Below are 72089 nucleotides of genomic sequence, written 5' to 3' on the forward strand. Positions count from 1 at the left end.
TGTCAGTATGATTCTATGTAAGAAATTACTGTGTATATCAGTAGGGATGAAAAAATGTGGATTTTGTTCTATGGATTAGTACAAATTTAGTTTTCGTTCGTGTGTGTCTGTTAATTGTTTGAGTAAGTAACAATTAAATATAGTTGTTTGGATAAACAGTCCAAACTGGATTTATAGCGAGACCTTGTTCTATATCTGATGCAAAGGGAATTTACCATTATATAAAACGTTTCAGCTGCTTGCCTTTTTTATGTCTGGAAAAGTTTTTTTGATATCAATTCAGTGGTTTTCGAAAATATCATGTACCGTAAATTTTCCAGCTCTACATGATTATTTGGTCTTTTCGTGCAGCTTAAGTATTATTCGGGACGTGTTGAGATTTCACAAGAAGACTTCAATTTATAACGCCTCACAGTCGAAACAGCTTAATATCTAGATACAATTCTATACAGATGTAAATTGGATCTTTTCCTTCATTCGAATTGAAGCATTTTGAAGAGTTCTTAGACACATAGAAACCTATAGTTATGTACATTTCAGGGTGTGTTTTAATTATTCTGTCGGACGGTAGAGGTGAGGTAAAACATGATACCAATCCAAGAAATTCCATTCAAATAGTTATATGAAGACATGCTTCTAGTAATAATCATATGAAGTTTGGTAAATCGTAAGATATCTGTTAGTTTATTCGTCAGATTATCTTCTGAGGTAACGATCTTAGTAGCTCCTCTGAATAGATTCAGAGCTAGGGGAATTTTCGCTCTGAATGGATGTTCAGAGTTGAAAACGATATATCATTTCGAATAAGTCAGTTTTTGGCGTTTGGTTAAATTTAGATTTTGATTAGAACTTGTTTTAACTAGATAGTAAGAATGGCAAATCGCCATATTCATCTTCGTTTTCGAAAGTGAGTTGGGTGTCATCTGAGAGTATTTATCAATTTAGCGAAATTTCTAAAGAAAGTTTTTTGTGATGACTGACATGTCCTAAACTAATTTGCTATAATGTAGTTTGTATGAACTGATGATTTCTTTGTACTTGACGACTGCTGGATTTCGAATTCGTGCTTATAAAGTTTTGTACTGTTACATTTTCGTACTTTCTTCTGAAGTCATGTTGCTGGACTGTTACAGCAGAATGTTTTACTTTCAATCCATTCGGACCGTTTTTTTAAAGCAACAATTAAGTTGTATATACTTGAGTTAGTGGAACCAATTTGGCTGATGCCACCTCTCCACCACATTGTTCAGTTTGGAAAGTCTTCCATAACAGAGGGCAAGTCGTAATATCTTACATCATAAAAAGTGTTATTCTTCCTACTATTGCTCACCTTGTTATTTATACGTCCGTTTCTACTCTCCCTTGTTACTGCAAATAATAGGATGTTCGTCGTGAACTGGTTCGATCTACTAATTCCAATGTGCGAAATTATCAGTAGTAAATTAAGTATAATAATATAACATTTTTGTATCTAGCATCTAAATTACCATACTCATTTTAGTGAGATTTTTAAGATTATGCTGCGACTAACTAGTCGCTTTAAAGCAAATGAGGTTCTATTGTGTTGTCCAAGGCTTGAATTCATACGGCAGTAATGTTGTTTATGACATTCTTAATCTTGCAACATTGAATTGTTAGCGTAATACGACTTATTGAATAAAGAGTCCAATTGTGTTTGGATGTACTCACTTTTGAAATATTAGCCAGAGTAAAATAATAAGTTTTTTACAATAGGAAAGAACATTAGAAAACTTATTGGATATCTTTAGTGATTGAAGCATACCAAATACAGTTCCATCAAACGGATTATCACCTGCTAAAACCATATGTGAGTCGAAAACTCACCTTATTTTATGGGATTCGTCAGAGAACGAAGAAATAAGTAGTCATAGAACAAATTATAGCAACTCTCCTACAATCAATTTCGACTATGGTTAAATTTTGTTAAGCTTTTTTATTAACTTACTTAACAGACAGGGTTATTCGAACAGTATTAATTCATCTATTTCCTTGTACTATCATAATGACTCATATCAGCATAAATCTTTACTCTTGACCACATGACAGTCTATGCACATATCTCTAGGTAGAAATGTTAGACGCTCGATGAGTCATTCTCTTCCTCATGTATATATGTACATGAATCATATTATTGGACTTCCCCTAGCTGCGCTTTATTGGATTTGACTACAAATTCGCCTCTGTATTTGCTCCCATACACATGCGTAAGTCTCTCTGCTTCAAATTTTCTCGGTGTGTTTGTGGCTTTGTTACTGTGCTGTCCGCATGAAAACTATAGTCACCGCTTCTGATTTCAAACGCCGTTGGAACTTATACAGCAACGGTTATCGAGGTGATTGATTGACGAAGCTAAGCCGCTACAAACTGTTTATGTATTTGTCTTGTTAATTTTATCTCCATTCTGATGTGGTGGATGGTAACTTGTTCCAATCCGCGTATGTTTCAGGCACTATGTTGTTTATATTTGACTGAGATTGGTATGGTGTCTAGACCGAGCGATTCACAACATCTGTGGGAGTATCGGCGCGTGACCTCGCGAACTTAAATCCGCTATGCATCAATGGAACAACAGTAAACAGGTGCGATTTCATCACCTAGCGATAGGGTCAACATTAATCAAGTCGTCCTAGTACAGTTACCTACTTACGTCTGTTATCCATCGTGGAGGAGCACAGGCCGCACACCAGCATTTTCCATCCAACCCTGTCTCGAGCAATCTTTCCCAGTTAACATTCATTCTTTTCATATCTGCTTCCATTTCCTGGTGAAATGTGTTCTTCGGCCTCCCAGTTTTCCGCTCTCTTTCGCTATTCCAAGTAAGTGTTTGCCTCGTGTTGCGCATTGGTCATTTCCGTAATGCATGTCCGGTCCACCTCAAACGTCTTTCCCTAATTTCCTCCTCAGCTGTGAGCTGGTTTGTCCTCTCATAAAACGCTGTTGCTGATAGTATCCGGCCAGTGAATGTTGAGTATTTTGCGTAAACAACTGTTTATAAATACTTATACGTTCTTGACGATGTATGTAGTAGTTCTCCACGTTCCAACTCCATACAGTAGGACTGTCTTGACGTTCGTATTGAAGATTCTCACTTTGAAGTTGTTTTGAGTTCTAGATGTTCTTCAATTGTAGGAATATTGTCCTTGCTTTGCCAATTCTTGCCTTTATATCTGCATCAGATCCTCCTTGTTAATCGGTAATGCTTCCCAAGTACGAGAAAGTTTCCATCTCTTCCAGAGTTTTGCCATCAAGTGTGATTGGGTTGGTGTTCTTCGTGTTGGATTTGCAAATCTTGCTTTTTCCTTTGTGAATGTGGAGGCTTATCGATGCAGAGGCTGCTGCTATATTTGCTGTCTTCATCTGTATTTCTTCGTGTGTATGGGATAGGAGGGCTAGGTCATCTGCGAAGTCCAAATCATCTAATTGGTTCTGAGAAGTCCATTGTAATCCGTATTTCCCCTCAGACGTCGAAGTCTTCATAATCCAGTCAATCACCAAAAGGTAGAGGGAGGGGGAACTTTTAATGTCCGAAAATTGTGCCGAATAGGACAACAGGCTTCCTTAGCTAGGACTCCAGAATCTTACACCATCGATGTGTGCTGCGTCTCCGAAACGCGCATACAAGAACCGAGTAGCGTCATTCACTTGACCTCACTATATCAAAATAATGAACCATCTCGATACACGCCTCGTGTATCTGGAAGCCCTCATGCTGCTTCTCGTGGCCTCGCTGGAGTAGGTATAGCATTGAGTCCTAGGGCAGAACTAGCTCTTTTAGACTGGATCTCAGTAGACAGTCGTTTGTGCCTTGTCCGACTAAACAGAACAGTAAAGACTCGGATAGATAGGGACATTCTTTGTTGCCTCTTCGTCGTCTCTGCCTACTCTCCGACTGACTGCAGCTCAGATAATGTAAAAGATGAGTTCTACAGGAAACTTTCTGACCTCCTCCGGAAAGCTAGGTGCTCCGATGTAGTAATAGTGACAGGTGACTTCAGTGTTCAAATAGGTAAACTAAGTGAAAGGCGCCTGGGTGGATCTTATGGTGTCGTGGCTAAAAGAACAGATAATGGCGACCGTCTGTTGCAGCTATGCTCAGATAACCGCCTGTTTCTTGCAAATACTAACTTTAAGCACAAGGAAAAATATTTTTTGACATGGCGACCCCCGAATTCGTCCCAACGTTGGACCCAATTAGATCACATCGCTATCAGCCACCGATGGAGGAGTTCGACAGAAGACTGTCGCTCATTCTGGAGCACATGTTTAGATTCAGATCATGCTCTAGTGCGAGCACGTATCTGTCTGCGTCTTACTGGACGTAGGAAAGACACCGCAGGGAAGCCTCTAAGGGTTCTACTTAATGATAAGCAAGCTAAGAATATATTTCAGGAACAACTGGAGAAACAGTTAGACAGACATGTCCCAGAACATAGACATACATTCAGACGTCCCACAATAGTAGTATTTCTCGACCTTAAGGCGGCATTTGACTCAGTTGATCGTGAGGTTCTATGGCAGTGTTTGTCACTGAAGGAGTACCAAAGAAGTACATTAACCTCATAAAAGCTCTACTCGAACACAACTGGTTGAGTTGGAGCCTATGGCGAACTGTCATCAGAATTGATTACGTCAAGTGGTGTTCGTCAGGGCTGTTTACTCTCGCCATTCTTGTTTAATTTTGTCGTTAACATGCTTTTAGAGATATCACTTTCATTATCTAAATCTCCTTGAGTTGAACTTTTACCGGGAGGCTCACTTGTTGACTTAGAATACGCTGACGACATAGTTTTATTCGCTGAAGACGCTGACAAAATGCAGAGTCTTCTGACCACTATAAGCAACAATGCAGGCATGTTCGGGATGCGATTCTCTCCCTCGAAGTGCAAAATGTTACTTCAGGATTGGGTTGCATTCGCACCTGAACTAATGATAGGGAGTGAAGTAGTTGAGCGTGTTGACTGCTTCACTTATCTTGGGAGTCTCATCAGCCCTTGTGGTCTGATGTGTGACGAAATCTCAGCACGGATACAGAAGGCTCGTCTAGCTTTCGCCAACTTGTGCCATTTATGGAGTAGGCGAGATATCCATCTAGCAACAAAAGGACGTGTTTACTGTGCAGCAGTCCGTTCCGTCCTACTTTGTGGCAGTGAAACATGGACGATAAGAGTAGAGGATATTCGTAGGCTGCTAGTATTCGACCATAGGTGTCTTCGACGCATTGCTCGTATATCCTTGGACCACCGGGTAAGTAATGCAGATGTTAGGAAACGGGTACTAGGTAAGGATGGCAAATCGATTGATGAAGTAGTGAAGCTTAATCAGTTGAGATGGCTGGGACACGTGTTACGTATGCTCAACCACCGACTGCCCCGACGTGCAATGTTTCATGGTGTAGGAGTAGGTTGGAAGAAAGCTAGAGGCGGCCAGACCAAAATTTGGCATAAATCCATGAAGTCGCTGACAAGTGAACTGAGCCATGTTGTTAGGTGTAGACTACCTGGTTGGGATCCGCAAGATGATAGCAACCGATGGTTAGAGACCTTGAATGGCATGGCTCAAAATCGTTTGCAATGGCGAAGGTGCATCCACTTTTTGTGTTCTCCAAATTCTAATCTTCTGAATTCTTCATGTGTCTATCTTTTTCTCTTTCCAAATTTATTTCATTGGGACATACTCCTTGAATAACATCTTTAAACCCTAATCTTTCCGATTACTGCTTATACTCTTACTACTTGTACTACTATGGGATTTGATAAATCGACAACTGGATCTCTGTGCTAATGTGGTATGGCAACTCAAACTGATGTACGTACGTACGAAGTTCTACGTTGTAACTGACTGACTGACTGAGAGGGAGGGGGAGAGTGGACAGCCTTTACTGGAAATGCATCTGTCAGTTGTCTTCCTTGCATGACTTTGCACTCTTGTCCGTCCTATGAGTTTTCGATAATGTTGACAATCTTCTGAGGAATTCCATAGTGTCGAAATAGTTTCCACAATGTTCTCTGGTCCACACAGTCAAACGCCTACTCATAATCAATGAATTTGATATATAGTGACGAATTCCACTTAACTGATTGTTCAACGACTCGTAGTGTCGCAATTCCGTCTGTGCACGACCGATCCTTACGGCATCGTTCTAGAGCAGTAACAGTTTTAATTTGCCTAGTCGCAGTTTTTTTTGAAATATTAACAACGCTAATCATTAAATATTTGGTGAATAATCAACCAAAATTGATATGATGCAAAAGTCGGTATCCAATTTCATCTTCATTCATGAATTTCAGATTGCGTTACACTCTTGTTTGCACAAATATTAAAATAATTGAGCTGCGTTTTCTAAATCTTGTCTTTTATGTCACTTAGTACTGGCTTTTTAGTTTTCTTTAAAGTCCGTATTGAAATTGAGATTTCTCAGTAATATATGTGTTTATTGAGTGTGTACAGGACTAATCCTTTACTTTTATGCTCTGATGTCGAATTGATTAAGGAGTTGTGACCCTCGTTGTTGTAACTCGATATTATAGTTTGACTGTTATAACATCAACTAGTATCTCAGTATATATATCACAACCTATCAACGTGCCTAACTCTTTTATCGAAATATAAATCAGAACTGTTATACTGAAATAAGTGAAACGAAGTTAAGCGAAATGATGGAAACAAATAAGTAGATATTTCGCTAAAACAAACACTTTCCAAAATACGGCAAATTTTGAGCTGTAATAATATAAATAAGATAAAGACTTTGCTGAGGTTTCTTTTGTGTTGATCGTGCTCCAAGTCAATGTATCGGTCTCGCGATACGTTGTACAAGTAAATACTGAATAGTAGTTGACATGAGGTCGCTATCGAAACACCCACCTGAAGCTGTAAGCTCTATCCAGTTGGTATGCGGTGCGTTGAAATCTCCAATGATGAGAAAGCATTTTGCCTTACTCCAAGAACAGATGAGTCGTCAGCAAAACGACATGGACTACGGCATATTCCTCCTGTAGTTACTAACCCGTATCTCGACTTAGATGTTTAACATGCTACCTCACATGAACAGGTGCCTCCGATATGATTGGTTGTATACGAAAGTGATCCCTAATATATAAAATCATGTCTCCTTCCTTGCGACTTATAACTCTATCACTTCTGATACACATGTAGCCTGTAATGATGGGAGAACAGTCTCTCTCTATTTTTGGCTATCTTTTCTTCCCTTTATTTTTATGTCATCCATTTCCCATCATTTGCAGTATCCTCATCCGAACTGCTCGGAACGCTAATGATTTTGTCTGAGTCATCAGTCGCTGCTGTAGCCACTTGGCTACCAGTATCTAATGGTGTATCGCTCATTATTTGTTTCGGGACAGAAGTCCCTATTGCGCGTCTCACGGTTGGGTGTCTGACACGCCGTAACAGCAACTACGACACTGATGCATTCTTCGCTATCAGTACCCATGTTACCGGTACAGGCCTCATCAAATTTTTTGTCAGGCAACGCTTGAAGGCTAATTGTCTTTTGGATGAGTAATGTTTTGCTCGAACAGCAAAACATACAAAGCCAATGGGAGTTAAACTTTGAGCACCTTATATAGGCAGTGTGATTAAGGCGAGTACACATCTCATGGAACCACTTCTTACACTTGAACTGCCGTGCTTTGCTAATCGTTCACCTTGATAACCGTTATAATTCCAACCTTAACGGCGCATAAAAATCAGAAGGCAAAGGGAACTGGCAGCTACAATTTTATTGACAAATGACGTATATCAAGAAGTTATAAGCACATGAGTAGATTTCAGCGAGCGAATTAGAAATGTCACATATTGGAGATGGCTGGTAAGACAACTCGCTTAAACAAGCGTTAATCAATATTTATAATCAGACAGAAATAATTTACAAACGTGATAAATAGGATAAGAAGTGTGAGCGCACACGCTCATATAAAAAACAGTCAGGGTTAATAAGCGAACAATTAACAAGGTCAAAACATGACTCATAATGCATAGTTGAATTGGCTTGTCCAGAAACTAGAATGAAGCATATGAGCCTAACATATCAACCGATACTACACACTCATCACATTTCATTCCTTCTTCCACCGGGAATAAGGAATGTTGCTGCTCATATTTGTGAGCTACAATCTCTCGGCAGTGAGCCATGGTCCTAAGATCATGACTCACTGTCACCCCAAGATCCTTCTGAGATCGGACCACGGGTTCAGGCACATCCTCTATGCTGCACCTATTTACCTTTGTGTCCTCAAAGTGTATGTAGACGTACTTTGCCGCGTTGATAGGCATCAGCCACTTTAGACCAAGTAATCACAATATTTAAGTCTGCTTGAAGTGCGTATGCATCTGCGTCTCCTGTTGTTTTTCGCCAGATTTTTTCATCAATGTATATGAACATTAAAGACTCAACTATACTTGGGCGTTTTTTCACATAAAATATGAAAATTAAAGAACCTAGGACAGAACCTTGCAGTACTCCACCAAGTACTGGTCTCCGGGCAAAGCACTTAGGATTTACATTTACTTTCTGTCTACGACCTACTACGAAATCCTTCAGTAATTTTATGAGAGGTACGACAACGCCTAGATTTTCTAGCTTCAATAGCAGGATATTTGTTGGCACCTTATCAATTGCTTTGCTGAAGTCCATATAGACAACATCCACTGATTTTTCATTGTTTATAGCCTCTATCCATTTCTCCCTTGTTATAAGAATGATTATTGTGCGAGTTAAACCGTTTCTGAAAATATGTTCAATGTTTAACAAGTTGTTGGTTTCCACTAATATCATTATGGTCTTTTTGACTATTAATTCCAATACTTTTGTGGTGTGTGCTGCTGATGTCGATAGATATAAGTAGTATGTATCACCAGTCGAAATTGAAATACTTGGCGACAAAAGGTTAAGAAGATCGAAGAAAAGAGAACCAGAACAGAGAACGAGTGCTATGGAAATGAAGGAACAGTGAAGTCTGAGACAACTGATTAACTTTTGAAGAAGGAACAGTCAAAATTGAGCGACGTTCCGCGAATTTAGTATTTAATGTATGGTTCTCAGATTTTACTAAGAAGTTCTGTAACTTAATGTCCAAATACATAGGTTGTCCTCACATATGTTCTCGTTCACTAAATTTGGTGTCGCTGCCAGGTCTGTAGTTTGATGGAAGTTGTCTCAGTCTTGTTTTATTTATTAGAATGACAATTGCACCCTTCCAGTTCGTAAGTAACATACCTTGGCCAAGTGGCATATTGAATATCATAGTGTGGCTGTAATATATTATTCAATGTCTCAGGATTTTCGGATGTAGTTTACCTGATCCTGTTGACTTTTCTGTGCCTAAATAGCTAAGAGTCTTAAGTTCATCGTTCCTACTGATTTGACAATGAGCAGATGGTTTGTTGACTTTGTATAGAAGAGGCTACCGAGTGAAAACTGTCCTGAAATAATTTCAATAAGTATTGTTTGTTTGAATCTCCCCATTGATGTATTTAGGACTGCAACCGGTCAGTCTTTAATTGGCGTATGTGCATACTGTGTGTATAACCTCGATATAGCCTAAATTCACAAGCATGGTAAGCAAAGATGGATAGTGGCCAGCCGAGTGGATAACGCGATGGCGTTCGAAGTGAAATGTACTGGGTTCGAGTCGCAGAGTGAACATGAACTCTAAGATGCAGGTTCATCTAGCTGACGAGTCCCAAATAGGTCGAAACGCGCTTCCTGGATTCCACTGCCAGCCACTATCCATCTTTGCTTGTCCTGAAATAGTTTGCCATAACCTCTCGCTTTTTCTGATCATCATCTTTCATTTCAGATCCGCTCTCTTGAGTAATTACGTTGGGAATCCAGTATTGCATCCTTGTTCTGTAGTTTATTTACAAGAGTAGTGTCTTACATTGCATGGTTTAATGGCTTCATAAATCTGAATTCGATTGCCTAATATTTGTGCAGAACAAGAGGAATCACGAGGATGTTATATTGATGTAACATATTTATCATACTCCAACCAACCCCCACATTTCACTACTTCATTTCGTTAGTAAATTTCACATAAGATGTTGGTGATATTGACCCGATGTAATAGCTTAGCCTTTAGTAAAAACGACAGAGTAACTGAAGTGTTTGTAGCTGTAAATAATTCCCCAAAATCAATAGCTTTTCAAGTGTTCGACATTGGATGCTGAACTCATTAGTTTTAGTGGACTCGTTTAGCTGAAGGCGTTCGGTCATGCATCCGCTTCAGATCATGTTACAGAACAGCGTGGGAAACATCTCCTACGATCATTAGCCAGATTAGATCAGTCAGTTCTCGATATATTGATAACTCCTCAAATATATCCTTCAACCTCCTCGCTTCTGATTTTAACTGAGTGGGGCACGATCCGATTATAGGTGTTACTGGTAAAGAGTTGTCAAACTACAATACTAGTGGTATCTTCAGTAGTCTTATGTGTCATCCTGTAAGCTCAGTGTACGAACGGCTTGCTCTTCTTGCTCCAAAAAGTTTGTGCTCGGTCACCCTGAAATAGAAACTTAATGGAATCTGTTTGTAACATCATACATGGCAATTTCAACTCCGTTACAGCCATAGCTTACAAATTTGGCGGAAATGGTAATAACTGCTCCATTTTGATTGGTAGCTAAGTGGGTTGCCGAAATTGGGAAACGGAGTTGAGTTTAACTGCAACCCTCAATGTAACGTTTTGGCTTTTTTTTTGATGTTATTTCTCGACAAAAACCCTCAATCTAATTCTTAACGATCAACTGTAAGTCATATTCCCTATTCTTCAAACCCTTATTAAATCCCAGTAAATAGGTGGACATTCCCGAGGTCACTAAGATGTCACTCGTATATCAAAGTCTCATCATGAAGAAGAACCAAACCACGGAAGACGAAAAGGTTGTATCAATGTAAACTGGCATTCCTCCAGATAGGTCCTGAGACCTGAATGGAATTTCGCTAGAGAATTACATTATTTTATCTCACTTATTTCTTCATAGAGTCAGTCTCATTATGATGCCCTTGAAAGCGTGCGTAATAAAACATTATTTACTCATAACGGGACGTTACATCAGTCGACAAACAGCGTAGCAGTGTGATCCCCCGTGTCCTCGATTGTAAATAACCTATCTGTTGTGCTGAGAATCAAGTATTTTCGCCAGTTACATGAAATCACGAGTTCTGCTCAAATATATAGATGGTACTTTTGTTGTCATAAAGTAGGTTCACTTAAGATCTTTTACCAAACTTATCAATATTCTCTCATCCCTCACTAAATCTACGTACAAGGATGAAAACGGAAACGGTGAGCTTCCATTATTAGATTGCTTAGTTGAGCTCCAAATCTAACCATCTACCAGAAACCAAAGCACTTAAATCGTTATATTGACTTCAATTCAGAACATCCATTTGGTGCAAAACTCTTCCTAGCCCGAAACTCTTTATAAGGGCAAACAAGATCATTACATCGGAAGACGATAAACAAAAATAATGGAAGCATTTGATAAACGTGTTACATTTAATTAATTACCTATAAAGATTATTGAAATACAATGAAATAAGACGTGCTGCTACCAAATGAAAACCTGAATGAAATTCTAGGGATTTGTACTGCAATTTTACCATATCAACATGGTACAACAGGAAAAAACCCAAAGAGTTTAAAAAACACAGAACTAAAGTATATTACAAAAGGAAGAACAGTTTTCGAAACCACTAATTTCGTTCGAATTATGTATACAGACGAGGTTGCAATGCCTTTTGTATTAGAGAGTAACCTCGGGAGATTTCGACAAGCCAAAGAACATCATAGGTACACAAAGAAACGGCCTTATAATCACGTGGAACTAATAAGACTGAGGATTAAATCGGCAATAGCTGTTCACGCCATTCTTAATAACATTCAAGTCGATGTTAAAAACATCGAATACAGAATAGCTTTTTAAACTAAAAGAAAGGAGAGTCGCCAAAGCCACCCATATATTGCCTAATCCTATTGCCATAAGTAGGAAAGAAGGCCTCACTATCCATCCGACTTGAACTATTTATCCGAGCCACCACGTCTGAAATTTGTCACTTCTCACACCATTATCGTGAACAAAATTCCAACTCTATCCTTTCGCACTACAGGTGTCACATCTTTTTATCCTTTAACGTACGTATATACAAATATACAAACGTGCCTCACATAGATCGCCTCGACTGAAATGGAATGAGAATGACTTGGTAAGACCTGTTTTTTCACTAATCGCACCAAATATTCTGGCTCTTGTACTATTCAAACATGGGTTAATTTGATTTGTCCATTTATTCTGTCTGTGGATTACACTGAGTCATGAAATGCCAGAAAATCTAGTTTTTCTACTCATTAAGTTATTACAAATATATATTATTTTTATTATCTATGCGCCTTTCGTTCGTTTTCAGTTTTTCGCCAGCCATGTTTCAATACGTGGAGAGTAGCGTAGTAAGTGATCTTAAAGTCGTTGAATTTTATCAAGTTGCTTTCATAATTCGTAATCTTGATAAAGTACTTCATGTTCAAAGTTTTATTGCTTTGCTGATTCTCCTAATTTAGAAGATTATTAAGGTACCCCCATATCCGTGTATATCATATTTGCTTGGTTGCGAATGTCTTAAATACCTAGTCGCTGAAAAACAAACCACCTGCAAAAAGCTAGTGCTCTTCAAAATTAATTCCGTTCTCACCCTAATTTTTTTGAATGTTATTTGCCCTGTAGAACATCAAAGTTGATGTTCTATGTCGAAATGATTGGGGGTCTACTAGAGTTAAACGAGAATGGTGACGAACCAACTAACGCTGAAGTCACACTTCGCGACCGGCCCGTACGTGGATTGAACCATCGACGCATCAAAGGATCATGGACGCTATGGAGACTGTACAACACAAAATCGTTATTACAAGAATATATTAGTTAAGGTACAACCACGGAAGTATAGAAGTGAAAGAACAACCACTGCCGCGTGGGCCAGTCCATGGCATATCATTGATTGATGCGCGTTGACTATCCTTGACTTTGACAGGGATCAGTGATCTGTTCGATATTCAGTGACCCTACAATACTCCCCCACCAGATTCAACGGCCGTTTGAATCGATACCAAATATGTTGGGAGTAGTCGCGCACCAGAGGTTGCCAGACGATTAACATGAATCCTCCGGGTATTGCCGAGCTGTAAAAGAAATGGAAAGGAGGCTGCAGAAACTGATCGGGAAACTACGAGTAATAACACGTAACAAGGACGTTGGTTGAATGTTGAGCGATCAACCATAGAAATAATAGAAAAAGAAACATTTTGGAGTTTTATCAAGTCGCGTTGAAAAATATAGCTATGACAAGTGGTTGAGTTCCTCAGATGAGAAACGTTAAGTTTGCCGCAAGAGTAGTGATGTCATAGTGATAGTACGATAAGTGTATTATCAATCGATGCCGTTGTTTGTACTGCACACGGTACAGAGTATACAGTCAGTAAGTGTCGTTGACAACTGTTCGTAAGCGTCGATTTCTAGTTATATCTATATTTAACAGACTAACTGTAAGTACAGAAGTATAACCGTGTAGATAAGTCGTGGTTTCCTTGTTCGAAGCTTCTGATCAACTTGCAGTCAGTTTGGAAAAACTGATAACTGCTGTGAAAATCAATATTGGTCGAAGAATACAGAGCGAGAGCGAAAGGTGGCACGATGAAATCTCTAAAAGATGATAAACGGTGGGTGCTGCACATGTTTTGGATGAGTGAACCGAGAAATGTCGAAAAGAACATAAGAAACCAAGAGTGTCACTCTGGACTCATGTCAATGATATCGGTGAAAAATGCTGTCAGTGTTGGGGTCGAGACGACGATATCGTTGTCAGTTTGCGGGAGATTCGCTCGACTGCGTAAACCTATGATTCGCGTGAATGAGTGTCGTCAAACCACCAATTGAACTGGACAGGCTTTAGATCGTCGAGTAGTTGAACAGCCGATTGATGTACCGAAATCATCTAATAGGTAACAGCCACGCGGAAACAAAACTTCATAAGATAAAAAAATATGACGTCGAAGTTGAATAACTACAATAGTTCGGATGTGTTGTAACGTCACATTGAAGTAACATCCTTTCGTATACTGACAATTGTAGTGAACGTTCGTTTGGGCATCGTTAATATAGCAATTGGATGTGTAATAGCAAAAATATACGAAGACTATCGTGGGGTTAGTGGAGAATTTCAGAGGACGTTTAGATATTTTCCAAACCCGTATTGCATGTGAATAAGCCGAAGAGGGAATTAAAGTGACTTTCGTGCAATAAGGAAATCGAGCCATGATATAGTGTGTGAGATAACAGCAAATACAAAGCACATAGTAAACATTAATTTAAATGGTAACCACCAATGTAACTAAAGTTTAGGTTTAGATAACGTGATCGTTTCGTAAAAAAGCATATTATCTAGCGCTAAGTGACATCAAGTACGACGAAGTGTCTCATTAAGACATGGACTAAGATTGCTCGTGTACATGAAATACGTTTTTTCAGAGTATGTTGACTTACGAGTCATAAATGTACATAGTTTCGACTAAAATTTGACGGCAGTGACAGAATATATGACTACTTTAAGTGAAAGTAGCCTCGAAATGTTATTAGACATCACAAACATTATACGAAATTATTTAACACAGTTATGAAACTCGCCTGGGTTACTCTTGCTCCAAAGTAATTGAAATTTGTTGATTAAATTCGTAGATTAACGAAGCGTTGTAGACTGAATTGGTATACGTCCAAATTTAATTTGAGCCAAACACGTAGCATTGCCTGGCGAAACAGTCTAAACAAGATCTAACATTGCAGGAAATTTATAGTTCAAACTCACCGTAAATTTCTAGCATTTGTATCCTCTGATTCGCCATGGAACTCAGCAATTGGAAATTAGTCAGACAGTGGTCAAGAAAGTAAAATATCCTGGTAGATAGTTTCTGATAGTAGTTAGTTGATAGTGATTAAGCAGAAAGATGAATTTATAATCGACAGTTAATCCTGTATCGGTTACACAAGTGGATAAGTTGCAAACAGATATGCGTTCGTGTTGCCTTGAGGCTATACTTACGAGTGGTTGATATTTTAACAGACATATTACACAGGAGCGTTTGCATGGTGCTAATGCTTGTTAAAGAACCACGATAGTCGATTATAGTCGTAGTTGATTGGTTAGTTCTATCGATTGAACTAATTATTTCAGTTGATATACTAATCAACATTGATATGAAGCAACGAATGTTCACAGAAACTGATAAAGATAGCCGAAGTTAAAAATGAAAAATAATAAGTATAGAATGCAATAAAAAAGATCATAATGATAGGTTGCGTTATTCGAAGTCTTGCTCACCAGTGTAGAACATCTACGTTGGTGGTCTATGTCGAAATGATTGGGGGCCTACTAGAGTTAAACGAGAATGGTGACGAACCAACTAACGCTGAAGTCACACCTCGCGACCGGCCCGTACGTGGATTGAACCATCGACGCATCAAAGGATCATGGACGCTATGGAGACTGTACAACACAAAATCGTTATTACAAGAATATATTAGTTAAGGTACAACCACGGAAGTATAGAAGTGAAAGAACAACCACTGCCGCGTGGGCCAGTCCATGGCATATCATTGATTGATGCGCGTTGACTATCCTTGACTTTGACAGGGATCAGTGATCTGTTCGATATTCAGTGACCCTACAATACTCCCCCACCAGATTCAACGGCCGTTTGAATCGATACCAAATATGTTGGGAGTAGTCGCGCACCAGAGGTTGCCAGACGATTAACATGAATCCTCCGGGTATTGCCGAGCTGTAAAAGAAATGGAAAGGAGGCTGCAGAAACTGATCGGGAAACTACGAGTAATAACACGTAACAAGGACGTTGGTTGAATGTTGAGCGATCAACCATAGAAATAATAGAAAAAGAAACATTTTGGAGTTTTATCAAGTCGCGTTGAAAAATATAGCTATGACAAGTGGTTGAGTTCCTCAGATGAGAAACGTTAAGTTTGCCGCAAGAGTAGTGATGTCATAGTGATAGTACGATAAGTGTATTATCAATCGATGCCGTTGTTTGTACTGTACACGGTACAGAGTATACAGTCAGTAAGTGTCGTTGACAACGGTTCGTAAGCGTCGATTTCTAGTTATATCTATATTTAACAGACTAACTGTAAGTACAGAAGTATAACCGTGTAGATAAGTCGTGGTTTCCTTGTTCGAAGCTTCTGATCAACTTGCAGTCAGTTTGGAAAAACTGATAACTGCTGTGAAAATCAATATTGGTCGAAGAATACAGAGCGAGAGCGAAAGGTGGCACGATGAAATCTCTAAAAGATGATAAACGGTGGGTGCTGCACATGTTTTGGATGAGTGAACCGAGAAATGTCGAAAAGAACATAAGAAACCAAGAGTGTCACTCTGGACTCATGTCAATGATATCGGTGAAAAATGCTGTCAGTGTTGGGGTCGAGACGACGATATCGTTGTCAGTTTGCGGGAGATTCGCTCGACTGCGTAAACCTATGATTCGCGTGAATGAGTGTCGTCAAACCACCAATTGAACTGGACAGGCTTTAGATCGTCGAGTAGTTGAACAGCCGATTGATGTACCGAAATCATCTAATAGGTAACAGCCACGCGGAAACAAAACTTCATAGGATAAAAAAATATGACGTCGAAGTTGAATAACTACAATAGTTCGGATGTGTTGTAACGTCACATTGAAGTAACATCCTTTCGTATACTGACAATTGTAGTGAACGTTCGTTTGGGCATCGTTAATATAGCAATTGGATGTGTAATAGCAAAAATATACGAAGACTATCGTGGGGTTCGTGGAGAATTTCAGAGGACGTTTAGATATTTTCCAAACCCGTATTGCATGTGAATAAGCCGAAGAGGGAATTAAAGTGACTTTCGTGCAATAAGGAAATCGAGCCATGATATAGTGTGTGAGATAACAGCAAATACAAAGCACATAGTAAACATTAATTTAAATGGTAACCACCAATGTAACTAAAGTTTAGGTTTAGATAACGTGATCGTTTCGTAAAAAAGCATATTATCTAGCGCTAAGTGACATCAAGTACGACGAAGTGTCTCATTAAGACATGGACTAAGATTGCTCGTGTACATGAAATACGTTTTTTCGGAGTATGTTGACTTACGAGTCATAAATGTACATAGTTTCGACTAAAATTTGACGGCAGTGACAGAATATATGACTACTTTAAGTGAAAGTAGCCTCGAAATGTTATTAGACATCACAAACATTATACGAAATTATTTAACACAGTTATGAAACTCGCCTGGGTTACTCTTGCTCCAAAGTAATTGAAATTTGTTGATTAAATTCGTAGATTAACGAAGCGTTGTAGACTGAATTGGTATACGTCCAAATTTAATTTGAGCCAAACACGTAGCATTGCCTGGCGAAACAGTCTAAACAAGATCTAACATTGCAGGAAATTTATAGTTCAAACTCACCGTAAATTTCTAGCATTTGTATCCTCTGATTCGCCATGGAACTCAGCAATTGGAAATTAGTCAGACAGTGGTCAAGAAAGTAAAATATCCTGGTAGATAGTTTCTGATAGTAGTTAGTTGATAGTGATTAAGCAGAAAGATGAATTTATAATCGACAGTTAATCCTGTATCGGTTATACAAGTGGATAAGTTGCAAACAGATATGCGTTCGTGTTGCCTTGAGGCTATACTTACGAGTGGTTGATATTTTAACAGACATATTACACAGGAGCGTTTGCATGGTGCTAATGCTTGTTAAAGAACCACGATAGTCGATTATAGTCGTAGTTGATTGGTTAGTTCTATCGATTGAACTAATTATTTCAGTTGATATACTAATCAACATTGATATGAAGCAACGAATGTTCACAGAAACTGATAAAGATAGCCGAAGTTAAAAATGAAAAATAATAAGTATAGAATGCAATAAAAAAGATCATAATGATAGGTTGCGTTATTCGAAGTCTTGCTCACCAGTGTAGAACATCTACGTTGGTGGTCTATGTCGAAATGATTGGGGGCCTACTAGAGTTAAACGAGAATGGTGACGAACCAACTAACGCTGAAGTCACACCTCGCGACCGGCCCGTACGTGGATTGAACCATCGACGCATCAAAGGATCATGGACGCTATGGAGACTGTACAACACAAAATCGTTATTACAAGAATATATTAGTTAAGGTACAACCACGGAAGTATAGAAGTGAAAGAACAACCACTGCCGCGTGGGCCAGTCCATGGCATATCATTGATTGATGCGCGTTGACTATCCTTGACTTTGACAGGGATCAGTGATCTGTTCGATATTCAGTGACCCTACAATACTCCCCCACCAGATTCAACGGCCGTTTGAATCGATACCAAATATGTTGGGAGTAGTCGCGCACCAGAGGTTGCCAGACGATTAACATGAATCCTCCGGGTATTGCCGAGCTGTAAAAGAAATGGAAAGGAGGCTGCAGAAACTGATCGGGAAACTACGAGTAATAACACGTAACAAGGACGTTGGTTGAATGTTGAGCGATCAACCATAGAAATAATAGAAAAAGAAACATTTTGGAGTTTTATCAAGTCGCGTTGAAAAATATAGCTATGACAAGTGGTTGAGTTCCTCAGATGAGAAACGTTAAGTTTGCCGCAAGAGTAGTGATGTCATAGTGATAGTACGATAAGTGTATTATCAATCGATGCCGTTGTTTGTACTGCACACGGTACAGAGTATACAGTCAGTAAGTGTCGTTGACAACTGTTCGTAAGCGTCGATTTCTAGTTATATCTATATTTAACAGACTAACTGTAAGTACAGAAGTATAACCGTGTAGATAAGTCGTGGTTTCCTTGTTCGAAGCTTCTGATCAACTTGCAGTCAGTTTGGAAAAACTGATAACTGCTGTGAAAATCAATATTGGTCGAAGAATACAGAGCGAGAGCGAAAGGTGGCACGATGAAATCTCTAAAAGATGATAAACGGTGGGTGCTGCACATGTTTTGGATGAGTGAACCGAGAAATGTCGAAAAGAACATAAGAAACCAAGAGTGTCACTCTGGACTCATGTCAATGATATCGGTGAAAAATGCTGTCAGTGTTGGGGTCGAGACGACGATATCGTTGTCAGTTTGCGGGAGATTCGCTCGACTGCGTAAACCTATGATTCGCGTGAATGAGTGTCGTCAAACCACCAATTGAACTGGACAGGCTTTAGATCGTCGAGTAGTTGAACAGCCGATTGATGTACCGAAATCATCTAATAGGTAACAGCCACGCGGAAACAAAACTTCATAGGATAAAAAAATATGACGTCGAAGTTGAATAACTACAATAGTTCGGATGTGTTGTAACGTCACATTGAAGTAACATCCTTTCGTATACTGACAATTGTAGTGAACGTTCGTTTGGGCATCGTTAATATAGCAATTGGATGTGTAATAGCAAAAATATACGAAGACTATCGTGGGGTTCGTGGAGAATTTCAGAGGACGTTTAGATATTTTCCAAACCCGTATTGCATGTGAATAAGCCGAAGAGGGAATTAAAGTGACTTTCGTGCAATAAGGAAATCGAGCCATGATATAGTGTGTGAGATAACAGCAAATACAAAGCACATAGTAAACATTAATTTAAATGGTAACCACCAATGTAACTAAAGTTTAGGTTTAGATAACGTGATCGTTTCGTAAAAAAGCATATTATCTAGCGCTAAGTGACATCAAGTACGACGAAGTGTCTCATTAAGACGTGGACTAAGATTGCTCGTGTACATGAAATACGTTTTTTCGGAGTATGTTGACTTACGAGTCATAAATGTACATAGTTTCGACTAAAATTTGACGGCAGTGACAGAATATATGACTACTTTAAGTGAAAGTAGCCTCGAAATGTTATTAGACATCACAAACATTATACGAAATTATTTAACACAGTTATGAAACTCGCCTGGGTTACTCTTGCTCCAAAGTAATTGAAATTTGTTGATTAAATTCGTAGATTAACGAAGCGTTGTAGACTGAATTGGTACACGTCCAAATTTAATTTGAGCCAAACACGTAGCATTGCCTGGCGAAACAGTCTAAACAAGATCTAACATTGCAGGAAATTTATAGTTCAAACTCACCGTAAATTTCTAGCATTTGTATCCTCTGATTCGCCATGGAACTCAGCAATTGGAAATTAGTCAGACAGTGGTCAAGAAAGTAAAATATCCTGGTAGATAGTTTCTGATAGTAGTTAGTTGATAGTGATTAAGCAGAAAGATGAATTTATAATCGACAGTTAATCCTGTATCGGTTATACAAGTGGATAAGTTGCAAACAGATATGCGTTCGTGTTGCCTTGAGGCTATACTTACGAGTGGTTGATATTTTAACAGACATATTACACAGGAGCGTTTGCATGGTGCTAATGCTTGTTAAAGAACCACGATAGTCGATTATAGTCGTAGTTGATTGGTTAGTTCTATCGATTGAACTAATTATTTCAGTTGATATACTAATCAACATTGATATGAAGCAACGAATGTTCACAGAAACTGATAAAGATAGCCGAAGTTAAAAATGAAAAATAATAAGTATAGAATGCAATAAAAAAGATCATAATGATAGGTTGCGTTATTCGAAGTCTTGCTCACCAGTGTAGAACATCTACGTTGGTGGTCTATGTCGAAATGATTGGGGGCCTACTAGAGTTAAACGAGAATGGTGACGAACCAACTAACGCTGAAGTCACACCTCGCGACCGGCCCGTACGTGGATTGAACCATCGACGCATCAAAGGATCATGGACGCTATGGAGACTGTACAACACAAAATCGTTATTACAAGAATATATTAGTTAAGGTACAACCACGGAAGTATAGAAGTGAAAGAACAACCACTGCCGCGTGGGCCAGTCCATGGCATATCATTGATTGATGCGCGTTGACTATCCTTGACTTTGACAGGGATCAGTGATCTGTTCGATATTCAGTGACCCTACAATACTCCCCCACCAGATTCAACGGCCGTTTGAATCGATACCAAATATGTTGGGAGTAGTCGCGCACCAGAGGTTGCCAGACGATTAACATGAATCCTCCGGGTATTGCCGAGCTGTAAAAGAAATGGAAAGGAGGCTGCAGAAACTGATCGGGAAACTACGAGTAATAACACGTAACAAGGACGTTGGTTGAATGTTGAGCGATCAACCATAGAAATAATAGAAAAAGAAACATTTTGGAGTTTTATCAAGTCGCGTTGAAAAATATAGCTATGACAAGTGGTTGAGTTCCTCAGATGAGAAACGTTAAGTTTGCCGCAAGAGTAGTGATGTCATAGTGATAGTACGATAAGTGTATTATCAATCGATGCCGTTGTTTGTACTGTACACGGTACAGAGTATACAGTCAGTAAGTGTCGTTGACAACGGTTCGTAAGCGTCGATTTCTAGTTATATCTATATTTAACAGACTAACTGTAAGTACAGAAGTATAACCGTGTAGATAAGTCGTGGTTTCCTTGTTCGAAGCTTCTGATCAACTTGCAGTCAGTTTGGAAAAACTGATAACTGCTGTGAAAATCAATATTGGTCGAAGAATACAGAGCGAGAGCGAAAGGTGGCACGATGAAATCTCTAAAAGATGATAAACGGTGGGTGCTGCACATGTTTTGGATGAGTGAACCGAGAAATGTCGAAAAGAACATAAGAAACCAAGAGTGTCACTCTGGACTCATGTCAATGATATCGGTGAAAAATGCTGTCAGTGTTGGGGTCGAGACGACGATATCGTTGTCAGTTTGCGGGAGATTCGCTCGACTGCGTAAACCTATGATTCGCGTGAATGAGTGTCGTCAAACCACCAATTGAACTGGACAGGCTTTAGATCGTCGAGTAGTTGAACAGCCGATTGATGTACCGAAATCATCTAGTAGGTAACAGCCACGCGGAAACAAAACTTCATAGGATAAAAAAATATGACGTCGAAGTTGAATAACTACAATAGTTCGGATGTGTTGTAACGTCACATTGAAGTAACATCCTTTCGTATACTGACAATTGTAGTGAACGTTCGTTTGGGCATCGTTAATATAGCAATTGGATGTGTAATAGCAAAAATATACGAAGACTATCGTGGGGTTCGTGGAGAATTTCAGAGGACGTTTAGATATTTTCCAAACCCGTATTGCATGTGAATAAGCCGAAGAGGGAATTAAAGTGACTTTCGTGCAATAAGGAAATCGAGCCATGATATAGTGTGTGAGATAACAGCAAATACAAAGCACATAGTAAACATTAATTTAAATGGTAACCACCAATGTAACTAAAGTTTAGGTTTAGATAACGTGATCGTTTCGTAAAAAAGCATATTATCTAGCGCTAAGTGACATCAAGTACGACGAAGTGTCTCATTAAGACATGGACTAAGATTGCTCGTGTACATGAAATACGTTTTTTCAGAGTATGTTGACTTACGAGTCATAAATGTACATAGTTTCGACTAAAATTTGACGGCAGTGACAGAATATATGACTACTTTAAGTGAAAGTAGCCTCGAAATGTTATTAGACATCACAAACATTATACGAAATTATTTAACACAGTTATGAAACTCGCCTGGGTTACTCTTGCTCCAAAGTAATTGAAATTTGTTGATTAAATTCGTAGATTAACGAAGCGTTGTAGACTGAATTGGTATACGTCCAAATTTAATTTGAGCCAAACACGTAGCATTGCCTGGCGAAACAGTCTAAACAAGATCTAACATTGCAGGAAATTTATAGTTCAAACTCACCGTAAATTTCTAGCATTTGTATCCTCTGATTCGCCATGGAACTCAGCAATTGGAAATTAGTCAGACAGTGGTCAAGAAAGTAAAATATCCTGGTAGATAGTTTCTGATAGTAGTTAGTTGATAGTGATTAAGCAGAAAGATGAATTTATAATCGACAGTTAATCCTGTATCGGTTATACAAGTGGATAAGTTGCAAACAGATATGCGTTCGTGTTGCCTTGAGGCTATACTTACGAGTGGTTGATATTTTAACAGACATATTACACAGGAGCGTTTGCATGGTGCTAATGCTTGTTAAAGAACCACGATAGTCGATTATAGTCGTAGTTGATTGGTTAGTTCTATCGATTGAACTAATTATTTCAGTTGATATACTAATCAACATTGATATGAAGCAACGAATGTTCACAGAAACTGATAAAGATAGCCGAAGTTAAAAATGAAAAATAATAAGTATAGAATGCAATAAAAAAGATCATAATGATAGGTTGCGTTATTCGAAGTCTTGCTCACCAGTGTAGAACATCTACGTTGGTGGTCTATGTCGAAATGATTGGGGGCCTACTAGAGTTAAACGAGAATGGTGACGAACCAACTAACGCTGAAGTCACACCTCGCGACCGGCCCGTACGTGGATTGAACCATCGACGCATCAAAGGGTCATGGACGCTATGGAGACTGTACAACACAAAATCGTTATTACAAGAATATATTAGTTAAGGTACAACCACGGAAGTATAGAAGTGAAAGAACAACCACTGCCGCGTGGGCCAGTCCATGGCATATCATTGATTGATGCGCGTTGACTATCCTTGACTTTGACAGGGATCAGTGATCTGTTCGATATTCAGTGACCCTACAGCCTATTTAGATTCCTAATATAAAGCTCATTTGTATGAGATGGGGAACGAGATTCATGCTGACGAAGTCTACTAAAGTTTCTTCATAGTGATACCGTTTTTCAAGCTTGCTCTATAGCATTAATTCTATATTTATTAATGATGAATCACCACTGGGTGATGATCAGGTTTTCGATCAGGAAGATATGCCTGTAATCTGTGATTTGCGCAAACCTACTGCTATAGAACTTGGATCTTCAAAGTTAATTTATCATTCTGAAAAATCCTTAGCATATTTCTTAGCTGCTGCGAATGAGCAGTGGTGTATTGCTCAGAGGGCTTATGACAGCAGTGCCAAACAAGACCGGAAATTATTGCGCAAAAATGCTTTATGCTCTTGCATGTTATCTTTACATGCACACACCATCTTTGTTTTACCTTTTCACACATTTTACGTCCTTATGCACGTCTGAGTGTATTTCTGCATCGCATATAATTTCTTTTTTTTCTTTAACAGGACGGCTGGGAAAGATGAAAGAAGCACAAATAACATGACGAGTAGACATTTTCATTGTACAAACTTTTCATTGCTATGTATTGTACCACATTGCCCCTTGTGTTAAGGAAAGACAATCAGATGCTACTGAACATAGCAAGCTATCTGTTGAGTGTTTATCGGATGTTACATGCAATAGCAATAAGAAGACTTTATTTGTACTTCCGCCGACTTTTCTGCCGGCGACGGTAAACATATTTTAGATGATGGCAAAGTTATTGAATCTATTTCCTCTCGCAACACAATACTTACCTTAGCCAACCCTACGAGTATTCATGAAAATACCAATTGTGATTTATACTCTTACTTGCTTCACCGTGATAATTCTCAACTTCTTATTCTTTCTTTCAATGCCCACTATCTGCCCAATAAAACCACTCAACTTAAGACTCTTTTATTCCCTGTAAACACAACTATTATACTTATTACGGAAACGTGGTGAAATTCATCTATATCTGATCACTCCTTGCATGTAGATAATTACGTTTTCCTCAGAACCGATAGATGTTATGGGTTAGGAGACGGCAAAATTATCTATGTCCGTTCGGACATTCAAGCGTGCAAACTTGAGGATAAATCTCTCGATTCTATAGACGACTGCACGTGGGTTACTGTAAACTGTGGATCTCAAAACTACCTACTGGTGCGATGCATATACAGACCACCTCATGCAGATACTAAGTTTGACAGATTACTAACAAACATTTTTTCACTGATTCACACCAACTCATACTTTTAAAACCATCGAAGGTGATTTTAATCCGCCAAACATTACATGGGGTCCAACAGGTTCGAAAACCGACTTGGAGGAATAATATACTTGATTTTTTGTTTATAATCAACACAGATTCTATCTCAGTGCATATCAGTCATGAGTTTTCTAAGAGTGGTCACAGGGTCGTATTGAGTATTATTCATTCTCCAGACGCCACACAATTGAATTCTAAAGCTTCAATGATGTACCAGAGTAGACACTTTGATCAAAAACTCGGAAGCAGACTGAAACTCTTATTCGTTGTTTACTATGGGAAACTTATTTTACCACAAATAATATTGATATTGTGCTTTCTGTTCTATATCACAACCTGATTTATTGCCTCGATTGCATTGCTCCAATTATAAGCTATGTGGATTATAACGCCAATAGAGGCCAGAATACTTTTAAAACTTTTAAAAGAAAGCTGAGGAAATCAAGACAGTGCTACCACGAGCATAATGACTTGTATGCACTTCAGGGTATATTTAACGCAATTGACATAAATGCTTCATCTAAACGCAAGTATTTTATGATGAATATGTAAAATGAAGTCCTAGGTAGTAGAAGCCCAGACTTATCAGTGCTTCGGCATTTTAAATCCCGTGTGAAGTCAAATTCTTTTGTCGCGCCTAAATTCTTCATAGTTAACGGAAGCATTGTGGACGACCCTGAAATTATTATAATTCAGTCAGCATTTCTCGCAGTGCTACAACACTGGAACTGAAGCTCCATCAATAATTTTCCAACGATGACATACAGACACGTATCGAAAATCGATTTCATGCCCTCCAGCATCAAGCAGGCCATAGCTGTTATGAAAAAGTCTTATGACGGTGAACCTGATGAGATTCCTTCATGTATGAAATGTGGTAGTAGAGACTTCCCATTATTTTCTTTGAAACTTTTTAACCTATCTATGGAATATGAAGCTTATCCATCTGTATGGAAGACATCTTTTATCACCTCTAGAATCAAAACGGGATCACGTAGTGATATTGCCAACTATAGGCCGACTAATTTGACATTCGTGCTATCAAGAATCATGGAAAAAGCATCCACAAATAGATATTATCACTTTTACTTTTGGCTAGTATTATTAGCCCATCTCAACACGGTTTTATGACTGAACACTCATGCTACACATCTCACCTTTTTCTTCATTTCATCAATGGTGTGTGTTCCCTCTTTCAATGTGGTGAAACTTTCCTTTTTGCCGATGATATAACAGTGGTTTATTCATTCTCTTCTCCCACCAGGAAAAGCTATATTCCAGCAGTAATCCAGGGAGAAATAAACAAGTTGTACGAATGGACTGTTTCGTGGAATTCGCCACTTAATGTTGACAAAAGTGGATTTATTCACATTGGCCGCTGCCTCAACCTAAATCTGGCTATACACAAACATAAACTGAAAGTTCTCAACACTGTTCGTGACTTGGGTTTAAGATATAGCAACAGTTTGAACTATTCTGAGCACATCGCATCACAAGTATCCAAAGATAGAAAGCTTATTGTATTCGCAATGATAAACTTCAATAATATCGACTTGAGATTATTATTATACAGAAAATGTAGCTCGCCCATTCTTGAAACTTTTCATGTCTATTTTATTTTATTTTTATTCATCTTAATATATAAAGTATGCTTATGTCCGTATTTATAATCATTTATGTTATTAATATCGCTATCGGTCTCTCGAAACATTAGATATTCTTTTCATCACTTCTCGTACTTCTAAAAATATTTTATTCCTGAACATCCAAAGTCTATAACTAAACGCCAAGAAAAAACCCTATGTTACGCTTAGACAAATTAACTTCCCAAATTCATTTTATCTCCACCACATATATTATATAACACATAGAAATTTATATTTGATTATTTTTTTCAGTTAATTATGTCTATCATAACATAATTCTAATTTATTATTGCACAATGGTTTATACTACTATCCGGTTTCACTCTGTATACCGTTACATAAATCTACGTGTATTTATCTGAGTGCACCAAAGGTTTATTATTATTCTTTTTTCCTTAAATTGTTGGTTTACTTCAGAGGTCTATATTCATTACACTATTATTATTATTATTATTATCATCATGATTGAACCATTTCACTAGATTTTCATTTCTCTTCACTCTTTGTTTTCCTTCTAGATAATTATTATTCTTAAGACTACGAAGTTTTTGACTAAAAACAAATCAACTTCTCAGACTCGTTTTATCTTCACTATGCATATACGATTCATACAAATTGTTTATCCTTCGCATTTAATTGAGACTTCTGGTTGGCCACGTCTTAGTGTTATCTTTACCCCACTGTGTGGGGTGGGGGTGAGCTGTTTGGATAAATAAACCATCAAACTTAGTAGTTCTGTAAGTTTTGACACTAATTTTGACCTGTTTAATTTTAATGAACACATCTAGCTGAAGGCGCTCGGTCGCGCATCTGCACGAGATCACGAGTGAGCACACCATGCTATACATCTCGCACAACAGTTAGCCAACCTAGACCAAACATTTCTCGAGTTATCGATAGCATTCCAAATATATCTTCACAAGTCTTCATTTCTGACTCCTTATTCGACTGAGTTGTCATACTTCGATTATAAAGGTCTTATGTGTATTTGTGGCATTTTTATGTTGATTACATATTTCGATAGTCATTACGAGGTGAACATGTTGATATTTCAGCCTGCTTATTAGTGCGAGCTCTACCTGTGAGCCGTCCTGATCTCATTGGAGAAACTAGCCTATATTTTGGATGTATACTCAGTGTTATGCGAAAAGGTAGGAATGTTGACCTGAAACATAGATTCCATGTCTATTTTTCCAAGAGAGAGGAATTACGCACAGCTCCTGATGGTATATCGTGTATATACAATAATGTTGCTAATCCTCGCTCATCATGTAAAAACTTGTCGTTGAGGATACCTATAGTAGACACTGGTGTGATGGTTTCTTTTAAATATGATTGCGCTGCTGATATTGATTCTGAAAACACAATGTTTACGGCTATGCTCAGTGTGCCCTCCTTGGCTTCAATACTGTTAGCTACTACGAGTCACATCATTTCTGATAATCACGTGTGACTTTATCATTTCCCAGTCGACAGTTGATGCTTTCTAAGGAAAAGAATTAGTTATCAGAGTTTTTCTCTTAGGTGTGCTCCTGAAAAATTGATAATGCAAAGATAGCTATGTTTGGAGCACGGCCACTCAACTCACTTTAAAATATCAGTAAACGTCGTTATTATTTATTTGAAAGCGGCCAAGGAACGTAATTACACCTTAGCACGACTGATGGACAATTATCATATGATAGATATGGCTAAACCATTTCAAGTGGTCAGTCCTATTAGAAGTGTGTAACTCTATTTTAAGGAGACAGGTTGATTCATTTTGCGCCGGGATTGGACCGAAAGTGAATGATAATAACCCTATACGACTTTCGTTTGGTAAACAGCTTCATTATACAATGTTTCTAATTCATGACTCTTCTCATTTGTCTCCCATAGTCTTCTCAGATGAAGATGGCACAACTAGAGTAAAGTACATCTAGTCTTCTTCAAGACATTTAAACGCTACTTTTCAGATGCTACTATCAACACATCTAAACTAGTCAACGCGTCAACACATCCAAAAGAATGAGACTCCAAAGAGCGGCGATTACTTGAGTACACGTTTCACCAGGGTAAATATTGATTCAAATCTAGCTAACTCAAACACTTGCAAATTAAAGATCATTCAACTTGTAGGCCATTATTTGTAAGAACCTTCTGTCTAGTATGAAATGCGAAAATCTTCCACTTTAATGACAATCCTGAAACCACAGATAGCATATAGCTTTATCGACCGGTCTGAAATAAACATTTCTCAAACCTTCACAACTGATAGTACGAAGTTCGCTAAGCAGCAGCTAAAATCAACCTCAAGTGATATTTCTGATATCTTGGAAACGCGCTCATTTTTGTAGGCGAATAGTATTACCAAAGAAACAGTCTCTGACGTGAGATAACTTTCCTTAAGCTGTCAGGAAAATGAAGTCCAAAAATATACAGAGCATTGTCTTTGGAATTCATCTGATGGATCATACAAAAATAAATAAAGCAAGCTGAAAATATCTCAAATTTTGTTAAACTTGCTCAAGAGGATCAGGGATACCTGTCGGAGAAACCAAACTCGTTACTATCCACAGGTTGACCAAAACACAGGACAAACTGTCGAAGAGGGTAGAGTGTGCCTTCACAGGCCTCAGATTCAACATGATATAAAACAACCACGGTAGAATTTCAGTTACAAAACGAAGTATGGATTTCAGTTTACTGTCTTGCAGCGAGAACATTTATATTTGAAAATGCACATGAAGTTTATATTACTGGGTCTTTGTAAATTGTTGGATGACTGTACAGAGATTGATTAACATTTTGTAAATAGTTACAGCGATTTAAGCCATTGAAAGATTGATCCTTAATTGCGCTCAATTCAGTGTGTCTCATCTTACGTTTGTTTAACCTGTCCTCAGATCTTTTACATTTCAGCGTTGTTATCCATCATATCTAGGACCTCAAACTTACAAAAAACGTTTTCTTTTCGCTTTGCATTCTTTAGGTGGTTTTCAGGTTTTAGAAAATGTCTTAAGTTGCCACGAAATTGGTTTTAATTACCAACTTACGTGTTTTCTACTTCTTCAGTTTAGTAGATGAATTTATGGGATGTAAATTATGTGTATGATAAGACCTAGTAGGTACGGGTAAAGAGACAGTATAAAACTGGTGATTTGTTCGATTTCTCTGTAATGCCTGGCTGTAGTTTGTTTCTCGAGAAAGATCTTTGGAGTCACTAAAAGTGATACCATGTGAACCTAAAAATGAATTTATGTGCGTCGTTTTTCAAAAGTGGTTCTCTCAATATCTTTCAGGCTAGTTAGATTTGACTAAACTTTTTTTATTATTGTTGGAGTGTCTTGTTTCATTTAATGGACGTTAACAACCACCGTATTAGCTGCTTTCATGAATAAATCCCCAGCTGTCGTATCTCAGTAATTCATTTGGCTTCCGTTATGATGACGGGTCGCACACTTGGCCGAAGTCAAGAATGTTAAAATAATGCTAATAGTTACATGGTTCTTGGTCTATGCAAATAATGTTTTTGAGTACCTCTACTGGCATCTAAAATGTTACCACCTCCACAATTTTTCTTGACCACTTTTAACTGCTTATTGAAAGAAAATACTGGTATTACTTTCTATCAGTAATGTTGATTGAGCTGTAATGTGGTAATCATTGACATAGATAATGTATTTTATGTTGTATCTAGTAATTTTTTTTATTCTATGAGCTGGATTCAGTTTCTAGCAGTTAGCTAGGACATAGGTATAGGTTTACATCAGAAGTAAACTGTTCTTCAACAACTAATATATATATATATAACCATGAAGTCACTGACAAGTGGACTGAGACATGTTGGTAGGTGTAGACTACTTGGTTGGGATCCACGAGAAGCCAGCGACCGATGGTTAGAGACTTTGAATGACTTGGCTCAAAATCGTTTGCAATGGCGAAGGTGCATCCACTTTTTGTGTTCTCCAAATTCTAATCTTCTGAATTCTTCATGTGTCTATCTTTTTCTCTTTCCAAATTTATTTCATTGGGACATACTCCTTGAATAACATCTTTAAACCCTAATCTTTCCGATTACTGCTTATACTCTTACTACTTGTACTACTATGGGATTTGATAAATCGACAACTGGATCTCTGTGCTAATGTGGTATGGCAACTCAAACTGATGTACGTACGTAAAAAGTTCTACGTTGTGACATATATATATATATATTCCAACAAAGGTGTGTCATCGGTCTGAAAGTGTCAAAATCTATTTATTATGTTATCCGACCTGAAATATGACTTTGTGATTCTTCTACGGTACAAAAATAGTAACCAACATTTACGGACATTCGAAGTAACTATCAAAATTATTTGTATTTCAGTCGTCTTATGATAATTTGACGAGATAAACTAATATCACCCTAGAAGCAAATGATAAAGTTATGATTAAATAACTTAGTATTGCAATAGTTTTCTTTCCCTTTTATCTTAACGTCTTTCCGTTCTTGTTTATTTTTTCTTAACTGGAGTCTATACGTTGTTATACTCATCGATTCACATAAAATGTGTTATTTCACTGAACTGTCTAATTTTACTTTTACTTCCTGTATGTACAAAAGACCAATGAGAATGTCAGTCGCGCCAGTTCAACAGGGTCCATTTATGAAGGATCAGTTGGTTCAATTAAGAGCACAGATTAATGCTTTCAAGCTGCTTTCCAAATCACAGCCAGTCCCTGAAACGCTGTTACTAGCGGCAGAAGGAAGACAGTTACTCAGTCATGCACCTATTGTTATGAGTGGGCCACCTGCACCGAATGTTTCTGGACAACAATGGAATCAATCTTCTGTAAACTCCATGCAAAATGTACCGTTTGTCGGGGCTCCTCAGTCCTCTGTCGTCCAGAGTGAATTCCATCCAGCGAATCCTGCCCTAGCAATATCTCGAGTAAGACCTAATATCCAACCCAGTTTAGTGGCTGCACGTATAGGTCCCCCAGTAGGCTATCAATCATACACAACCTCATCTTCAAATGGAACCTTTCTTCCTGGGGGTACTGGCACGTATGGGAGGAGTAGACTTACTCCTATTCAACGACCTCAGGGTTTGGATCCTGTAGAACTGCTAAAAGAGAGAGAACAGCGTATCCAGTCCCGTATTGCACAGCGCATCAAAGAACTAAGTAGTCTTACTGTGTCTAGTACATCGGAACAAAGAGTATCATTACTGATCGAACTTCGTGCTTTGCGTCTACTGAATTTTCAACGACAGCTAAGGCAAGACATAGTATCAGCTATGCGCCGAGACACGAGCCTTGAGACAGCTCTTAATGTCAAGGCGTACAGAAGGCCTAAAAAACAAACTCTTCGAGAGGCTCGGTTTACAGAAAAGTTGGAAAAACAAATGAAACATGAGCAGGAAAAAAGGCGTCGTCAAAAACATCAGGAATTTCTGAATGCTGTTCTTAGCCATGGAAAAGATTTTCGAGAGTTTCATCGTAATGTTAACAGCAGAATGGTGAAAATAAACAAAGCAGTTTTGAACTACAAAGCCAACGCTGAACGTGACAAAAGAAAAGAACAAGAACGAATCGATCGTGAGCGTATGCGACGTCTTATGGCTGAAGATGAGGAAGGTTATCGGTGTCTTATTGATGCGAAAAAAGACCAAAGACTTCATCACCTACTCACTCAAACGGATGAATTTATTAGTAATTTGACTAAACTTGTTCGTGAACATAAACGAGAGCAAAGTAAGCAGCGTTTTAGGGAACGGTCAGAAAGAAGAAAGTTTGCACAAGAATCAGCTCTGCAAAACGCTGTTGTATTCTATCGAAAATTGGCTGATGATATCATTAAAAATGGTGGACAACCCCCAGCTTATTTTGCTACTCTTCCATCTACTGAGAAATTTCCCGAAGAACTTAATCAAGTAAATCGTGACTGGTTATGTGGCAAAATGTCGTCTTCTAGCATACAGTTACCTGACGTGCGTATACCTATGTATCAAACAACAACGAAAGAAATTGTTGAAGGTGATGCTGCACCTTTAGCCTCAGAAGTTTGCACTTGGCTACAAGAACACCAGGGATGGGAGGTAAGTTGGCATCCCTCTTGTTTCCAGATATTAATTTAGATCTTGATACTTATTAGTTACTCGTCATTAAACGCTGAAAAAATAAAGAAAAGAATTTTAAGTAAATCCAAATGATGAGTTGTATCTAGGCTCGCATATCAGGATCGTATCCAACTATACTTAGTGTGAAGCTAAATACTACAATCAGTTACCTGAACTGATACAACTAGAAATGTTTTAACGATTTAAGAGTACTTATATCCATTAATTTACAGAAGGAAAACGTATAATTCACACTTATTTGATTAAAAGCAAAACACTTGGTAGAGGCGTATGGCACTGTAACAGATCCCTAATGTCAAAGAGAAGACAAAATTTTGTTTCTGTCGAATAATTTCTGATATTTATGTCATTTCGCTTACCATTCTTGACCCACATGAGTCATTGACTTACTGAGTGAAGTATCCGATTTTCGAACAATAGATAGGTTCAAACTGTGACTGAATTCCAAACAAATTAGTTAATATTTAGTCAGTTACAGTAAAATTAAACTTGGAATTCCAAAAACTACTACGTCTAAATACATCATAATGCTTACGTTTTGCTATATGATTGGTCAGTACTGGTTTCGTCTTGAAATTTTTTAAAGAGAAAGCTAAACATTACAACTACTTGAAGGTCATTGACCTAAATTTCAGGACATATTTTTACTGGTTTCGTAATCCATGTTAAATTCCGTTCAACTTAGCACCAGAATAATATGCTCCATAAAGTAGAGCAACAACATGAATAAATGAAGGACAATAGATTACAGTCGGTAAAAAGAGTAAGTTTAGAGTAGATATAATGCAGTTAAAAATACAAACAAGTAAGACTTTCAATTAAGGGAAAATCATCACTTTTTTATAAAAAGTCTAAAACAAAGTGAAAGCTGGATCTCTGTTAACTTCCTGGTCATGTCTGTTAGTGAATTAAACCACTGAGTTACGGAATCTCTAGGAATGGTAATAGCCTGATAGTTACCAGCAATATACAATTTTCATAACGCGTCGCTGTGTAATATACTAGCTCTCTGTTTTTTCCGCCTAGTCGGAGCTTCGAGAGGCAATCCACAAAAGGAAGGCTATTGTAAATGCTGCTATCATAATTTCCTTTTCGCTGGCTGGTAGTTCAAGTCTATTCTAATTTTGATTTTTTTTATTTCTCACTTTACAATCTTATGGGTATGTTCTTGTTAGATTTCAACCAAAGAAAAGTGATTTTTATGTAGTTGAGATTTTTCCGTTAATTATTTGCCTAACAGATTCTTCCGACTGATACTGATGGGTCAGTAATACATGACTTATTGGAACCAGACGAAGAGTTCAAGCGTAAACGTAAATTTGATGACGATGATGATGATGATGACAACAGTATGGTACATGTCGGGACGGAAGATGATGAATATAATAAACGTGGTGAATCTGGTGCAAATGCACCTCAATCCTATTATACTCTTGCTCATGCTGTACGTGAAGAAGTTAAAGAACAAGCTAGTATTCTTGTTCATGGTCGACTAAAAGAATATCAGTTGAGGGGTCTCGAGTGGCTTGTTTCATTATATAACAATAACCTAAATGGCATACTTGCTGACGAAATGGGTTTGGGCAAAACGATTCAGACAATCGCTTTGATTACGTACCTAATGGAAAGGAAACGCGTTAATGGACCGTTCTTGATTATTGTACCGCTTTCGTAAGTTGGGTTTAACGTTGCATTTATTACCTTATTTTTTCTATGGTAATTGTGTATCCTCTTGTATCCACCTATAGTATTGAAACCAGTTTCGTATTTGTCATTAAACAGATAAGAAACTTCCTATTCTGTTCTGCTTATCCATATATACGCATAACTTATTGCATTTTGGATCAATGGTTTTACAATCTATCCGTTTTTTGTCTGTCCTTGCGGTTCACTTGGCAAAATTTAGTGGGGGTTCGCGACTGTGTAAAAGATGTGTTTTTGTTTTACGCTTTCAAACTATTCACCGTAAATCTGCGCCGTACTTTAACAGGAATTTTACTTAATATTATTTACCGTTCTCTCAGTTTCTGTCATTCTGTTTCTTAACTCAAGCATTTCTGCTTTCTAAGTGGTTGAAATCAACCATGTGTTATCTAACTTGTGCTTGCAATTTTATCAGAATTTATATATACCATTGCACAATTACCTGACAATTATCTATTTTTAGTACGTTCACTTTAAATATCTTTTGGTCTTTATTGATTTTGCAATTTTAGTGTCATGTCTAATTGGGCAATGGAGTTCGATCGATGGGGACCAAGTGTGAAAAAGATATTATATAAAGGTTCACCTCAAGCTCGTCGGCTTCTTCAAACACAAATAAAAGCATCAAAAATCAATGTACTGTTAACAACCTACGAATATATTATTAAAGATAAGTCAGCCCTTTCTAAAGTACGTTTATGATTCCATTAGTTTTCAGTTTTATAACTACTATATCGTGTTTGTGGGTAGTTTTATTTATCGAACAATATAGGAACTAACAGTATTGGTACATGGCGAAAACGAAAAGCAAGTGGATATTAGATAATATAGTATTCAAAGTTTACGACAAATTTAATGGATGGATTTATTTGCATTATTGTAATTAGTTTTGAACATTTTTACTCCGGGCTTCACTACTCTACGTTATCATATATAAAGAATATACAGTCCCACTCATATCTCATAGTTATTCATTTTCCTCATAGTGTAATACTATGTCTTTATACAATCTCCTAAAAGAATACCATTCTACTTATACTACATCTGTCACTCTGCATCAGAATAATTGGTAGTTTAGCACGTGTTACATACGATCTAAACTAATCAATCAATGTAAGTTTACAATTTCATCAACTGGCTTGCTTTTCTCTATCAACTCTTCAAACCTAATTCACGTATTCCTCAATCAATTTTGTAACCACAATCGAGCTATGCATCATAAAAACAATAATGGAATCTCTACTAAGCTTATGAGGGTACTCAAGAAAGTTTTAAATAGAAATAGACTTCCAGTTGAAAGAACATCTTGGCCTGGATTTTATGTAAATACATGGATACCGCTAAAACTGACTGCAAACACTATCGTAGGATCATTTTGTTATTGTTTATAAAATGACGGTAGATATAATTAATGGGTGAGTATAAAGGTTGTTTCGTTTCTCTATATAACCTGTCTTACTTCAAGTTTTATCATTTGTTTTAACTGAATTCGGCTATTTTTACTTGGTCATTTATATTCATTCTGTATTCTTCGCTTTATATCCCTTACATTCATTATCTTGTGATAGACTTAATCACCGTAAAGTGTATAGTAATTACCCTATTTCTAATGGTTTGCTAAATATAATTATGCACACTAGCTGGGTATCTATGGTACCTTCTTTGCGGATTTAAAAATCCTTATATTAAAGATTTGTTTTCCACCTTCGATTAGCTACAACTACATGAAGATGTTATCAGTTCCAATTTGTTCGTAGTAGTTGGTATTTTGGAAATATTCACGATTAATTAAAAATATCGTTGAGTCAGGTACCATAATACGATTTTTGTTTTTGTGCTTCTATGTACAGTAATGAGATAGATCTTACTTATTTCTGCATAAGAGGGAAACATAGTTAAATTTTTCAGCAACTTCTTACTTAATATCCTCATTAACACGGTTCTATTAATTGTTTTTGTGACAATTGAATCGAACAATTCCAGCTATGAAAAATATTTTTTGAGCGAAAGCACAATCCCACAATATTGGGAAAGCTAACTTCACGGTTTGCCCATCAAGTAGAACTACTTTTGTTTACTGAGGCGTGCTGTAGTGCTTATCTTATATACATGATCAGTTTCATTTTAGTGGTCATACCTCTACTTTATGGATCGTTTAAATAAGCTATGATATAGTCTCTCGAATGATGTATGTTATTGGTCAGATTCGATTTCAACATATCGATCATCTTTTAGTTTGTATATGATGGTCAAATAAAAGTGGTCAGCAATAATGTAAGATTTATCACTTTTCAAATTTATACAAAATCCTTAAGTCCCTTTTTGAGGATTGTATATTTTTGTTTTAATGTAGGTGGTTTCATTTAATTACCACCCAGTTTTTATTTTAGTGAAAATGAAGAATTCTTTCCTTTCAAAAACATTATTTGTTTGTAATGTATTAGCTACCATCATTCATTTCTTTTTATTTAATTATTGAACAGGTGAAGTGGAAATACATGATAATTGATGAAGGTCATAGAATGAAAAATCATCATTGTAAATTAACTCAAGTGTTAAACACATATTATACTGCACCATATCGACTTCTGCTCACTGGTACACCACTGCAAAATAAATTACCTGAATTATGGGCTTTACTGAATTTCTTGTTGCCAACAATTTTTGAAAGTGTCAACACATTTGAACAATGGTTTAATGCTCCTTTTGCTGCAACCGGAGAAAAAGTATGCGTATATTGACGTCGAATTTTTTCCTGTTTATAAGAAGTATTGTGTTTATATTTACAGAATCTGACATATAGTCAACAATTCTGAAATGCATTATTTTCTACTTGCTACATAATATTGCTTTCCTTATTGGTGGATAGTGAATATCAGACATCACTACTTGGCTTATAGAAACGTCTATGTGTGTTTAATCAATTTACCTCAGTGTTATATCTCACTGACTCCCTTGAAAATTTCATGATGCGTTTCTCGATCCCGACATTTTGCCTTGTTCTAGTGAACAAATGAAGCGAAGTCTGACTGAATAAGCAAAGAATAATTAATAAATTAATTAATATGAGTAGTATTTGGTCATATAATGAGCTACTTACAGTAATCATTGTTACTAAATTTCGTAACTCAGATTTTTGCAAATTAAAATGCTGTTGTAAAAACCTATCATATCATCGAGAGTAATGTCACTAAAATCGTTAGTTATGCTTACGTGAATTAAGCTTGTATTATCCGACCGTTGCTGCTATTTTGACGTAGTTGTCGGGCTTGCCTATCGTGATGAACCAACCAGGCTATACTGGATAGAACAACCGTTCCTTAAAGTCCTATCATCCCAGGTAGATTGGTTGAATAACGGTAAGACTAAAAGCAGCAAACTCAAGCTCCAAAGGCGAAGTCGTACTGCTGATTGTACGGAGGTATGACGGCAGTAAGGTGTTTCCTTCAGACAACCAGCATAACAGCGATGCTGCCTTCCCACAAGGAGGAGTGGGGTTAGAAAAGGTCGACCCTAAAAATATACACTTCACCTTATCTCATGGATATCCGTCTCAGGCGGTAAGGTCCCAACAAGTACGGAGCTAAGACAAAAATTACTCACAAAACGGTCATGTGTGACCGACCTCACGCAGTTGTCCCTTGGGCACTGCGGTCACGCTGTCGGGTCACTAAGACTAACTCTAACCCGATTTCCTCTTCAGGTACCTCAAGGAGAACCCTTCCACGGTGTGGGCAACCAGAAAGCAATAACGGCCCTCACACCTCTAACAGCATTTCAGACCATTGTTTCATAATCAATTTCTCCTCTTCGATTCATATTATGTCTACCTTGACTATTAACTCTAAGCGTCCTCCTCAAGTGTCACCATGGCCAACGATTCTAGTGCACGAAACACTCAGGTCTACTGAAACCTCGCTCCAAACTACACATTGCAGCCTTCAACGTACGTACCCTATGTCAAATTGGTCAACAGGCCTCCTTGGCTAAGACCCTAGAATCTCGTACAATTGATGTATGCTGAGTCTACGAAACACACATACAGGATCCTAGTGTGGTCAATCACTTGACCTCACGTTGCCAAAATGGACAGCCAACGAGATAAACCCTCTGTGTATGTGGTGACCCGATGGCTAGTTCTCGTGGACAGATGGGTGTAGGCATAGTACGAGGGCAGAACAGGTACTTCTAGAATCGATCTCTGTTAACAGTCGCTAACGTACTGTTCGGCTAAATGGCTCTGTAAGAACTTGGAAGGATAGGGACACACGTCATCGCCTTTTCGTCTCCTCTGCCTACGCTCCCACTGACTGCAGCCTGAATGAAGTGAAAGATGAATTTTACAGAAAGCTCTCTGAACTTCTTCAAAAAGCTAGGCGTTTAGACATAGTACTCGTAGCAGGTGACTATAACGCCCAATTAGGTAGCTTAGACCAAACAGAAAGACATTTAGGTGAGTATTTTAGTATTCCGGCTCAGCGAATAAATAACTGTGATCGTCTGCTGCAACTATGCTCAGACAATCGTTTATTTTTAGCAAGCACTGATTTCAAGCATGAGGAGAGACATCGTCTAACATGTTGACGTTCTGCACCAAACCAATGATGAACTCAAATAGACCATATTGCCACCAGTCATCGTTGGAGAGGCTCGTTAGAAGATTGTCGCTCGTACTGGAATACTTGTTTAGACTCTAATCATGCTCTAATACTAGCACGCATTTGCTTGCGCCTCACTGGACTCAGGAAAATCACACTAAGAAGACCCATTAGAGTTGAACAGGGGAACGAAAAAGCCTAAGGTAAATTTCAGGAACGACTGAAGTTATACTGGGGCGTCTGCTGGGATCACTGGGTAAGTAATAGTGAGGTTAGACTCAGAGTATTAGAGAACGGTGGAAGTCAGTTAATAAGGTTTTTAATCTTCATCAACTGAGATGGTTGGGCCACATATTACGCATGCTCAACCATCGACCACCACGGCGTGCAATGATGATTAGTGTTGGAGACGGACGAAAGTTTAGGGGAGGCCAAACCAAAACGTAGCATCAATCCTTGAAGTCACTCACTTGTCTGAACTAAGTTGGTAGATGCAAACTACTTGGTTGGGGTCCGCATGACTATAGTAACCAATAGTTGGAGACTCTGGGTGACATAGCTCAGAATCGATCACAATGGCGTAGGTTTATACACTCTCTGTCTTCCCTTAAACCTTAAGATTAAATTTGCTTTATATTTTTCTTTCTACGAATTAATTCTTTCTCCCTGTATTAGATCTTTATACACAATCTTTCTTTTATATATTAGTACTATTGAAGTAACTATAAATTTTATGTTCATCTTGTTGTGCTAATGACGTGTTGCAACTTGGACTAGTGCATATATGTGTCTGTTCCTACGTTTTAGATGACTGACTAACGCTGGTATTAGTTAACGCTTAAATTATAAACGACCATGGATTAAATAGCTATAGTCCACTTTTTAATCTTAAAAATAATTCTATTATCATGATAGCAATACTGCTAATTTGTTTCCACAAAACTGTTGGGCGGTGTTGTTGATAATCAATAAACGTACCCGTACTAAGTTGACGAACGTGATGTAGTAAATTATCCGCTTTTTGATGTAATCACTCTCAAGTTCTCTCGTTATACGATTACTATGTTTGATTTCTGTGTTACGAAGTATTTTTAGTTTGTCTAAAAAATGAGCGACAATTTAGCTAAAGGAAAATATTTTTGGTTCTCTATTTCTAAAAATTATCAAACTCATATATTTAAGCAATCAATCAAGAGATCTGTTTTGATCATCTAATACTCGTAGTATGACATCATTTTACTCGTCTTCCTTAAAATAAAGTGAATACAATAAAAGTGGAAATGATGTTGAAAAACCCATATATCATGTGTGCTATATATAGGGTTTTAACCTTCTGTCAGTGAAAGCCTAGATTCAGTAAACCATGTATATAAATATAAGCAGATGGCAGTTATATCATACTTTCTGTATTAAACAGTAATCACACCTTTATAAGTATCAATAAACACTGGTCTCACATTTTTATTTATTAAAGGTCGAATTGAACCAGGAAGAAACCCTGCTTATTATTCGTCGTTTACACAAAGTATTACGGCCATTCTTACTACGTCGTCTCAAACGTGAAGTAGAATCGCAATTACCGGAAAAAGTTGAATATGTGATTAAATGTGAAATGTCAGATTTACAAAGGGTTCTTTATTCACACATGCAATCTAAAGGTGTAATTTTAACTGATGGATCAGAAAAAGATAAAAAGGTAAGGGTAAAATTTCTGCACAGTTGATATAATTTTATCAGGAAAATGTTGAATGGCATTAATAATCACTAAATGTCCAACCTATATAGCTGAGTGTAAAGTTTTAACTTCCGATGACTTACAAACTATAGCCTCTACAAAAAACTGTGTTTTGATTATGATTTTCTCTTTTGATGATATACTTCTATTTGCCTTTATAATAATTTGGTAAAACTTGAGATTTTCAATTTGAATAATACCTAACTGCTCTGTGAATTAGTTCGAAGCGATAATTTTCTAATAGTTTTAGTTAAAAACGAACTTAATCGGTATCAAGAGAAAAACGGACATCAATATTACAGAAGAATGTTTTTTCTTTAACAAAAGCTATATTCATTTAGAAACTGATCGCCAGTAAGTTGACTCAACTGTGTCAACTTGTGTATCAAGTAATGTAGCAATCGCCTACTCACAGCTCCTACCCTAATGTATTGGTCTAGCTTGTTTATAGTAGTGGTAAAGTAGAGCAATATTGACTAGAACATTTGTTCTTTTCGGTCGTACTATGCCTGACAGGTTAGTTGTATAACAATAAGACTAAAAGCATCAACCTAAGGTTCGGGATCGAAGTTGTACTGCCAGCATCTACTGAGATACTGCCTCCTCTCAACGGAAGGAATGTGTTAATAAAGATCGGTTTTAAAAATGTCACACTTCACCTCACCACTTATCTCCATTTCCGGCGGTAAGGCCTACTAAAATACGGAGCCAATACATCAAAAACTTGCCACTAAAAGGCGGTGTGACTTCAACCAATTGTCTATTGGACTCTTCGATCACACTCCCTGGTCGCTAAAACCACTACTACTCCAGTTATATTTTCAGGTCGCTCAAAAAGGTCCCCTTCATGTTGTTGGCAACCTAGAAGTGACAATATCTGTCATACCCTTAATAGCAACCAGGATCACTTTGTTCACTATCGAATCCCCCCGTCACTTCCTAATGTTTCGCCGGTTCCCACGATTGACCCTTCCCGTGTGACTTAATCATCATGAGCCATCAATGCTAATGATTTGGGTTCTCGAAATGTTATTCCAGTGCAATTGAAATCCCGCTCTGTACTACATGTTGCGTTCATCAATGATTAAACCTTTTGTCAGATAGGACAACAGGCTTTCCTCACTAAAACTCGAAAATCCCTTGCCTTCGATGTATATTGTGTCTCTGGATCACACATATAGGATCCAGATGTGATCATTCACTTGACCTCACCTTGTCAGTACTGAGAACTGTCGTGGTTTACCGTGCGTGTCCATAAATCCCATGATCTCTTTAGCGTACGTGTAGCACTAAGTTTAAAAATAACAAATTATCCTAAACTAGATTTTAATAAATAGTCGCTTATACGCTATCCGATTAAACGGGGGCAATATGAGCTCCAAAATGTAGAGCGACACTCCTCTACCTCTTCGTTGTTCTGCCTACGCTGTCACTAATTATAATTCGGAGGCACAACAAGGTGTTCTTCCATATTCTTGGTCTTCTCACTCAGTAGCCTATTGAGAGCTTGTATATAGGACGTTTGTGTATCAGTATCAATCCTGGATACCGCGCTGCATAACGGGTTTTTCGATGTCCAGCTCAACGAACAGACAATAACCTCCGACTGATGAAATTATGCTTAGTAAGATTTATTTTTAGCAAACACCAACCTTAAGCATAACAAAAGACATCGTCCAACACAATGACCCCAAGGATCGACCGTATGATGAACTCGAAAATACCATATCACTCAGTCGTTGTTGGAAAGGTTTGATAGAAGACCGTCCTTCATTCTGGAGCACACGTTTAGACTGGTCATTCTCTAGTTCGAGAATGTATTTGCCTGCTTCTTAATGTACACAGAAATGCCATGCTAGTGTTACCCGTTAAAGTTAAGCTTAACAGCAAAGAAGTCGAGCGTATATTTCAGGAACAATTAGAGAAGCAGTAATCCAATCACCAAGGTGATATTTATTCCTATGTAGATTGTGATGTTCAAACAGGTGTAAAAACAGCAGTGATATCCACCAGTAGCCTAGACTAAAATATTAAGAAAGGTTGGGGAATTTCAGTAGCATCTACCGGATTAATAAATTCTCATCCCATCTGGTTCTGAACACAATTAGGCCACTTCCACGTAGACTGGCAGAAAGTCTACACATTGATCTATAGCAAAAGCGATGGAAAAGACTGCGTCAATAGATGCTCATCATTTTCAAGCAACTTAAATGGCAAGTTGATACGAGTTCTCGAACTTGTAATGCGGTCGAGAAGATTATGGACAATCTAAAGCTTGGGAGATCTGCAGGTGCAGATGAATTAGCTTCGGAGGTCCTCACCGATGGTGGTCCAGTTTTAACTGTTAGATTAACTGGGAATCAAACGTAATCCCATCTGTTTGATATCAGTCTGATTGCCCTAGTTTATAAGCAAGAACAAAAATCCTCTAATGATGATCAATGAGGTTTTAGTTGGACTATTAAAACATCTTCAATATTAGCTTTGATAATACTCAGACGTCTGGTCAGGTATCGTGAAGAACAAAACTGAGAAAATCAGTCTGGTTTCAGACCTGGACGTGGATGTTTGGGCTAGATATTTGTCATTCGCCAAATTCTGAAGCACAGGCGTAATTACCGACTCGCGAACATAGTTATATTTCTAGACGTTAAAGCAGGTTTCATGTTAGCATCTGTTATTGGAAGGCGTACCGAAGAATTACATAAACTCTGTACAGGCATTCTACTCGAACACTGCCGGTCGAGTCAAAGCTTATAGCTAACTGTTATCAAAATCGTCCACATCAAGTGGTTCGTCAGGACTGTTCATTCCCTTAAATCTTATTTAACATTGTGGTGGAAATTCTTTCAGTGATAACATTCTCATCGTTTGACTTTTCAATTTTAAGGAGATTCATTTGTTGACTTGGAATACGAAGATACTGTAGTTTTGTTTTATGGATATTCTGACAAACCACAGTATCCTGACCAACAGTGCAAGCATGTTTCGGATGCGGTGCATGTAACTGAGGTTCAGTCATGTGTGTGTGGCTCCAATAAATCATTAAAACGAAAAAGATGTATTAATACCTTAATGTTTTTTTTCAAATGTCTTATATTTTTGCCGAATATTATTATTGCTCACTTCAATTTCTATTTTGTCTTGACTTCCTCTTTGTAATTTAATTATGCAAATATTTGGCTAAAGTTTTATGTTGAGATTTGTTATATGCCCTTCGTATGTTCCTGTCATTAGATGTCATGTGCGACCGTAGATTATCGACTTACCTAAGCATATTTTCGTCCATGGACTTCATTTTTACCGACATTTAATCTAATTTTTTCATTTTTAAGCTTTACATGGTAAGAATAATGTTGATCTAGTGTTTTCTTGTTTTGTTATGGTTATTTTTGCCTTTCTAAAAACGATTTTTCTTAGAAAGAGATTTATTTTCTGAATGAGTTATTGAGTAAAAAATAACTGCAAGATCAGAGCAACTATAATTATCTAGTTGTATTTTTGACCATACTTTTTCATTGTTTCATTATATTTAGGGTAAAGGTGGCTGTCGAACTTTAATGAATACAATTATGCAGCTTAGAAAGATTTGCAATCATCCATTTATGTTTCCACATATCGAAATGGCTATAGCTGAACAAAACTTCCTAAATGTACACAATGGTAATCCCCCACCAACTTTGCCTGTACCAACACAAGTTGAAGGTAAAATATTATATCGTTCTTCTGGGAAATTTGAGTTACTGGATAGAATTCTGCCCAAATTAAAATGTTGTGGACATCGTGTGTTAATATTTTGTCAAATGACAAGTTTAATGACAATTATGCAGGTTAGTTTATGAAGTATTTTTCTGAATGACCACTTGTTTATTGTTGTAATCAGGAACATATATGCGGGTTTGTTACTATAATCTTATATTTTCAGGTGTATTCATGACACCTACTCACATAACATTTCGTCTGAAAATGATATAAGCAGGTTAGTGAAATAAATTTAATATACTACTTGTTTTCAATAACTAGTATCAATTACCTTGAACGTCATTACCAGCTTATAAGATGGTAATAAACTGAAATCACAAGTTGTCTTAAATAATATTCAAGTTATTTGTCTTAGTAAAATGAAAGCGAACGTGAAATTGTGCATCCTATGTTGAGAATTACTTTAAGTTGAATAAGTTCATTTATTTCACAAATAGACAAGAAAAACTAGCTCAATTCAAAAGTAACTCTCAAACTAAAATTGATCCAAGTCAAAACCTTCTGTATGCTGCAAATAGATGATGATCAATCAAAACTGAATAAATAGGAATTATGACCTTAACTCAAATTGCTTGGGTAATTTTACTGTACTGTGACCTTGGAGAGGTGAATCACTAGGGAAGTAAATTTCATTTGACCAAACCTTAGTCTTCATACGTTTAAAAAATCCCAAAATATCAGCATAATAAAATCAAACTCCCTCAATTTTCGGCCACATATTCTAAAACTGAAGGCACTGGTTAATTGAATGAACAGTGGTATGCTCACTGTTAGACTTAAAGTTCCTTAGTTTCATCCGGAATAGTGTCGAGAATAGGCGCTTCAAAAAGAATCTTAAACTAAGATGAAGACATCGATCAATGCTCTCTGGATTGTTAATTGTTTTAACTCGTTACATTTTTTATTTAGTTTGTGCGGAATATAATTTTTTTTCTCTTCAGGACTACTTTGATTACCGGAATTTTCGTTATCTACGTCTTGATGGAACTACTCGTTCAGAAGATCGTGGAGAATTACTAGTGAAGTTTAATGATACTTCTGAGGATATATTTATTTTCTTACTTTCAACTCGGGCTGGCGGCCTAGGTCTGAATCTCCAAGCTGCAGATACAGTGATTATATTTGATTCAGATTGGAATCCTCATCAAGATTTACAAGCGCAGGATCGTGCTCATCGTATTGGTCAACAAAACGAGGTATGCAATTTTCAATATATTTTTGTCGATGATTTTTATTTATTAATACTTTTCGTTGTCTTTTGAATTGGAAAACCTTAATATATATGGACTTTACCAGTTATTCTTGTGCATATGACTTACAGTAGATAGATTGTCTGTTGTTCAGACCTAAGCAGATGACATGGTACGACAAAGTATTTATTACATTTGTACATAATTGTTGAAGTTTGATTAACTGGTTTTAACGTTATTTTTAATAGATAGGACATATGTATAATTCCCAACTTGTATAATCTGGTTTGGTTGATATCCGATTTTACATACAGTATTCGTAGTCCTAATACAACAATCTTTACTAGTTTCTACTGAAACTGCTATCTTACAGAGAAAAGGCAAGAGGGTTTTGTTTTTTTGCACTACCTGCCAGTCTTATACCACCATATTGAAATAATTAATTAACTAGTAATGAGTTTACTTCTAACATTTTTCCCTTTTAAAAGTAGCTGAAATAGGTTTGTGCCTATTTTAAAATAATTTGTTGTTGATTTTCTCTTTGAATGTCCATAGTTTTATTTGGAGAGATTTGTCCCTGCAGGGAAATTAAAATGAATAATTTAGGTGTATAAAGTCATTTTACTGCATAAAAAAATTAAACTTACTGATTCATATATGTGACCATGTTTCTATCGTAGGTTCGAGTTCTGCGTTTGATTTCCATAAATTCAGTTGAAGAAAAAATCTTAGCAGCAGCGCGTTTCAAATTAGACGTGGATCAAAAAGTTATTCAGGCTGGTATGTTTGATCAAAAGTCTACTGGTACCGAACGACGTCAATTTTTACAAGCGTTACTTGAACAAGATGAGGAAGCCGATGAAGAGGAAGATGAAGCACCTGATGATGAAACTATTAATCAGATGTTAGCCCGAAATGAAGAAGAATTCGAAATCTACCAAAGATTAGATGCCGAACGCCAGTTTGCTGAGAGTCAACAAGCCAAACGGGAACCACGTCTAATGGAGTTTTCAGAATTGCCAAAGTGGATTGTACGAGATGACATCGAGGTAAATAACAGTGAATCGCTAACTTAGTGGTTACTTTATTGTTTATGTGAAGATTCTTGCCGATTACACTAGTCACTATTAGTATTTATTTGTCGTCGTAATAAAGCGAAATGTAAAATATTCGTGAAACTGTAAAACAACGCCTTCAAATTAGCTTTTACTCCTTGCTTTTAAATGGAATAATTGAAAAGGAAAATTACTGTTTAAATTTTTATCGATTAATATCATCTTTAATACTGGTCGTTAGCTATCCATATACAGTTGATTGGTACAACTCCACATCTTAATTTGATGTATAAACACAAAACAATAAATAAAATATGAATGTTACATTTTTTGATTCCAATTTCTTCAAAAATTAGCGTGTGACTGTTGAGTCGGCTTCCGGAGAACTCTAACAGAGCCTCCAGAGGCTCATAAAGAGCCCCAGCCAATCAGAGTACGATGGAACATTCTAGAGTTCCAACGTGGCGTGCTACTATTGGTCGGTAGCAATATATGTCGTTGATGGATTGGCTGAAATAGGATGTTGATTTAACATACGCTAACGTCTATAAATACCTATGATTTTCTGTACAAAAATGAACCTTGCAGTAAAGTGTTTCTCTGATACTCACGTCTTCTCTCTGGTGTTCAAGTCGCTGAGTAGTGCTAGCCCTGGGGTTATCCGAATAGCTTAGGATCTGAATAAAGCGTTCAACCTACAAGACATATCAGTAACTAAGATCACTGAATAAGTAGTGTCATGAATAAATACAGACATTCCGATTGCACGTTTGAATCATAGATATTTGCAATATGTGTGAAATGACCTGATTAAAAATTAGATTGCGCTTAAAGCGGTTATCAATTTTCCTTATGTGTGTGTATTAATAAGGCAGTTTGCCGAAGAAAACTGGAGTAGATTACAAAATCACATGATGTCATTTAATCAGGATCTAGTTTCTGTAGAATTATCTCAAATTATATTTCTGTAGATAATGGAAGTCGATTGTTGGAAGTTTTCATTAATTTTACAACTGAATAAATTATACCAGCTCATATTAACATTTATTTACCCGTTAAGTATTGGATTGGTATATATATATATATATATATATATATATATATATATATATATATATATATATATACAGACATTATTAGTTTATGAAATAACGCACTATGACTGCTTTAAGTCAGCAAATTACTGATAAAGACCCTAACCTATTGTTTGATCATTTATTTTCAATACAAAAGCTTGAACGGAGTCTTTCATTAGAGGATAATGTTTTTGGAATGAAACGTCAACGTAAAGAAGTGGATTATTCAGATGCACTCACTGAGCGTCAGTTTCTTAAAGCTATCGACGAGGGTAGCTTAGAAGAAGCTGAAGAACGTCAGCGTCAAAAACGAGCAGCACGAAAGAAACGCAAGCGATTGGATGTATGTTTATTTGATTTAGTTTATATTTATTTCATTATCGCATAACAAAAATAGGTTTTTATGTGTACTAAACACTACTCTATCTGCTTAGTGAGTAGCTATGCGATATTTTTTCAGTCGGCAACTAGAATATTCCATTTATAAAATCACTGATTTATATAATTTTCTTTGAATAAAAGTTAGTGAACCACAATATTATTACTCGCTACATTGCTAGCATTCCAGAACGGCACATTTGACTTCTGAATTTTCACTTTTAGTTGTTTAAAGTCGTAATTCATAAATATAAATGGAGGGTTAATATTAGAACACCATTTTACATTCATGTTTGTGCACACTATCGACTGTATAAATAGGTTAGTGAAGAAAATTCTTCATGAAAACACATTCAATGTTTTCAGAATCTTTTTTCTTCACTTAAGATTTCGAAACATCTCTTGGTAAATTTAATCAGCTAACCTTGTTTATCCGCGCACTTAATAAATTCAGGTTTATTTACTCAAATTCAGTCAAACTTATGTGCATTTTAATGATACTGTGTTGCCCAATCTAAAATGATTGTGATCCAGTAGTTAAAGGATGAATAGTTGAACTACTAAGCCACCACTTTGCTATGATTTAACTATGAAACTGTGTCCATAATGGTAGCTTTTTGTACCAATCACAACTGGGAAAACTTGTTGTTCAAAGCAGTTAGCTAACATGATCATCATTAATGTATACTATAGAATCATTGAGTGAGCAATGCTGAGTTTTGACGCAGCGTATTAGGTAAACACGCTGAATCGGTTGGTGTGGTAGTGGGTCTTCATCAACTGAGTCCACAAGTATATATGTTACATATTCTCAATAACCGCCTACCTCGACTCACGATATTCGCTGGTATAGGAGTAGGTTGGGAGAGAAATAACAGCAGCCAAACCAAGACTTGACATCAGTCCATGAAATCATTGATTATTAGTTTGATCCGTTTATATAGATGCAGACTATCTGGTTTATGTCTTCATGGTAATCACGATCGGTAAATGGAGACGTTTGGTGGCATAGTTCAGAATCAGTCACAGTGGTCTAGATGCATTCACTCATTGTCTTCGCTTAAATCTTGAGTTTTTAAGTCATTTTATACCTTTTATTCTTGAAATCCATTCTTTCTTCTCGAATCACATTATCTGTCCCTAATTCTTTCTACGATCATTGATCCTGTTATTACTCCTACTACACTTGCCAACTTCATCATGTTGTCCTGATATGATGTGCCACTTTGAATCGATGAATCAAGACTACAGTTGTTCCTCAAAGAATAGACCGGTTATTCTCCTTTCTGACAGAAGTTATTATTTCTAACATATCATTGTGTCTAATTTCTTTTTTTTAAAATTAATGGTCCATAATTTAAAGACCACTTGTATTTATTTTGGTAATGTGTCGTTTGGTCAAGGATTCTAGTTTTTTGGATGATGGGAGCTCAGAGACTGGAAGTGTTATTATGGCTGCACCACAAGCTGCTAAACGTCGCCGTGGACGTCCACCTCATGGTTCTTCTACTGGGAGTACATCCAGATCATCTAACCAATCAGTTTCACCAAAGTTAGCTAAAAAATTACAACGTTTATTAGATATTGTAATAGAATACAAAGACAAGTATGTTTCGCTTATTATTTATAGCTTTTGTTCATATGTACCATTTTTCGAATAGTGCACTGACTATATTTTCCTCTAGACTCAGTTAAATACTGTCATTTTTTAACTCCATACTGACCTACAATCACCTAGAATTATTTGATTTGAATCTTTTTTCATGTAGTTTCTCTTCAATAACGTCTGTGAATGCGAATTATCGAAATGTTTCTCCACAATCAAAACCAGTATCATACAACTGTTCAGATCTCAACTAACACTATAAAGGATCACGCTACATAAGATAATCTCTTCGTAATAATTCCATGTTATGTCGTCCTCATGTATAATTGGATTCTGGTTACATTAACATTATGATAACTAGGTTGATTGACCTTTAAGATAATTCTGATAGTGTTAATACCAACATGATATTTCTAGCATTCATATGATTATAGGTGCAGAAGAACCCAAAAATGTACCTTTGTGACGCTTCTCAATCTCCATTACTATTGTTCATTAATTTACTTTTAAATAGCGTGTTGGTTTTTGTACTTCATAAGTATTTTCTTCTCTTTTCGTAACTTATCCAGAATAACTACGAGCTTTATTTAGTAAATTTTCATCTATTTACGACATGATTTAGTTAGCGTGTAAAATTTATACTCACACGACTGGTTAGATTTTCGCTTTTCAAAATTATGTCAGTAATGTTATTTTTAGTACTATCAGACTAGATAGTTTGGAACCAGTTGATCTTCATCTACTTATGTTACCTGTTTAGCATACGGGTAGAGCTGCTCAGACTGAAATCACGTTAGTTATATCTTAACCAGAGGTATATTACTTCACCAGTTATCCATACACATATATCTTAAAATGAACGTATAGTTTTTATCGCATATGTAACAACTCCGTTCCTTTTAAATGCTTGTTTCTATCAGATTTCTTCAGGACTGTTTTTCTGTTTCGTTTTCGGATATTACTTTGAAGAATTGTTGTTTGTTCTAGAGATCAAAGAATTCTTAGTGAACCGTTTATGAAATTGCCTACAAGAAAAGAATTGCCAGATTATTATGAAGTGATTAAAAAGCCTGTAGATTTTAATCGTATTCGACAGCGTGTAAAAGATGGAAAATACCGATCGGTTGATGAATTGGAAGCTGATATTTTACTTTTGTGCAAAAATGCTCAAACATATAATATGGATGGAAGTTTAGTAAGTTATATGTGCGATTAAGTTATGGAACAATGTTTATTTTGAATGTGACTTTAAGGTTTTGCGTACAGCAGATGAAAATCAAGAGCCTGTTCATTAAACTTGTGCTTCGTGTTATGGTTAGCGATTTCTATTGTCTTCACCTTACCCCGAAAACTGTATTGTAATCTTTTTAATGTTAAGTTATAGAGAAGCAGTGCTATCTCTTTTCATGCAAAAGAAAGTCCACAAACTTGGTATTATGTGTATTTATATTACAGAGAGTAGTCAATGAAGCTCTGTGCCTCATTGCACGGACAATCGATTGTTCAGCCATCGCATCACATCTTAAATGAAACGCTAATCTTATTAAAGCTTTGTTTTATATTACTGAATCTAATTGAGCTGTCTAAAAAGTGGACTGAATATCATAATTCATGATCTAGAAGTACAATTATTCATTGATACTCATGTTTTGGGTGGTTTTGTGGTTTGTTATGCAAACTGAATTAATTGTCACATCTTTTCGAGGTCAAATCTGAAATTCCATCGTAAGATGGTTTCCTAACGTCCTAATTCTAAAAATCCTTTTTTTTATTGGAGAATTACAGTGTGACATTAGTTTATGACAAATTGCACAGACTTGTCGCCTGCCAGACGCAACTTGAACCGACAAACATATGTGCCACGTTCTGCGTTGCGTGTGGCTAACTGACTAGTTTTGCATGATCTCTTATTTCACTCCTATCTACCCGTAGTTCTTTATTAATACTGGTATCAATTTTTATTCGTTTTCCTGTTAATGTCCACTTGTGCCACTGCGAAACTTGCTTACACTGAAGTTTAGTCAATTTTGTGAAATGCTACGTTATTCCTACTGAACCGTTTAATAGTCGTTTCTTTTTTAATACTAAAGTACAATTCCATATATGTATTACTTCAATTAGTAGAAAGCGTTATTCCTCTTCCAACATCGGTATATGTTTGTTTTGTAATTGTTATCAGATAGATTAAACTATGCTATTTTTCTTCGAAAAGATCTTTGAAGACTCAGTGGTATTACAGTCAGTTTGGACTAATGCTCGAGAAAGACTGGAGGAAATTGAATCACGTCAACAATCTGATTCTCGTCAATCAAGTCAGTACAATAGTTACTCTAGTCAACATAGGCATGTTACTATAGATGATGAAGATGATGAAGAAGATGAACAAGACGATGAAGATGAGCCAAGTGAGACGTCAAAACATGCACCTATATCAACAGGACCACGATATGTTGTCTGCAACACATCAGCTACTGATGTAACCGGTAATACAGGTGGAGATGGTCAGCAAAATATCCCTGATAATTCAATGAATGAAGATAGTCTTGGAGGGCTGGATGATTTAGATGATGAAGAAGATACTATGGATGATCCAATGGAAGATGGTAAGATTCTCAGTAGTCCTAAGTTCTCATTGGGGAAGGTTTATTAGTTTTCTTCTGAGAAAAATTTGATAAATAGATGGCGGTATTGTTGGTGGCTAATAGTAAAACCACAAAGGGGTAGGGTATGTTATTGTTTTTAGTATCCTACACGTAGTTAGCAGGTTAACAGCCAGACTTGGGCTGCTATACTAGATCTTTACTTAGTAGTGATTACTTAACGAGGAAAACTCTTGCAGAAGTACACCGTTCATTTTCCAAACCAAATTATAACCTGTTAGTTATGTCCCGTTAGGGCCGAGGATGGGAGCATCCACTCTCTCTTTTCCTTGAAGGGCTCTCATACTGCAATCACATCCGAAGTGTTTTTTTTCAAAAACGAAAGAATAAAAAGTAGACGCTCGGTGTTTAAATTGCGTTGATCGATATGGAGGGTCTACTTAACGTATTTGGAAAACCTTGATTCTAAACCACTGGTGTGTATGAGCTCCAAAACCCTGCGAGAACGAATGGCCTATGGACCTACTTTTGGTCACTAGATACCATAGGGCAGCAACTCGGGGACTGTGCTCCTAAGGAAACAATCTGGTCTTATTTGAGTGCATTTATTATTATCCCAGTGTAAATCACTACAATAGGCAGGATGTATGTGTCTTTATTACGAGAAGTTACAAAGTATTTACATAATACATGTACCTAGCCTTCATTCGTCCCATCGCATCTATCGGTGTGTTCTGCCATCTGAACTGTCTTCTCGACTAGCCTCCAAGTGTTCTGCCAACGCCGTGCTTTCGATGCACTGAAACTCCACTCTGTCCGACAACTGTTGGAACTTGAACACCACGTTTCGCTACACACTACTTACAAGTATCCTTGTGAATAGCGTCAACTTGTAGCAAGCCCATTCAACTATTGTACTATTTGTGTGCTCTCTGTAATCTTAACATTTAATCCACTTTGTAAATTTATGTGTGAGTCTGATTGAGTGCATGTCTCTGCACATCAATCTTTAATCTATTCTCTCATTGGTTGTAAACAAAGACAATCAATAATTTATCCATAACCCTTTAACACTCATAAATATATCTGGATTTTTAACACTCTCACACACACACACACTTGTTTTTCCTGTGTGCTTGCTATCTGTACGCTTGCGGATTTTTACCAAGCTTCAACAATAAACTATCTCTATAGCTGGTGTTCAGGCTTTTGAATAATCTCGAGTAAACCCGTAATTCTACTAGGAGATTTAGCCTGCAGTAAATATTCAGTTAGCGGGATATTATTTATTTACTGGAGTCATATATAGGGGAATTAATCTTCTACAAACTACACCAACACACAAATTTTGTTTTACGTGGCGCTTTCTATTTTTAGTTCTGTTGTACGAGATTTTGATATAAAATAATTGATACTAGTTACCAGAAAAATACTATAACATAATTAGCTGACATATAGGTAACCATGTAGCCTGTTTATTGTAACCGTAGTGCACACAAACAGCGATTTCACTGTTTCGTTCTCTATCGTCTTCATTGGAAGAAGTAACTGGGTCTCACGTATACTAACTGCACATCTAATCGCGTACTGTTGATTAGTTATGTCTTAAACAAATCTTTGCTTGTATACTTATTTATCATAAAATGATCCATGCATATATTTGTACTTGATTTTGGTGGGTTTTTTCTCATTGAGTAGATGACAGTGCCAGTCGAAGTTCTTTCAGTAGCAAAGCTAGACGCATGTCACGTAAGCCAACGTATTGTATAGCTCGCACAACGAACAGTTCCGTCTCTGTTATTTCAAAAACACATATTCCACCTGGATCTCATAATCATACTCGTTCATTATCTGCTACTGAATCTAGAGGAACAGTTGGTATTGTTGAATCTATTCGTATCAACACATCAAGTGTAGAATCTATCTTACCACCAAGGAAAGCTCGCTCACATAAACGTGTTATGATGGTTGATGATAGTGAAGAAGAGGATGAAGAAGACTCTGACAATGACGCAGCCGATGATGATCCTGATGATGAAGACTTTTAAACAATCATTTATGAAACGTTTACTCTATAAACCAACACTTTTGCTTCGTGAGATTGCCCTTCATTCAACTTGGTTTTTTTCTCTAATTGTTTAAATACATTAGGTATGTTATGTTGTAATTTATCACCTTTTTCTCTCAAAATATAAACATTGTTGTTATATGTTAAGTGGAAATATAGTACGTTCGTAATCCTTACATTCTTATAATAGTTTATTAATATTTTTTCCGTAGTGTCAGTTATTCCTAAACTTGACTTTTCGTTATCCATCGCTGTAACGTAAAATAATTATCACAAACGGAGGTTAACAGTGAGGCTAAAGGTGACCTGATTCTAATGTTTACATAAAGAATTATTATTTTATTGTTCTAGTCTTACGTAATAAATGTTAGGAGTTTGATTTGCAACATTTTTAGCAGCTTACTGCTTAAATTATTGTTAACAAGAGTCACCAGTCTCGCTCAATTACTTAGTTGTTTTTGTGGCTTTAATAAACGATTAAAATGTTCACAAGGCTGTGGTTTCAGATCTTAATATATACCAGCTATAATAAGTATGGTAGCTGCTTAGTGTGAGTTGTATCCAATTTAACGAAGTCTGTGTTTTTAGTTCAACCCTATTTATTTCGAAAACGATTCCCAGCTTGTCCAACCACACTGCATTAATTTATAGTATAAAAGATGTTGGTTTTAATCAAAAACAGTAATCATGGGCAAAGCACCATGTCCCAAGATTAGTATCAGTGTATGGACGACGATCTACATCAGCATTTACTATAGACACTAGTGCCTACTATTGTTTAGACACTTACTTTTCAGTCATATGGATTGAGTAACATTTGAATACGTTGTATATCATCACAATGAAACCAATCACGTTACACTGTACTTCGTCATTAAAAGTACCCAAATGTCTTGGATGGCAAATGATGGGATTAGGTAACCTTGCCAAATCCAACTAATGGACAAGAACGATATATATATTGTCCATGGTGTTAGACGTTAGAGGGTTTTTCAATGATACCACGTTTTCAAAGTAGAGTTTGCACAAAAGCCTTTCTAATTGTGTTCTAGCGTTTAGTGAATTGTTTGTACCTAGCAATAGGAATGTGTTTCAGATTTATCGGTTGACCTACACAAACGCTCTCGGGAGATCGGTAGCAAATTGAAATATTTCACATGTAACGATTCTTGTGGCGAAGATATTACAGTTCTATAATGTCCCATTGATGTAAGTCATTTCTTATAAAATTTTTCAGCATATATTTCTAAGGAATTTGATGAGACTGGGTAAATAGCGGTATCTTATACAACAGGTATTTGACAACGTTGTCTTTACTACTTTCCGGACATATTCCAATCAGAATTTCCAAACGGTATAGCTAACTTTAGGTCAAATGCTTAAACGTGTTGAGGACACTGTCCCAGGTCTACTAAAACCTCGCTCCAAACTACACATTGCAGCCTTCAACGTACGTACCCTATGTCAAATTGGTCAACAGGCCTCCTTGGCTAAGACCCTAGAATCTCGTACAATTGATGTATGCTGAGTCTACGAAACACGCATACAGGATCCTAGTGTGGTCAATCACTTGACCTCACGTTGCCAAAATGGACAGCCAACGAGATAAACCCTCTGTGTATGTGGTGACCCGATGGCTAGTTCTCGTGGACAGACGGGTGTAGGCATAGTACGAGGGCAGAACAGGTACTTCTAGAATCGATCTCTGTTAACAGTCGCTAACGTACTGTTCGGCTAAATGGCTCTGTAAGAACTTGGAAGGATAGAGACACACGTCGTCGCCTGTTGGTGGATGCAGACAACTTGGTTGAGGTCCGCGTGACTATCGTAACCAATAGTTGAAGACTCTGGGTGACATGGCTCAGAATCGATCACAGTGGCGTAGGTTTATACACTCTCTGTCTTCCCTTAAACCTTGAGATTAAGATTGCTTCATATCTGTCTTCCTGCACTATATCCTTATGTACCTTTTTTTATATACTACCACCACTAAATTAACTACTATGAATTCTGTGTTCATCTTGTCGTGCTGATAGGTGTGGCATTTTGGACCGGTGCATATATGTGGCTGGTCCTACCTTGTAGCTGACTGACTGACTTACGTTCAATTCTATCAATGTTTCGGTCACCTACACACAACCTTGCAAAATGGCTCACAAAAGTATAAATCCCTATTCGAAATCAATTTTGTAAGTATTCCTTGATTGACTTATTTGAAATAATTAAATACTTTAAGGACATTAATATAAAAACGGAAACAATTCGCTACACTTTATTTACATATATACCTCTTAGGAAAACTATTGATATTTTATGGACTATATCTCATTCAATAACCTTCCAAGAACAACTAACTTCCTTTTCCAGACATACTGATTACTAGGACAGATGATAGTTCCATCCAACATTCTGTATACCGAAAGCCGACATGGACAGGGCAATATCTTAATTTACATAGTCACAGCCCAACTCATTACAAACGTGGATTAATGAAGGGTTTATTCAATAAAATCAATCGTACTCGTACTAGGGATACTATTGAAGTAGAGACGAAGCTCTTAACTGTGATACGTCAATGACTAATGGTTATTCATTGAAGTTCATAAACCGCTGGAAGGGTTGCAATACAATTAGACCTATGACGCTTCTGGCACCCAAAAAGCAAGTTTTCTATTATGTTACCATTTAGGGGCGACTCAAATAGTCTCATGTTGAAACGGAGACTGAACTTAGCCATCAACATGACATTTTATGCAGCCCAACTTGTCATTATTGAAAAGACAAGGTCTATGTTTCACCAAAAACCCAAACAGCATGTAAGCGTTTGTTTCACATCTCATTGTGTCTATTTATTTTTATTTATTTAAACACATACATATTGGCACAAAGGGACACCAAATATATATGCGCCACAAAAATCTCATTAGATTTGCGTGAGGGCTGTGATACTGCCCAGGTGCCTAAACTGAAGCATGTGGTTTTATTAGGGGGCCACACCCAGAGCCTTTGACCTAAAGGTCTAACCCACAAGGCAGTGGAGCATCGCGAGGAGATGCAGTCCCATGGTAGCCGGTGACCAACAATTGGTTCATACGCCATTTGATTCCTCAAGATACTGGAGCCCATGTGCACCACTGGTTTAGAATCAGGGTTTTCCGACTCCCCTAGGTGGACTTTCAGTGTCCAACGACCCGGTTAAAGCGCCGGACATTCGCTTTTCGTCCTCTCACTTTCGTGAACAACACCCCTGCCACGAGAAGGCAGTGAGTAGGATTTCCCTAGCAGAGGCTATATACGCGTGGCCATGTGAGAGCATTTCGAGAGGGAGAGCGGACTCTCCCCACTCTCGGCCGTACCAGGGCATTTGGGGGCTTTGTGTCTATCAATTTACATGTATGTGCGGAAACACGTACATAGGGAGGAGCAATCGTGGTCTGCAATTAGGGGTGGGGGAACACATACGCAAATGGGTGAAGAAACAAATGAATTCCAACGGTCAAATAAAATCACAGGATAAACAGACATCTTCCTCCATTGAGAAACATTTGGTTGAGATCGGTCATAAGGTTGACACTTGTAGTGTTGTACAAAATAAATATTATTTATTCGTGAGGGTTAGCAAGTTACTTTTACCTTATAAGTTATGTATTTATCCATGATAAGACAGTACAAATAGGAATTCTAATCAATAACCAGTAAAACAAAAGTGAACAGCCAAAATTATTAGTAGCCTAGTTTTTTCAATGGGAGTTGCTTTTACAGATGTATATAACTTTCAAAATAGAATAACTGTAAGTAGAGAATAAATTAAACTAGGAGAAATAGTAAGGTACAGCACATATCAGTGAATCAAACTAAGGTTTGAATAATATCCGTATTCACTTTCGAAAGGATTAAGTTATCAAATTCATCATCTCGTTGAGAGGATGTATTATTACGCTTCAATAACAAAGAAACAGGATCACTATCGAGCAAAAGATGCGGATAGTCTCCTAACAAACTACAAACGTACTTCAAGAAAGAACATGCAGCAACTTCACTTACACATCGTGAGTCCATTGACAATGTTAGCGTTATATCGGTTGAAAAAGTTATTTCATTTTCTGTACATGATGTTGAGATACAAGCCTCTGGCAAATCAGTCCCAACAGCTAAAATAGCTACTTGAGGATGATTCACAATAGTGGTGAACTCTCGAATATCGTAGATTCCAAGATTAAAGATTCTGTTAAGAAAAGAAAGATGGATAAATTTACGAAATTTGCGTAACACTAATTCACGAAGTCGTGCATGGACTGTCTTGTATAAAATAAAGGGCTCATGAGTAGCGAACCGGATTATTCATAAAACTTATACAAATTCCGGGTTCCCCAATTTATACCAACGAAAGGCTGAATGATATATAGTGTTTTACTTTTACTATTTTTTAAAGTTGGAAATCTAAGCGATTCATGAGGTATTTAGTACTGAAATTAGTGGTGAATTTGTAATGCGAGCAAGGAAGATTTACTTTTAACTCAAATGGTCTTAGTGAATTTCAGAACTTTTGCCTAAAACTAGGAATATCTGTACCTCTTAATATTTAAGGTTGATATTAATTTCACAGTTGGTTATTCCTAATACTTTACTTTCGTGTTGCGCTAGGCCTAGGTGTTTGTAATATCTCTAATAAAGCTTTGGAAAACTAATTTAATGACTTTAGGCGAAGTTGAGTTACAACACTCAGCTCTTAATAAGTTAACCTTACCAGTAACAGTGGCCGCTGGATGATTTAGAAATTGCACTGAGTTTTAATTTAAAATAATTGGAATCTTCCAGGATTTGGATGAATTATTTCTCTCCTATCTTTATTGATGGAAATTTAATGAATTATATTAACAAACACTGCTTCGTATTTTAATGCGTATGGTTGTTGAACATTTAAGGATTATGGTTTACTAGAAAACATTTAAAAACAGACACTTACGTGAAACTCCCACCGTCAAGTTCATGTGGTTGTAATAGACCATCTCGTGCTTTCTGCACTAACTGTTGTGACAACTTCGAAATATCAGAAACGATAAGTGAGTCTGCAGAATGCAAAATTGGCGTAAGTAACCCTGATCTAGTTGTTACTGCCATACTTAAATCGACTGATCTCAGATAAATGGGAGACTCGGCTTGAGAATCATAAATGGCGTTTAAATCTGGAACAAGCTTAACAAAGGCAGAAAACGATGCGATTTCATAACTATGACCATAGGATGCTTATCATAAATAAAAAAGTGGATAGATAGCTGCAGAACTGTATCTGAATGTTGTTTACTCAACATGTTAAAGCTAGTTAAACGCTTTTTTCAAAAACTTGTAGATGGATTCAATAGGTTATCTATTTATACATCACCTAAAAACAGTAGTTTGTCGACATTGAGTATGCCTGATTACGAATTAGTAATGTAGCAAACTTTAGCGGGATCTTGTTATGCAATATAGTCCAAAAAAATAAATCTTATGCACAGCACACCTGTCTGTAGGACTCTTAACCTCACCTTCTGCCTTCAGTGGACATATAAAACATGTCACAATAAAAAAGATATAAACTAACTGATGGGTTGAAAATGAAATCGAATTATAAATAATTGCAAATCCTAAATTACTTTGCCACCTAATACTTTTTTCTTAGAAATATACTTAAAGCACTTAAGACCATATTCAATCGAATTGTAAGGAAATCTACCTTTTCTTTAAACAATTTGAAGAATTAGATAATTACCTATCTTATATTAACCAAAAGATTGCGTGATAACAGTAACAAATTCAAGTATGTCACTGAGATAAAATACCTAGTTTGATATCGTCAGATACGGTATTCACATTGGAAAAATGTTCTATTTTGAATCCTGTTAGATTTTGACTGGAACTGTCAAGGACCAGGTAATCACGGATAACTCAACGATAAAATTTCTTATCTGAATAATAAGTCTGAAAAACGAAACATAGCTCTCACTATGGTGCTATACTGGGTGATGGAAGTGAACAGCTTTGTCTTCTAGTTTGACACTGCTTTCTGGAAATACGAGTACATGATATAAAAAGTCTAAGATCTATTCAAAAGTCAATATAATCAATGAATGAAACCACATATATCTAGGTATTTCATACTGTTTGGCACCCATGAGGAAAAATCTATTTCTCTTAAATAGTCGCAGGCTTACAACACACGGGAAAAAAAAATAAGAAAGTAAGCTTATGACTAACAATTTTGTATCTAGCATTGCAGTGATGTACTTTTGCAAGGAATTGGGCCTTGTTGGTGATGTTTTCTTTTCCAGTTTAGACTTCGTGAGTAACAAATCCATGGATGTAAATTCTCATTTTAGAATATAAGGTAAGAAAAAAGTAATATAACTTACATATTCGACAGCTGGTCGGCTTTGGTTTGCGAGCCATATATTAATGTATTCGATACCAAACAGAAAAACAAACTTACCCTTAAGCCTAAAGCACAAGCTTTGACAATGAAATCGTTTATAGAAAAATTTATATCCGAATTCACTTTCAGTTCTGTTATCAATTCATTTAAACGATCTATGCGAGCAGTTGCGCGAATATATTCATGTGGGATAGACAATTTTGATTCTGACAAACGTTGGGCGAAAGAATTCCTCATATTCGATGACGTGATATCTGTGAAATTGGCTGCTGACGAGACAGTTTGTATAGCGGGGATATCATTAATTGATTTTTCTTGACTAGATACAACAGGTTTAATTTCGTTGTTAGCTATGTATGCTAAAACATCCCTAGGATGAAGATAACCAAGTAAATTGAATACACAAAACATAAAATATAACCTTATCGATGTTGAATAATTAGTTTAAGATTTCGATTTTACTATTACCAGTAACTTCAAGTATGAAAGAGTCGAATTTTTTAATTTCTTGGAAAGAAATAACCTAAAGACAGATATGAAGCAATCTTAATCTCAAGGTTTAAGGGAAGACAGAGAGTGTATAAACCTACGCCACTGTGATCGATTCTGAGCCATGTCACCCAGAGTCTTCAACTATTGGTTACGATAGTCACGCGGACCTCAACCAAGTTGTCTGCATCCACCAACAGGCGACGACGTGTGTCTCTATCCTTCCAAGTTCTTACAGAGCCATTTAGCCGAACAGTACGTTAGCGACTGTTAACAGAGATCGATTCTAGAAGTACCTGTTCTGCCCTCGTACTATGCCTACACCCGTCTGTCCACGAGAACTAGCCATCGGGTCACCACATACACAGAGGGTTTATCTCGTTGGCTGTCCATTTTGGCAACGTGAGGTCAAGTGATTGACCACACTAGGATCCTGTATGCGTGTTTCGTAGACTCAGCATACATCAATTGTACGAGATTCTAGGGTCTTAGCCAAGGAGGCCTGTTGACCAATTTGACATAGGGTACGTACGTTGAAGGCTGCAATGTGTAGTTTGGAGCGAGGTTTTAGTAGACCTGGGACAGTGATTCGCGCACTAGTTTATTTATTTATTTAAACACGTACATATTGGTACAAATGGGCACCAGATACATATGCGCCACACAAAACAGTGAGAATGGGAACAGAAAGGGGGAAGATGCGTATAAATAAAAGAAAAAAATAGGATGAAAAACATGGGTAATGATGGGGGAACTGAAATGTACAACCATAAGACTCTTTCAGTTAAGAAAGTTATAACCACTCTTTATGAAGAAAGTAAAAGGTTATAGCAGGATCGCCACTCACTTCTATTCTGAGCCATATCTGATAACGTCTCTAGCCACTGTGTTGCATTATCTCTCGGACCCCGACGAGGGAGTTGTGAAGGATCAACAGAAGCTAGTGTTGTATCCCGAATAGAATTGTTAATGGTAACTTTTGAGGACCATTTATTGACCAATGTAATATGTATATCTCCTATTGTCACTAACCTAATCATATTCGTTTCCTCTTATCATTAGCTTTATTTTGACCTTTGAACTATTATTGTACAATTCTTGATTTATCATCAGTTTATTGATTACTATTCACAGCCACATTTGGCTAAATATTGTACAAATGTTATTTTCTATTTTATGGTACGATGTCGTCTGTTTGGTTGGTATATAAACCCAGTATGTTTGTGAATAATGATTCATACCACAGAGGCTGTTATTGGTGTTTTGGACTTAACTGGCTGGGCTAGGCAGAGGCAAGACCGGTTAACGCTCTAGACTGCTCGTACGGTTTCGTGTGTCACTGTTCCAGTCGATAATTCGTTGCCCTCTGATTGCCGGTCTCATCAAGTCACACATTAACTAGACATCCACTCGGCCACAAGATATAACAGCTAGTCCTGAACAGCCTTCTTTGATACACGACATCATGTCATACACTGGCCACCTCTCCGCTTTTTCCAACCAGTCCCAGTGTCTACAAATAATGCACGACGTGGAATTCTCTGGAACGACAATCGTAGAACATGTCCAAGCCACCGAAGTCGGTGTTTCAAGATGGTGACATCAATTGAATTATCGTCTCTGCGCCCGAACACACGATGCCGAACCTCTGCATTACTAACATGGTGTTGCCACTGGATGTCAGCAATCCTTCGGAGACAAAGATGATCGAACACAGAGTCGTCTAACATCCTCAACTCGGAGGCCAGATTTCACAAGCATAGAGCAGAACTGCTCTCACCGACACGTTGTAGATCCGACCTTTTACAGCCAGACTAACATCACGAAGGCGCCAAAGATGGCCCAGATTGGCATAAGCCGCTCTGGCTTTCATTATACGTGCATCGATCTCATCACTCACGCCACCACCTGCACTTATGCACCTACCTAGATACACGAACCTCTCAACTACTTCAATCTGCTCACCATCCAGGGTGAGTACAGGATCAGAATCTTGCCAGTCTTGTAGGAGTTCTTTGCACTTGGAGGGTGCAAAGCACATATCCTACCTGCGGAAACTAATTGCCAACTGATTAAGTGCGCATTGCATGGCTTGGGCATTATCGCACAGTAAGACAATATCATCCGCATACTCAAGGTCGAGAAGTCGTTCTCCAGGCAACAGATCCACACCGCCATTACTTACATCCATCAGAGCTGTTTCCAGAATGTCATCGATGGCAAAGTTGAAGAGGAAAGGTGAGATTGAACAACCCTGTCTAACCCCACTGCTTGAATGGAACAATGGAGAGGTGTTTGTATGTAGGGCCTTTAAGATGTTGATAAACTTCAGGAACACCCTTCTTCAATAGGCAATCTCAGAGAACAGTCCTGTCCAACGAATCGAGGGAAGCCCTGATATCAAGAAACACTACGATTGTTGGCCTGTGATAAGTATGACGGTGTCCTAACATTTGACGGAGGGTGAAGATATGATCAATGCATCGTCGACCAGAACAAAAACCAGCCTGCTCCTCGCGAGTCAATCTTTCTCGGGTTTTAAACAACCTACGAAGAATGACACAAGCCAATAGTTTGGACGCAATCGGAAGTAGACTTATCCCCCGATAGTTGTTACAGGAACGACGTGAACCCTTTTTAAAGATAGGGACTATCGACTCATTCCATGATGTTGGAACACTTTCTTCCTCCCAAACCTTTGTAAACAGCACAGTCAATTCCTTAGTCAGAAAGTCACCACCATCTTTAAAAAGAGCCGGAGGTAAGTCATCTGGGCCCGGTAATTTGTAGCGTTTCAAGAGTTGGAGTTCTTTGCGGACTTTCGCCTCGTTTGGTGGATCAGTCGTCACCGGCCATGGGGGCAGGACAATCTGGTCGATGTCGCCGGAGCAGCAGGCCAGTTGAACTGCCCTTCAAAAAATTCCACCCCTCGTCCAAGACGTCGACAGATGTTAGTGATTAGCATTCCGTCATCCTCACAGATTGTTTCGCTCACACCAGACTTCTTGCTGCCAGTGGCTCAGATGAGTTGGAAGAGCTTCCGGCAGTTACCAGGTGCAGCTGCTGCTTCCATCTCATAAGCACGCTCCGACCAACAGGCTTCTCGGTCCCTACGCAAGCTTTGCCCAATTTCGTAGCGTAAAAGCCTTCGTTCGTGGTCAAACTTCTGGTCACCCGGAGTAGACCGACGGGCTTCGATCAGTTGTAAGGAGCCAGAAGAAACCCAGTGCTCATAAGCGGGACGTTTCGCGAAGCCGCAAGCGACTTTTCTCGCCATTTTCATGGCGTCATGCAGCTGCAACCAATGCTCATCTATACTTTTCGGTGGGATGGTAGCTAGCCTAGAAGCTAGCTCGGTTCGATACTTACTTGCAACAGAAGTTGCAGCCAGTTTAGTAACATCAATCCGTTGGTGGCGGTCAATTCTTCGGCCACTGAAAAGTAAGGTAAGATTGGCGCAGACCAGGGTATGATCAGACTCCAGATAGGTACCCCAAAAGGAGCGGCAGTCTTGAACACAACCACGCCAGTGGTAGCTAACCGCGATGTGATTAATCTGAGTCCAGGCTTGAGATGCACAGGAGCGTGAATAAAACTGTCAGTAGAAATCATCATTTCATTTGTTTGTGTGAGGGCTGTGATACTGCCCAGGTGCCTAAACTGAAGCATGTGGTTTTATTAGGGGGCCACACCCAGAGCCTTTGACCTAAAGGTCTAACCCACAAGGCAGTGGAGCATCGCGAGGAGATGCAGTCCCATGGTAGCCGGTGACCAACAATTGGTTCATACGCCATTTGATTCCTCAAGATACTGGAGCCCATGTGCACCACTGGTTTAGAATCAGGGTTTTCCGACTCCCCTAGGTGGACTTTCAGTGTCCAACGACCCGGTTAAAGCGCCGGACATTCGCTTTTCGTCCTCTCACTTTCGTGAACAACACCCCTGCCACGAGAAGGCAGTGAGTAGGATTTCCCTAGCAGAGGCTTTATACGCGTGGCCATGTGAGAGCATTTCGAGAGGGAGAGCGGACTCTCCCCACTCTAGGCCGTACCAGGGCATTTGGGGGTTTAAAGGGAATGAATAAAAAGATAATTAAAAAGCTATATGCCTCAGATATTCCATGTTACCGACCAAGAAGTTACAACCCCCAGTCCTTGTGCACAGTCGACAATCTGATATGCCAATCCGATATCTAGCTATATAAGTTGATAAAAAAATTTCAGACATTTAATAACTAATGGAACCTTTGACCAACTGGTTGTAAGCCAAATACTTCAGTCAATATGCTACGAACCAAAATCGTCAATTTGATGACTCAGGAATAAGGTCATTTGTAATTGCAGACTACCAGTATATGTTATGAATAACCAAATAGAAATATGATATATTAACACAACTATAAATCCTCTTACAACCCCCGTGCTATATTTAGGGCCCTAAGAACGAGAGTTTAGTAAGTGAAGAGCAGTAGTTTAGTGGTTGGCCACTTGTTTGCAGGCTCAAAAACCTGCCACATTCTTCCGTTTAAGAAATACTGAATAAGTAATTGTGGGTTTCGCGAAACCAGTTCAACTTACCCTTTAAGCAATTGACCATGTGGCCCTGTAGAAATTATTTGAGATCCATCGATATCGTGTGACTGTAACAGAAGACGAACCGCAGGTCCCATGGAACAAAGACGGTATGACTGTGGTTCTTGAATGGTGCGATTTATTCCTGACTGCTTTGGAATACTGTCCGCTGTAGATGGCTGGGATAGTGATGCGGCAGAAGCAGCCACCTCTTGCCAATGCTCGTCTGGAGTGGCTAACACAGCAATCAAACTACCGACTTTGATATTTGATGAGCCGGTGGGTGCCTATAAGGCATTAAATTGTGGGGTGACATTTTTAATTACAGAGAATCAAGTGGTCAATAGAACATTTTGTACGAGCGTAAGGTTTCACCCAATTAATCAAAACATAGTGAACTTATCAGAATTGTATTTGAATGTTAGGATTACTATATGTTCCTCAACCTGGATATTCGAAACAATAAATACATCACCTATTTTCTTCAAAGGATGAGGTTAGTACATTTACTATTTAAAGTAGAAAACGTTTGACAAGATGAAGACATCAGGAAATTTTATTTACAACGGAAGGGGTAGACAGAAAAAATACTAGTTGGATCAACTATGCAATGTAATAGATACGATAAAACGTTTTTGGAAACAAAGAAGCTCTTCACTATGTATCTTGTGAGGGTTTAAATAAAAATGTATTATTGCTCAGCAGGATGGATGTATGTCTTTCATGTGAAAAATTCTGGTAGATATACACTTAACCGCAACGCCTTCGAAGTATCGGATGCGTACTGGTGTCGACACCAACTCCGAGATTAGTCATGTGGATAAGTAAAATGACAAAAAAAACCTGAGCAACTGAGATTGCAAATGACCTACTACTCAACAAGACTCAGACGGAATCCCAGTTGTTTTGCTCTACCATTAAAGTAGTAATCCCCAAACGCGATTAACACTCCTATATTTTAAGAGGATCTGGTAGGATAACTTACGGAAATACTAGTTTTATACTTGTATCAACATACAACTTGCAAGCAAGGGCTTCCTGGTCAAATGACGTTCACTATCTTGCATTTCTTTACCTTGCGACTGAGAAGATTCTAATTTAAACAGACTGAACAAAACAATCTTATGAGAATCAAACTCTGTGTAGTATGGCAAGCAAAGGAGAAATGGCGGATAGTAGAGTGGTTTCATCAACCATGTGGACAATTGGGTTACCATAGAGATATTACTCTCCCTTGGGAAAAACATTGTAAAATGTAAATGTAAAACGACTTTCAGGAGAGATCTTGTAAATTGGACTTGATTTTCGCTTTGTTTGGTGGTTGGACATTACTACGAAATCGCTTAGCATGAAAAATTACCAGCTGAATGAAACTCAGGGAAAATCTAACATTAAGTTTGAAAGTACATATCACAAAAAAATGGACGTTTAGTCTACACAAGAAGTCTGAGATATAAAACTGGAACTGTCCAGAGATAAACAAGTAGAACTGTGATCAACGGAACACCGTGAATGAAAAAAGTTAGTGTGCAAATAACGAATAATGCAAAACAACACACCAATATTTTGGCAAGTACACCTTCCTCGTCTGACTCAAATGCAATAACCGCTTTGTCCGTCTGAACTTCACAGAGGACATCTCCAGCAGCTACATCCTCTCCTTGTCAAAATAGTTTATATTGCTAAAGAACTATTAAGTACCTTCATTCTTAACCCAGTTGACGATTGAGCCCTCAGACATGGTTGGGGACAAAGATGGCATTTTGATATGAACAGGGACTAAACCTATGAGACTTAGAAATCGATCTTACATTGTATTTTTCTTGAAGTATGGACGAAATGTCGCAAACATTGTAATCTTAAGAGACATAAGCGGGCGGACATCACCTTTCGTTTTCAGCGCGGTTTCATTGTCCGATATTTTTGGGGGGCTTGTTTAAAGCAACCGATTAATTTGTGCTCGCTTCTTCATCTCCTGGTACTACCCCAAGTCCTTGGTAATATCTAATGAGTGGCAGTCAGGACTCTCAACTGTAATAGCACTAATCAGTTTGGTATTTATTTTTGGTTTGTGCATCATGTAATCTAACAGTGGTCCTTTGTGGAGTCCTAGGATGTGTTCTGATTTAGACTTCTGTGTAGTTTGTGTGTCTCGTATGGTGACTAATTTACCGTGAAAAAGAATGTGTCAAGTTGAACTATTACCTTTATACTGCCTACGTTTAAGTTTGATTTAATCCAATTTAGTCAGACTACATATGTACTGAAGATACGACTAGTCTTGTAGTTTTGGCAACTAGCAACCAGTAACACCTATATTCGAAGCGTTCCCCAACCAGTTAAAATCAGAAGTCAGATGCGAAGAGATCGGAAAGATATATTTGATACGTTATCAATATATCGAGAAGCGTTTACTCTAATCTGGCTAGTGAACGTAGGAGCTGTGTCCCACGCTGGGTCGTAACGTGATCTGGTACGGATGCATGACCGAAAGCCTTCAGTTAAACAAGTCCACTTAAAACAGTGTGGTCAGCATCCAATGGCCGACACTTTATGAGCTATTGATTTTGAGGATTATTTAAAGCTGAAGATCACTCCACCCTCTAGTGAGGTAGTGATGACGCTAAGACGTGATCAGCCAGAAGTTTAAACCCAACGAGTTTGTCGTTGGTAAACACTCTTCTGATAGCTTGCTATGTTTAGCAGCGTCTGGTCGTCTTTCCTTACACTAAGGGACCATGAAGTACAACATATTAATAAGGAAATAAAGTACAATGAAAATTTCGGTTCCTTGAGAAACTTCATCGTTCTTTTCCAGCCGTCCTGGAAAAGAATAAAAGTAGAACGCGTGAGTGCATTTCGAATTTCACGTACTTGCGTAAGGACACAAGGTGAGCGTAAAAGCGATTAGAAAAAAAATTGGTTTTCTTTTGTGTTTTTTTATATAAAAAATATATACGCTCATAAGCGAAAAAATCGTCTTTTTTGAAATAAATATATAAAAATGAGCATATTAAAAATTCTTTTTTTATGATAAATAATGCAAAGGGAATTCGAGATAAAGTTTGTGTCCAACGTGCAATAGTCGTTTGGATGTTCTGGAAATCTTACTCTTCTTCCAGAACGCGTTGTCTTAAGTTTATTTTTCGACGTTGACGAAGTAACAACATGCGTGTTTTCTGTCGGATGAGGTACTACAAGTGTAGGAGCCATGTCGTTCGAATGTACCGAGGGAAAATCGACGTAGCTAGGGTTTCCTTCTAAGTACGGTGCTTTGAGGCGATCGATACTGATGCTATCGTTCGTGCCGTTCTTATCGATTACATAGTACTTAGGTTCACGTTGGAGAACTTTGAAGGGTCCTTCGTATGCTGATTCCAGAGGTCGTCGATGTGAGTCTCGACGAACGAAGACATGTGTACTATATCGTAGGTCAGGTGGAACGAAAACATCAGTTGATTGTAGTGGAGTGTATGCAGGTTTAACTGAACGCATTGCGTTTGTAAGCCTGCTCGTTTAAGAGTTTAGATCCATGTTCAATGAAGAAGCCGAATGATCCAAGAATTCTCCTGGAAGTCGGAGTGTCGTTCCCTAAACCAGTTGAGATGCAGTGTATCCAATGTCAGCCTTCACTGCATTGTGGATACCTAGTAAGACTAGTGGAAGAGAGTCTGTCCACTGTGAAACGTTTGTAGCCGATAGTGAAGCTTTTAGTTGTCGATGAAAACGTTCTACCAACCCATATGCTTGTGGGTGGTAGGCGGTCGTTCGGAAACGAGTGATACCTAATAGTGTGGTCAGACAACGGAAAAGTCCAGATTCGAACTGGCGTCCGCAGTCTGTAGTGGTGGTTGAAGGGCAGTCGAAATTTGCTACCCATCGTTCGACAAAAGCGCGAGCCACTGTTTCAGCAGTAATGTCCTTAATAGGTACTACTTCTAGCCATCGAGTGAAACGGTGTACGCAGGTTAAGAGATATGAGTATCCATTTGAATCTGGTAAGGGTCCTACCAAATCCAGATGCACATGGTCGAAATGAACATCAAGGGTTTTGAAAGAGCCTAAGGGACATGTGTTGTATCTACTGACCTTAGATTACTGGCAGCTTACACTGGAGCGTGCCCACTCCCCCACGTCTTTATTCATACCGGGCCAGTAAAACCGTTCGGCTCTGAGCTTGATGGATGCACGAACACCTGGATGAGAGAGATTGTGCAACGTATTGAAGACGATGCGTCGATAATGTTTTGGCACGATTGGACGATCCTAACCTGTAGATGTGTCACATAGTAAGGTTTCCTTACCTGTTCTCATCTGCTTAATACGCAGTTTAAGAGTTTTCGGTGATAACTCGTGCTGATGATCAGTGAGTACTTGTCTGAAGATGAACTTAAAGAGAAGGTAAGAGGTTTATGATCGGTAAAAAAGTGCGAATTCTCTTCCTTCGATGGAATGTTGAAAATGTCGTACAGCACAATACTTATCTAGGAGTTCCCTACCGAAAGTGCTGTACCTAGACTCCGCGTCTAGCAACCGTCTGGAGAAAAACCCTAAAGGTTGCCATGAGTTGTTAACCCATTGTTGTAAGACTCCCACGATTACTGAGTCGGATGCGTCTACGGCGATACTAATGGGCGCTTGAGTGTGCTGATGAGCAAGAAGGGTTGCCTTAGCGATATGTTCCTTAACTGTGGAGAATACTTTGCGCGCAGTGTCATCCAGATTAATGGATTTCGCATTTTCACGGAATTGGTCGGTTAGCGTTTTCGTAAGGGATGCTCATTTTGGTAAGAACCGTCTATAAAAACTTACAAGACCCATGAAATGTGCACAATCGCTAAATCGTTGTTGGTTCTGGGCAATCCATAATGGCCACCACTTTGCTTCTAAGAGGTCGGATGCCTTGGGCATCAATAGTGTGTTCTAGAGAGTCTGAGAAGTTGGTTCCTATTAGGCATTTCGAGCGGTGTCGTCTAGACTAATTGATTTTGCATTTCCACGAAGTTGGTCGGTTAACGGCTTCATAAGAGATGCGCATTTATGTATGAACCGTCTGTAGAAACTTACAAGGCCGTTGAAAGTTCGCAACTGCTTAATGGTGGTCGGTTCTGGGTAATCCAGAATGGCCACCACTTTGCCTTGAGTATCAATGGTGTGTCCTGAGAAGTCTAAAGAGTTTGTTCCGATTTGGCATCTCTGAATGTTGATAGTAATGCCATGTCTTTGGAGTCGTTCGAAAACAATGACAGAGAAAACTTCGACGCTTGTCGATTTCGTAATTTCTAAAATTCGATCGGCAGATGCAGCGAGTTCGTCTACGGCGTTGTTTCGAAACGAGACGAGCACTGCTTGCACCTGTTTACGGATTTCAGACAGGAAGAGTTGTTTAAATAGGCCATCGTCGAACGTTCGTTGACCTATGACTTCTCTCATCCTTAACAACATGTCCGTCGTGGAACCATGTTGCAGGTCGATATTGTTAAGTAGTTTATCCAACCGTTGTCAATCGGTTAGATCTCCGCGTTTTAGGATCGACCGTTTGAGAGTTTCGTAAGGTTCCGGAACATCACTAGTAAACATACTAGGTGTTAGGTACCTGTTAAGTTCGCGCGGTAATGCCTTAACGACCGCGAGGAATTGCGAGCGTGAGTCCGTGATTCCATGCCCGCAAAAGTCAGCTTATGCGTAGAAGAACCAGGCTTCGATATTGTCAGGCCACAAGGGGGTTAATTGAATCGAGGGTGGGGGAATAGATTTTAACTTAAATACCTAAGATTTCTGTTCCGTCATAGTATTATTAGAACGAAAAATATATGATTAAAATATATTCGAAAAAGGAAGGGTATGTCACAATATATATAAATCAAATAAAGAATAACAATGAATAATGATATCCGAAAAAGGAACAGACTCACAGTTTTTTGGCTTGGTGTACCAGATCACGTCAGGTTCACCACTGAATATACGACTAGTCTTGTAGTTTTTGCAACTAGCAACCAGTAACACCTTCTATATTCGAAGCGTTCCCCAACCAGTTAAAATCAGAAGTCAGATGCGAAGAGATCGGAAAGATATATTTGATACGTTATCAATAT

The 72089-nt window shown here is 37.8% G+C and overlaps 2 protein-coding genes across 2 annotated transcripts; one reads left to right on the forward strand and one right to left on the reverse strand.

Annotated features, from left to right (window-relative positions):
- Positions 1 to 31241: 31241 nt before the first annotated feature.
- Positions 31242 to 54649, forward strand: Smp_158050 (helicase, putative; the record flags this gene model as incomplete). The annotated part of the gene is made up of 15 exons (XM_018789275.1): positions 31242 to 32708; positions 33991 to 34421; positions 34967 to 35144; positions 36938 to 37180; positions 40527 to 40748; positions 44324 to 44617; positions 45491 to 45745; positions 46420 to 46814; positions 48039 to 48213; positions 49652 to 49763; positions 49791 to 49854; positions 50842 to 51049; positions 52067 to 52469; positions 54153 to 54410; positions 54606 to 54649. 15 exons carry the CDS (start codon positions 31242 to 31244, stop codon positions 54647 to 54649), a joined length of 4749 nt encoding a protein of 1582 aa, XP_018646479.1.
- Positions 54650 to 58126: 3477 nt separating this feature from the next.
- Positions 58127 to 67910, reverse strand: Smp_066410 (Pyruvate dehydrogenase protein X component,mitochondrial precursor (Dihydrolipoamide dehydrogenase-binding protein of pyruvate dehydrogenase complex) (Lipoyl-containing pyruvate dehydrogenase complex component X) (E3-binding protein) (E3BP) (proX),putative). The gene is made up of 7 exons (XM_018789286.1): positions 67806 to 67910; positions 67696 to 67773; positions 67554 to 67654; positions 66001 to 66281; positions 60992 to 61304; positions 59489 to 59718; positions 58127 to 58747 (listed from the first exon to the last, which is right to left on the reverse strand). The coding sequence occupies exons 1-7, from the start codon at positions 67876 to 67878 to the stop codon at positions 58372 to 58374; spliced, it is 1452 nt and encodes a 483-aa protein (XP_018646480.1). The 5' UTR covers positions 67879 to 67910; the 3' UTR covers positions 58127 to 58371.
- Between the last annotated feature and the right edge of the window lie 4179 nt (positions 67911 to 72089).

The sequence above is a fragment of the Schistosoma mansoni genome (genome assembly GCF_000237925.1).
Source record: "Schistosoma mansoni, WGS project CABG00000000 data, supercontig 0136, strain Puerto Rico, whole genome shotgun sequence".
NCBI classification, from domain to species: domain Eukaryota; kingdom Metazoa; phylum Platyhelminthes; class Trematoda; order Strigeidida; family Schistosomatidae; genus Schistosoma; species Schistosoma mansoni.

Excerpts from the sequence above, each read along its gene's own strand:
- Smp_066410 (XM_018789286.1), bottom strand. The coding sequence starts at position 67,878 with ATGTCCGCCCGCTTATGTCTCTTAAGATTACAATGTTTGCGACATTTC. Across the intron at positions 67,774-67,805 it reads TACTTCAAGAAAAATACAAT|TCCCTGTTCATATCAAAATG; the intron begins GTAAGATCGATT and ends TCATAGGTTTAG. Across the intron at positions 59,719-60,991 it reads CTTGTGCTTTAGGCTTAAGG|CTTGTTCCAGATTTAAACGC; the intron begins GTAAGTTTGTTT and ends GCCTTTGTTAAG.